The sequence below is a fragment of the Perca fluviatilis genome, chromosome 8 (assembly GCF_010015445.1).
Source record: "Perca fluviatilis chromosome 8, GENO_Pfluv_1.0, whole genome shotgun sequence".
NCBI lineage: Eukaryota > Metazoa > Chordata > Actinopteri > Perciformes > Percidae > Perca > Perca fluviatilis.
Genome location: NC_053119.1, coordinates 30,667,268 through 30,739,356, shown reverse-complemented (window position 1 = coordinate 30,739,356; position 72,089 = coordinate 30,667,268). Strand labels below are relative to the sequence as shown.

At 41.1% G+C, this 72,089-nt stretch overlaps 1 protein-coding gene across 1 annotated transcript; it reads right to left on the bottom strand.

The window, feature by feature from the left end:
* Window positions 1-22,201: 22,201 nt before the first annotated feature.
* On the bottom strand, window positions 22,202-55,495 carry LOC120564223 (alpha-parvin). Its single transcript, XM_039809059.1, has 13 exons — window positions 55,214-55,495; window positions 46,948-47,037; window positions 37,604-37,674; window positions 35,592-35,694; window positions 35,159-35,299; window positions 29,777-29,892; window positions 29,474-29,532; window positions 27,561-27,580; window positions 27,401-27,462; window positions 26,608-26,676; window positions 26,269-26,370; window positions 23,001-23,073; window positions 22,202-22,756 (listed from the first exon to the last, which is right to left on the bottom strand). Exons 1-13 carry the CDS (start codon window positions 55,362-55,364, stop codon window positions 22,680-22,682), a joined length of 1,134 nt encoding a protein of 377 aa, XP_039664993.1. The 5' UTR covers window positions 55,365-55,495; the 3' UTR covers window positions 22,202-22,679.
* Window positions 55,496-72,089: the final 16,594 nt, after the last annotated feature.

The window sequence follows — 72,089 nt, the reverse complement described above, 5'->3', positions numbered from 1 at the left end:
GGGAGGAGGGCAGAACGAGGGACAGAGAGAGAAAACAAGAAACACACACCAGAGGCACATGTAACACTGACTAGCTAGCTAATTGTTGTAAAAAAAATTAAAGAAATGTTGATTTTTCAGGTCTGTGATTTTCAAAAATGTAATAACACCCTTCTAAGCAGCTAACGTTGAGGTAATGATACCAGGAAATTAATGAGAGCCTTATGTGTCTGGAATTAGAGTGTATTCGGCTGTCGCATCCCATGTTATAATTATTAATGTCGCCTTTACCTAAATCCAAAAGCTAAAAATGGCTATTAAGTTTGTAACTTTATGAAATGTAGATATTATTGATAATTAGCTTACTTGTTAATTTTACAAGTTTAGAGTTAACCTCAGTTAGCAGACTAGATTATGTTAAATAAATAACTGTTAGTGGGGAAATCTTAACTTTAGCTGATGTTACAATGCAAGGAGAGTCCTCAGTAGCCTAGTATATGTTTGGAGTCTCATTGGAAGCCTTTGAAACAACTGCATTTGAATACTGCATTGTTACATCATTAGCGATATACAACTAGCTAGCTAGCTAACATAGAACTAACGTTAGCCAAAGTGCATTCATTGACTCTTATTTTGTTACTAACGTAACACGTTATTAGGAATGTGAGGTGTCTGTGGCATTATTTATTTACTCGTTAATCACAGTAACGTTACAAATCTACCAAAACTAAGCTTTTGGAACCAACTTACCCTTTCTTGTTGAGCCATTGCGGATCATCGCCGACATGAAGAAGAACAGAAAAGACCGCTTCGTCTTCTGATTGGCTTATCCCGATCTGTGCCCCCGCCCCCTCCCCCCTCCCCTCTGCTCTCTCACATCTTCACAGCTTCAAGTGCAAGTTTGTTTTGCACCAAATGTACCGCAACAATAGTAGCAAAAACCAAGGCGCACAGATTCGTCACTTTGTGATGCGATAGAGCACACTTGTGAGGTTGTAGAGACCGATTCGAGAAGCTGTGATCACCGAGTTGTGGTTGTACTGGAAAAATGACTCAAGTGAAAAAAAAAAAAATTGCTGTACAGATTTTTTTTCTACAACCTCTCGTGTTTTTTCCTTTATGTGACTTCAAATTCAGCTCGTGTGTGTGAATATTTTATACAAGCGAAATGTTAATATACAAGTACAGATTTTTGTTCTGCAAGTTCTCACATCATATTCTACAAGTGCTCACATCCCATCTACGAGTTCAATTTTAGTTGTACAAGTTCTCACATCATATTCTACAAGTGCTCACATCCCATCTACGAGTTCAATTTTAGTTGTACAAGTTCTCACATCATATTCTACAAGTGCTCACATCACATTTACAAGCTCTCACGTTTTGCACCATATTTACCTTCATAGATCCGCACTCTACTGACAGAGTGAAGGATGTCTTGGAGGTGAGAGTCAGTGAGTTTCTCATCTTACACTTGTTTAGATTCATCAGACTGAAAGCCTGCTCACAAACGTAGGTGCTTCCAAAAAGGGGTAGCATTATCTGAACATGTTTGCTGAGCTTGGCATACCCGTCTGCTGGAACACATCTCTAAAAGTCTAGTAAGGGAAGAGCTCTGAACTTGTTTTGGAGTTGTGGGCTGTAGAGCAGTCATCTAGCGTTCTACCAATTGGAAGGTCTGTGGTTCGATTCCTGGCCCTGCAGTCCAATGTCAAGTTGTTCTTGGGCAAGACACTAAACCCTGAATTGCCCCTGATGCTGTGCCGCTGATTAGCAGGTGGCACCTTGTATAGCAACCTTGGCCACCAGTGTATGAATTTGTGTGAGTGGTGAATCTTTCTGTACTATGTAAAAGCGCTTTGAGTAATCTAGAAAAGCGTTATATAAATACAGACTATTCACAGTGCAAATAGCTCAAAGGCTGTTGCATTGTCTCTGAAATCTTCAAAGCGCCTGTCACTCCAGCACAAAATTGTTGAGAATGTCCATGTACTTGGGTAAATTCTCCATTAATCCTACCTCTCTAAGACTGGGGAAATAGGCCAAATTTCCTGAAAATGAAGACAAGAGAAAAAAAGAATAGTAACTAATGTTAAAATATACACTAATTTAATATACATAATAATTAAAAGCTTGATTAACAAAAATACAAAAGGCCCCACGACTTGATGCATGCTAAACACAATTAATATTATCCTAAATAATTACTTCACATTATATTATTTTTTGTGATTATTTGAATGTTATAAGTAGGCATGTCACCAGCTGAGAGGTCTGCTGAGATGTCTTTCCATCACCTTACTGCGTATCCACCTCATCCAGTTGAACTGTCGGTGAGACGGAGCCTTGGAACGTATATTGTTGACAATTGAGACAACATCACATTCTTAAGCCCGAATGTGGGCGTATAATACTGGATAATACTGTATAGCTCACAATGGCTGTGTAACGTGGACCTATGTTTAAGTTACTGTATTACAGCAGCAAGGAGGCTGTTAAATGATTTGGTTATAAGTTGTACTATCAGCATGTCCTAGCTTTGCTATTCCCAGGACCCTTTTACAAAATATACAATGTATTTATTTTAAGATAGGCAATGCTTCTTTTATAGAACTGGCTTATTTTAATTCATAATTAAAAATGAATGTGTTTTTACTTTAAACTTATGAACTTAAAATTATATTAACTGTATCTATCAGATATATGTATATGTATCTATCTGAATCGTAACTCATTGAATCGCAGCAGTTTGTACTGACAGGACGTTAACACAGGGTAATGGACTCTCAAATGCACAACTCAATCACAGGTGTCAAAGTCCAACAGTATATTCTCAAACTGTCAGAAACACATTGGCAGGGATCAAAATCCAGAAGATGAAGCAGGGTCATAAAACTCACAAGCACACACACAGGAAAAGGGCTGGAAAGCTGACACAAATGGTACAAGACCAACTGGCACAGGACTGACAGAGGAGACAATTAGTGACAGGTGCTGCACCGTAGGGATAGGGCAGTAATCACACATGGCGGAAAGGCAGTAGGGGTGTGCATCTCTCCATTATAAGGCTTATAAGTCCCGACAGGGACGATTCATTTTAATATTGAAAGATTGTTTGATTCAATGTTGAATCAATTTACAAATGATCTGTCTGTTCCTGTGAAGCAAGCTCTAAGCACCCAAGGACAGTGAGTTCCCCTCCGGGAGAAGTTTCTCACCTACATGCGGTAGGAAATGTGAGGCATGGCGGATCGGCAGGAGAACCTCCACTCCACGGTGTGAGCAGGTAACTCACCCGGTTTCCTGGGTCCAAGCCTTGCAGTCCCAAGCTGCTTCTCTGCCTAAGCCATCTCTGGTGCAGCCTGCTCCTCCATCTACTACTGATTTAGGCTATATTAACGGTTCAAATGCAAATTGCAATTAATTTAATAATAGTTGAAAGCATAGCACTATATACAGTAGATTTGATTTTAATGCTTGTTTTGATTTTCCGTTGCTGCATGGATTCTCCATTGATTTGGCTTTGATAAGGAAACCAAATTTCTCCTCCACATTTTTGTATGAATCCTTACGTCTTTGCAATTCCTGTGACAAGCAGTCACATATGACATAATGCGTGTCAATAATGAAGGTGTTGCGTCCCGAACGTCACACATCTGGACCTTCTGCAGTCTCACCGAACGGTACTTTCTTTACTTGACTTCTTTGGCTATCTGCCTTGTGTCCATCAATTGCTGTGAGACTTTTGGCCTCGGTTTCATAGGCGTCAAAATCGTCCTTTGTCTTTCCTATAAACATTACAAGTGAATTGTCAGGTTAGGGATGGTGCAGATATCATTTTGCACCTGCTGCAATGTTTTGTTGGTTAAATTGATCTCGCGGATCAACGTAATGGCAGAGTTTGAGGTTAGCATCGAACGCGACAATGAGTGGCTCAATTTCGAAGGTCGCCCTTACACATTCGAGCCTGAATACACAGACGAGGAGCAACAACTAAAGCTGCTTACACACCAACCAGACAGCCGACAGTCGGCAGAAAAGGCAGTTGGACTGATCAGTCTCTCCGAGTTGGTTAAAAAAAATGCCTCGGAACACACCGAAGAGACGAGATGTAATACGTCTCCATAACAGCAGGCGGCACTAATCTGTATTGTTGCCCAAAAAATTTTACTGGCAGCTGATTGGACGAATGTGCCACGTTTTCTCCGGCTGTCATGGGGGCTTGTTCAGAACACAATCTCATATTGTATAGTTCACCAAAACATGTTTCTGAAAACATTTTAAGCGCGAAATAGGCCATGCAGTTGCTGAATCTGTCTTCATTTCAGCTCAAAAAAGGTCAGTTTAAAAGATTTTCATCAGATTTTGAGAGACTCTAGTCACGCTCATTCCGCTCCCCATTTCCGGGTTAGCACTCTACCAATCAGATGGGTAATTTGAGTCAGACTACCGCAGTGCCCGCCCCGCCGATTATATGTGTCAAATCGGCCAAAATGACGACGGCCCCTTGGATGGACGACGGCACGGAACACACTGAACAGACTGACCTCGCCAGACTGTCCAATGGCCGATTTGTTTGGCTCGAGGTCATGGTGCAAAGGACCCTAGGGTGAAATTACTCTGAACCATCCCTTTAAAAAAGGTCATCCCACACTATGGTCATAAAAGCAGTTTCAAGGTTGTCCATCACTTAATAATTGACAGGCCTCACATTGCGCAGCTCTGGGGGGTTCCGTCGTCAGCTTTTATTTCCTTTAGCGCATCTTTAATAGCTTTGCAGCCAAATCTCAGAGCCTCCGTTTTGTCAGCCTTTGGCAGACCCCTGTGTGGCAGAAAGGCTCTTCAGAGACAGAGACCTTGCCCACACTTTGTGAGGTGGCTTGTTAAAATCTCCCACCGCCATGTCGAAGCTGAGAAAAAGTTGTATAGACTTTGAATTAAGCCACAACATGACACTGCTTTCAGGCAACATTCAGCTACACATGACCACTTAACCAACTTAGTCAAGAGAATGTGCAGTGCATGACATTAAGTCAGCATGAGGATTTTTATTTCTTATTCTAGCTTGAAATTCAGAATATTTCCCTGCCATATGATGGCATTGTCATAGCCTTAACAATCCATCAAACGTACAGTACATTTGAGCGTTGTCTTCATGTGTTCTGCGCCATGAACATGTAGCGGTATGCATTTTAAAAGCCTCAACAGGCTCCCCACTCTTCTTCTGGACAGCAAATTATAAAAGTGAGCTGATCAATGGTGTCCACGATGATGGAGAAATATTTGCCATCTTTAACTTCTGTTACAATGGCACGCAGGACCTTTTCAGTCATCTAATGAATGAACTCATCGCAAACGGTGGAGGAAAGGTAATTGGGATTTCCCCTGTCCTTGTTTCCATATTTTGCTAAATGTTCTCATAAAAGTGGATCGAAGCGGCTAAATGACTCCAAACAGCCCAATAAGTTCCCGTTGTAGGGCGACTTCAGCAAGTCATCGTTGCCGAGGAAGGGCGATTCACAGGCAGAAAGAAATAGAGCCAGCCAGGCCCGGATTGGCTAATCGGGAGCACCGGGAAAATTCCCGGTGGGCCGGTCTGTTTTTTTGGCCGCGAGGGCCGTTGTTGTCATGGCACTGGGTTGAAATATGGATGCTGTCCCTAGGCTGCCTGCACTCACAGCAGCCCCACTTTTTTATTTATTATTTTATCGCAGTCCCACTCTTTTTTTATTTAATATTTTCTCGCAGAGTGCAGCCTGCAGGATAATGATGACGTGATTATCTTTTGAATCCCTGGCCCCGCCCCCGACACGGCACCTTGCAAGTTGCTCAAAATAAAAAAAAGTCTGATAAAAATGGATAACAGGAAGCACAAAGGCGGCGCTGAAAAGACCAGAATAAAAAAGAAGAAAGCTTTGGAAACTGACGCGGCCAAATGTTCTAAGCTGAGCACATTTTTCCTCAAAAAAACAAATGAAGATGACGAGGCCGGTAAGTAAGCTAACGTTAGGAGCAGTGCAAGATGCTAGCGACCTTGCAAAACAACGTTGTTGTCTGCAAATCACCGTTCATGTATCAAACTTTTTCTTGTAGCTCTTCAGCAGCAGCCACCTCTAGTCTGGTTTGCGGCTAACAGTGAAGAGCAAGGCACAGTAACGTTACCAAGCTACAGTCATGAGCCCAACACACCAGAATGGGCAGGTAGGATTGTCATTTAGAAGAACTAATAGTAATGAAGAGCCCGGCTCAATGAATAATGCCCTGAGATAATTAATGATACCTGATGATTCAGCAATACATTAATGAAACTGACTTGACTTGATTTGAAAGCTTTGTAAAAAGGGGATATTTGTGGTGAGAAATAAATGTAAATTGGCAGATAATGTAGCTTGTTTTAAGCAAAGAATCATTTAATTTTGAGGTGTTTTTTCATACTTGTTTAGTAAATGCATCTTGATGTAAGATTTTTTTTATATATATATATTTGGACTGGAAACGAGACAAAAATACTAAGTAAGAAAAGCCTATTTTTTTGCAGTGATCACATTAGTTACAATATAACAACTTTCTATGCCCAAGTGTTACTAGTGACCCATTATGTGTTCACTGTGAAGCAAAACTTAGGCTACTGTTTTTGCACTGAATTGGAAATGATATTTTTCAAAAATACAATGAATTACAAGGCTGTAGAGAACAGTGCGCCTATTGCAGACTTATGTTCTGAGGTTTTAATTACATTTTAATATAGTCAGTCGTGAACTAAAGTGGGCCGGTCTAAGGCATGAAACTCCAGGGCTGAAAATGAGTCCCAATCCGGCCCTGGAGCCAGCAGTAATATACAGTATATTAACCATTACCTTAACAGTATTTCTCCATTTAGCTTTTTCCGAAGGAAGTGTTCCTTAAGCTACGGTTATGTCTACATATTTCCTTTGTAAAGCAGAAAAAAAAACGTTTTGACAGGGCTGGTTTGATGCAAAGTACTCACACATTATATCATTGACTTTATTCCACTCTGCAGGGTTAGATGAAAAGCTTGCAAGCACTCTGTCTGGGTCCAAAAGTTGTGGCCAGCTGCTATGGTTAGGGCCAAAATCAACTGCGCCGGGTCTTCATTTCGTGAAACCCCAGCCTTCCTCTGTTGTGGAGTCCGCAGCTGAGTGTCTGGCTACGGCTGGTAATAGAGGCTGGCTTGTGGCTTTTCAAGGGCTTGAGAGAAACTTGTGTAAAGCCCCTCTCTGTCATTTTCTTTTTGATTTTTCTTTTTTTCGCTTTGCTGCCCAAAAGCTTCCCAGAAAAGTCGTAATTAACAATTTTTATTTTACACAAAAAAAAAATTTGCAACATGAACATATGTCTTCATCAACACAACCCACCCAGAAAAAAAATCATGAAAAGATGACACAGTAACCACAATAATTAAAACCATACAACAGAATAATAACTAAATAGACAAACTATAAACCAAATGAACATACACTACCGGTCAAAAGTTTTAGAACACCCCAATTTTTCCAGGTTTTTATTGAAATTCATGCAGTTCAATGTATATCTTATTGTACTCTGAAATGAAAGAATAGAACAAATGAACAATTGAAGTTAAAAAATAAATCATGGAATCAATTTATAAACCAAAATGTATTAAACATTTTTGACTCATCAAAGTAGCCCCCTTTGGCAGAAAAAAATCTAAATAAATAACAGCTGAACACACTCGTGGCATTCTTTCTACAATGGAAATCAAATATTCTTCAGAAAGTTCCTCCCAACTCTATTGCAGAAGTTCCCATAAATGTGTGGCACTGTAGGTTGCTTTGCTTTCACTTTTCTGTCCAGTTCATTCCAAACCAGCTCAATGGGGTTTAAGTCTGGTGACTGTGCTGGCCACGCCATGTTTTTAAGCTTACCATCTTGTTCTTTTTTCCTAAGGTAGTTCTGGCATAGCTTGGACTTATGTTTTGGGTCATTATCTTGCTGTAGATGATGATGAACCCCTGACCAACTAGGCGCATAACAGAGGGTACTGCATGGTGCTGCAAAATGCTGTTGTAGCCGTTTTGGTTCAGGGTGCCTTTCACTCTGTACAAATCACCGACCCTGGATCCAGCAAAACAGCCCCAGACCATCATGCTTCCTCCTCCATGTTTGACAGTTGATGTCACACACTGAGGAACCATCCTTTCGCCTACTCGACGGTATACAAAAATCCTGCGTGATGAACTGAAGATTCCAAATTTGATTCATCAGTCCATAACACCTTCTTCCAGTCTTCAGTAGTCCATTGACGATGTTTCTTGGCCCAGGCAAGCCTCTTTTTCTTATTCTGACGTCTTAGCAATGGCTTTCTTGCTGCAACTCAACCTATCAAACCTGCAGCTCGAAGTCTTCTCTTTACAGTTGAAACTGAGACTTGCTTATTACGACCGCTATTAAGCTGTGCTTGAAGCTGTTGTCCTGTGAGCCGCCTATCACGCAAGCTGTTGACTCTCAGAAACTTGTCTTCTGATTCTGTTGTGACTTTGGGTCTGCCAGACCTCTTCCTGTCAGAGTTTCCCCCAGTTTCTAAATGCCTTTTGATGGTGAAGAATACTGTACTCACTGACACCTTGACTTTCTTCGCAATTTCTCTGTAGGAAAGACTGACATTCTTAAGTGTTATGATGGTCTGTCTCTCTTCCATTGTTAATTGCCTTTTTCCCGCCATTTTTATAGCAACACTACTTTCTGCAGTACAATACTGTTCAAATAATGCTCACGAGGGTATGGTACCACAGTGTGTTCCAACAATACTTTTATACAAACAGAGGGGGTTGTAAGTAATCCAGACAAGTTGGAACACCTGTGGGAATTGGTAGCACCAACTTTCAAAGCTTGATCAACCTCCATTGCTGCAGAACAGCTTTACATTGTTAACCAATTTATTGTTCCCTGAAAAAGGCCTTTTTGTAAAATACTGAAATGTACATTATTTTTCAGTTTTGTGTAACCTTACTTTTTTTTAACCTCAGGCAGTTCACCACTTACCTTTGTACCATTTCAAGCTATTCATTGGACTTGAACTGCTAAAATTTTAACAAAAAACTAAAAAAGTTGGGGCGTTCTAAAACTTTTGACCGGTAGTGTATGTATAAATAAAAACACCATAAGCCCATCATACGTCTCTCCCCAGCACAAAGCTTCCTAGGAGCCCTCCAGAAAGCTCAACTACCTTCCCCATTTTCTAGTGTAGACATCCAATCTGGAAAAGCATTTTTATGACATCTTTTCAAACACCGCCACCCTAGCCATCTCAGAAGCTCACTCTTGAATTGACAGAAATTGTACTGCTGTTCACCTGCAAAACTCCAAGAAATGAAAAATCACATTGAGAATTATCACCCCTTCTACATGGCCACATCATCATATGCTGCTCCAGTGGTAAGGGTTCCTAAGAAGAACAATTCAAAGTCATGATTCTGTGTAGATTTCCGCAAGGTAAATGCTGCAACTCAAACTGATGCTTATACCATTCCAAATATTCAAGACATTTTGGAATCACTGGCTGGTTCATCTGTCTTCACTACCATCAACCTCAACAGTGGGTACTGGCAAGTACCAATGGATGAAAGCAGCAAGGACAAAACAGCTTTCATTTGTCCATTTGGCTTGTTTCAGTTTCAAGTGATGCCTTTTGGTTTGAAAAACACTCCTGCTACATTTCAAAGACTGATGGAGTTGGTTCTGGGAGATCTCGTGGCAAGATCTGCATGGTCTACTTGGATGACATAATCATATATTCATCTTCACAGCAGCACTACTATGATCTACAAGCTGTTTTGATCATCTGAGGGAGACAGGATTGACTATCAATATGAAAAAGTGTCAATTCTTCAGAACCTCTCTCAAGTTCCTTGGTCATGTGGTTTCGGTGGCTGGCATAAAAGTGGATGAGGAAAAGACTAAAGCCCTATTCGCACGGGACAAGTATTATCTAGGGACCTCGTGTGAATTATAAATTACCCACCCACGTCTGAGTTTCATCTGGCGCATTCGAACGGGATAAGCGAAGCCTGTGATTTTACTCGAATTTACTGACATTAAGCAACAGTAGAAACATGGGTGTGGGTAGCTCTGCTACGTGTGTTTGTGTGTGGTCAGATCTCGAGGACACACACGCACACAATCTCAACCGGGTAGTCAGTCATCGTCCGAACTGCGACCTCTCCTTTTTCTTTCTCTCACTTTTTTCTCCGGGTGGTGTCAAGCAGGGTCCGGTTAGATGGATAAAACAAAACATTTCACCAGGTTAAAATCTATTAGCTTGATTTATTTGTAACATTAACCTCTAATTATGAAGTGAGCCCCCTCGCTTGATTGTGCATTATTTTTGATAAGCTATTGCTTGGAGATGTCTTGTCGTTATCTCTAGATGTATGATACAAACAAAAAATATATTTACCGCATGCTGCTATACATGTCATCCATTGCCATCTAATAATTCTTTTTGTCTTCGCACTTGTGGTGGTTTTCATCTTTCTCTTTCTGCAAATTGTATATGATGTATAGTGACATGACCCAGCACCCAAAACACTGTCAAAACACTCCAACGCACCCTCCATTCTTTGCGAAAGATGGATAAAAAGGCGCAAAAGAAGGAAATAGGGTACCTTGAAAAAACAAAAAAGCCCAGCCAAATCCTGGACAAATCAGAGATGCCGATTCGCACGGGACTAATATTATCACAGGACCTCCGTTTTCGGCGAAATATGGTAGGTCATTTGCGGGGGAATTATTACTTTACAAATTACAGACATGACCGATTCGCACGGGATTAAGATCACAGACAACCTCCGCAATTATTACAAATGACTGGAGGTCACCAGGTAATACTTATCTCGTGCGAATAGGGCTTAAAGCTGTACAAGCATTTCCCACACCAAGGAATATCAAAGAGCTACAGAGATTCCTGGGAATGGCTGGCTGGTACCATCGCTTTGTGCCCATCTTTTCACAGATAGCAGACCCACTCAACGCTTTGAAAAAGAAAGGTTGCAAATACATGTGGACATTTACTTGCCAAGCAGCTTTTGAAACACTAAAACAGCATCTTGCCTCGCCACCAATTCTTGGCCACCCTGATTTCACCTTACCCTTCGTCGTCTACACAAGATGCTAGCAATGTTGGCCCAGCAAATGGGATTGGGAAGTGAGAAAGTCATTGCTTTTGCTGGCCGCACCTTAAATCCAGCGGAGAGGAACTATTCCACGACGGAACAGGAATGTTTAGCAGTGGCTTGGGCATTGGAGAAAAATGTGCTACTACTTGGAAGGAAGAACATTTACGGTAGTCACAGATCATTTGTTTCTGGTTTGGGTTTTCTAAACTCAAAAACCTAGGTCTGGTCTGATTCGGTGGGCACTACGGTTGCAGGGGTTCTTATTCACAGTTGAGTATCGTAAAGGGAAATACAATACGGTTCCTGACACCCTGTCTAGAGCTGCTGTTGATAATGCAGACTGACAGTTTCCCACTTGTGCCACAGTCCAACCAGCCAAAAGAGAAATGTCGGAGGATCTCCAGATCTCAGATGAAGTCATATGGAAGGCTCAGCAGGATGACGCAGAGATTCTGAAATTGTATGAGACCATACTTGACTCTGGGGAACAGTAGATTAATGCTGCCACCCGATTCACGATCTTGGAGGACAAAGTGTACAGGGTTTTACACCTTCCTCATAAAACTCTGTATAAAGTCTACATTCCCACACCTCTTCGCAAGCAGCTGCTCCATATCTTTCATGACCACCAATTTGCAGGTCACTTAGGGAGATACCAAACGTATAAAAGACAAAAAAAAAGCACTGGACTAAAAAAAAAAGTCCAGTGCTGTCAAACCTGTCAGGTTAAAAAAAACAGAGAATCTAGGACCCCCTGGTTAATTACAACAGATAGTGGTCAGTTAACCGTGGGAAATGTTAGATCTCATGGGACCCTTACCGAGGAGTTCAGCTGGCAACATCTACTTACTTGTCTTTGTAGATTACTACTCATGATGGATAGAGGTGTTTCCTCTACGTCGGGCCACGACAGTATCAGTTTCCCAAGTACTAAACAAAGAGATACTCACTCATTGGGGAGTGCCAGATTACATTCTTTCGGACCAGGGCTCCCAATTCATCTTGTCTGTATTTGGAGAAACCTGCAAAAAATGTTTTAATTTGATACAAAAGAAAAACTACACCTTCCCATTCTCAGACCAACCTCACAGAAAGAGTTAACAGAAACTTGAAGGCCATGATTGCATCATATGTGGAGGGTCAACACAAAACTTGGGATAAGTACTTACTAGAGTTCCGCTTTGCCTTCAACACAGCTGTTCATGAATCCATAGGAGTGACCCTGGCAGAACTCAATGTTAGTCGGACACTTAAAGGCCCAATGGATTCCGAGCTGAACCCAAGTTCTGTGCGCCAGATGAACCATCCTACCACAAAATGGCCCAAATATAGGATATGAAAAACCTACAGAAGGTGAAGAGCAATACATTAGAGAGCAAACTTTCGTGGAGAAGGACAGAGTCTGTTTGAAATCTCACCCTTATTCCAAAATGGAAAAGTTGTTTTCGGCCAAACTTGCACCACAGTGGAAAGGTCCTTATCGTGTGACCAGAAAAGTCGGTCCTCTGAACTTTGAGTTGGTTCTGGAAGACACTGGTAAGGAGCTTTGTGTTGTGAAGCCATGTTATCCTACTGCTGAACAGATGGATACACAGCAGCATAAACAGATCTTTGAAGAGGAAAGTGACGAGGACTTCCCTGGTGTCCCTACTCAGTAAACGGTTACGAAAAGAGTTCTGGCTTCTCTCAGGGGGGAACGAGTGTGACACCCTGGAAAATATCACCAGTTTGAACCAGACTGATGCATCAAGTTGTCCCCAGTTCGCGCCAGTTTTAAAGGGGTGATAGAATGATTATATAGGGTATTTCACACTGTTCCTTAAGGTCTCCTAATAGGGTATGTAACATTGGGTGGGCTGAAAATTGCCCGCTTGCTATTTTATGGGCCCTTAACTACCCTGTGAATATGGACCTATTTGTAACAATAGCTTTTCTTCCAAATATGGTATGCTCATGAATATTTAGATGAGCTGCGCGGTGATTGGTTGAGCAACCACCCACACATACATTGGAGGCGAGACAGTGCAATTATACATTTTTTGTCTGCTATTTCATTATTAAATTCACTGAGACTTTTTTATGCAAGAAATCAACTATATAAAGCTCAAATATGGGACATTTTAAGAAAATTGATGGCTAATTGCAAATTTGGTAAGACGTGTCGGACTTCATAAGCTCCAGACAGTCTGACGAGAAAGCAGGAGCCTGCTTGGCTCCATACCCAGGGTAAAGTCACCGTTTCTGGGTTACTGGATTACCGGGGCTCGGGGCCCCGCATAGCTGGCCGGCTGCTGGCATAACTATAGTATATTTACAGTTTGAATTTCGTCACGCCACTTATATTACAGCTACCAAAGGTCTTATAAAGCTAACAGTGTGTCCGATTTCAATTTAATGCATTTTTGTGAATATGAGGGGTTTCGTTAGCTGCTAGTGTCCCTTCAATCTTATGGGTAAAGCTTGCTGCAAGTTAGCTACACTTTCGGCATAACTAGAGCATATTTACAGTTTGAATTTCATTACACCACTTATATTACAGCTACCCCAAGGTCTTATAAAGCTAACAGTTGTGTCTGATTTCAATGTAATGCATTTTTGTGAATATGAGTTGTTTTGTTAGCTGCTAGTGTCCCTTCAAATCTTATGGGTAAAGCTTGCTGCTAGTTAGCTACACTTTCAGCATAACTACAGTATATTTAGGGCCCGAGCACGAAAGTGCTAGGCCCCAACGGTGCCTTGCACTGAAAGTGCGAAGGAACCTATTGTTTTTGTATTATTATTATTATTAAATTATTAATTATTAAATTATTAATTATTAAATTATTATTTTTCAGAGTCCTTTGTCACATTTTTGAGGGGGTTAGAATGCAGGAAAACTCACAGAAATTTGCACACATCACAACTGGTGAAAATTGCAAAGTTCTGTAGTGAATGGGCTCCGGCGTTGCCAGGGGGCTCCATAGCGCCCCCTAACGTGCGCCTTAAATTGGACAAAAGTAACAAGTTAATATACCAAATTTAGGGAAAAAAAATAGAATAGGTAAAACACAGGACTTTCACCCAGAAGAGCAGGGATCAAATCCCGTGTGTGACTTTGTGTCTTGCGATTGATATTTCCTTTTCAAGTTTGTTGTTTTCCTAACCCTAACCCCATTATTCTTTTCCTAAACCCAAACAGTTGTTCTTTTCCTAAACGTAACCCGCGTGTGACGTTGCTTTGCAATAACACGTATCCTGTTTTTCTTTTCCGAATCTCAACCATTTCTTCTTTTCCTGAACGCAACCTGACGTTGCCTCGCAATAACACGTAGCCTCGCGATAACGCGCCACTTGGCTTTAGGTGCCACATGCCAATGAAAAATCTAACTCCTACTGATTCCGATTCACATGAAACTTAGAATGTGTGGTGTATATGTGATATTGCGTCCCCAGGGCAAGGGGTGAGGGCCCGTTCATTGCTGCTTGCAGCTTTAATTACAGTTTGAATTTCGTCACGCCACTTATATTACAGCTACCCCAAGGTCTTATAAAGCTAACAGTTGTGTCTGATTTCAATTTAAAGCATTTTTGTGAATGTGAGGGGTTTTGTTAGCTGCTAGTGTCCCTTCAGTCTTATGGGTAAAGCTCACTGCTATTTAGCTACACTTTCGGCATAACTAGAGTATATTTACAGTTTTAATTTCGTCACGCCACTTATATTACAGCTACCCAAAGGTCTTATAAAGCTAACAGTTGTGTTTGATTTCAATTTAATGCATTTTTGTGAATTTCAGAGGTCTAGGAGTAGGCTCTCATTGATAGAGCTCCATCCAGCCGCGGGCTCTATCAGTGAGACTCGCGGACAAGAGGTGTTTATTTCCCCGATCATTTGTTTAAATAACTCAACACACAAATCCATTATAAGATTAACTGGAACCTCAACAATCGCACACCATTGCCTTTTAGCAGGAAGAGGGGAGCTGCAGGCCCTGGAGCTCTGTCAGGGCAGCGGTGTTTGGTAGTCCAGTAACCCAGAAATGGTGACTTTGCGCAGGTATCGAGCACCGCGGGCTGCCGGCCGTGACGGGGCTCCATCTAGCTCACAGCGGGCAGAGGTCTATGAAGGAGAACAGGCCGGGTGGCAATAACCCAGGCAGCACCAGCCACTGAATTCCGACACAATGGCTATAGACACAAAATTTGCAATTAGCCATAAATTTTCGTAAAACGGCCCATATTTGACCTTTACATAGTTGATTTCTCGCATAAAAAAGTCTCAGAAGTGAATTCAGTGATAAAATAGCAGATGAACAGTGTATACAATTTCTGAGATCTGCACGACCTATTCAGAAGACTACCTGATTTCAGATCAGTGGTGTAGCCTATGTAAATTTTGGGGCGTGACAAAGAGAGACTAGAGCCAAATAAGGAGGAGCCACCGAGTTGACATCAACTCGGTGGTTCGTTGAGATTTGCCCGTTTTTAGAGGCAGTTTCAAATTGTGAGATTTGCAGAGGAAAGAGGTGTCAATGGGATTTTGAGGTTCTATGTATGTCCTATTTACCCTCCAAACGTAATAACGTAATAATTGTAATCAAGTTTTCTTTAAACTAACCTAAACATTGTGGTTACAACAAACTGGTTTTGTAATTTCATTGTTTTGATGATTTTTGTGTTAAATATATAAACATTTGATTTTACCCTTGAATTGTGTTTTTTGCTGGGTTTAAACTTTATGGTCATTCAATGTGTATAGGGTGTATATTTTAACATGTGTATGCTTATGTGGTTTGATGTCATATCCTAACAAAATACAACTGACATAAAACATTACCTAACTATGACTATCTTAGATGTCAGGAGAGAGACCAGGCTGGCACCCCTTGACTAAAAAAACTTTCTTAAAGCGGATAAAGTCAAACTTTCACAATACTGTATTGCCAAAACATCAAGTTTTACTACAAACTAAGGATTAAAACTTTACAAGGGAAGGATGGATAAATAAATAAATCAAACAAACATTCAACAAAAGTTGAAAGATTTTCACCATGCTTTGCACAATAAAACATTAGGGGCCCTATCTTGCACTCAGCGCAATTGCCTTTGTACACCGACGCATGTATCATTCCTATTTTGCACCCGACGCACAGCGGACTTTTCCCTCCACAGACGCACGTCGGTAAATTAGGGAATGTATTTGCGCTCCCGGGGGCGGTTCAGCGAAAAGAGGAGGCGTGTTCAGGCGCAAACGTTACGTAGTCCTATTTGTGCAGTTTGAAAAACAAAAATTCCGCCACTGACCAGGAAAAACCTGGTCTAAAGTCAGTGGCGCTAGTCTAAAGTCAGTAGCGCGTTATTCAGATGCTATTTTAGGGGCGCATGCTTGGCCATAATGTAGTGTGTGCACAACGCGCATACACTTCTCTCATCTACAGCAGTTCCCATTTTTGAAAACCATACATAATTACAAAGAAAAATATTACTGAAAATGCGCTTCAGGTGTTTGGATAGGTCAGGAGGCACTTTACAGTACAGTCCTCAAAAAGTCGCAGCATTCTTTGTGGCTTGTTGTGTTTTACACAACATTTCCATGAATCATGGATGTGTTGATGACATAAATGAGGAAATATTAGAGGACTTAAGGAGACGTGATGTTGAACTATGGTGGGATTGGACACTCCGGCGGAATCTGGTGAATCTGGAGTAATGCGCGATGCGTTCCTGGTGGAGCGGGTGGATGGAGATGGAGTGGGGGGAGGAGGAAGGGGCACAACAGGAGCAGGTGGTGCGTTTGGAGGCCCACGCTCCATGGCTGCAGCAATCCTCTCCAGACTTGAGGAGATGCGCCCGAGAGGCCGCAGCAACATCGTCACCCGGACAAGACGGGCATTTGTTACTTTGCCGCATCCCAGACAGCTCCCGCTGGCGTGCGCCAGGCAAATCCGCCGTCATAATAGCAATCCGCCACGGAACAATACGCCTGCTCTTAAAGGGAATGTGAGATGACGCTCTGATTGGTTATTTTCACGTTACGCCCAAACCACACCTAGCTACTTCAGACCAACCCATTTAAGATTTGCGTCGGGCGCAAGAGTCATTTATCCCGCCGGTATAATAGCAACAGCGCCCGAGATCTGCCCACAAAGCTACTTGCGTTTGGTGTTTCACACTTGCGTTTCAGATCGTTAAAATAGGGCCCTAGGTGTGATCAGTCTTAACACAATAACTTATTATTTAGTATGGTTTTTAGTGCACGGTGAATTTACTCTAACTCTTTTAATAGATAGGATAGTCCCCATGTGACCCACGCACAGAGCTACAATGTAACAACAATAATGCAATAACAATATTGTAACAAGGTAATACTAACTAGAACTAGATCAGCTGAATTGTTCCCTGGGTGAGAGAGTGGAGGGGAAATTACTATAACATGGTTTCAGATCTTGCAAGATCTGTTGCAATTGACATGAGAGCATCTGAGAGGGCAATCATCACTGGATACGGTTACTTGTTACGATCTGTTATACAATAGTTAGACCTATAGCTTTTTTCTGTCTTCACATACCAAAATGCAAAGGTTTTTAGAGCTCCTTCAAGGTGAAATTGAATGCTCCATACTGCAGCAAAAGCTTTACATGAGCCCTTTCTCACAAACTGATTGAAGATTAAATTATACCCTATACAATGCTCTTACCTTGAACTATGTTACAGTCCAAAAGAATTACCCACCTTACAATTTAGGGACCACACACACGAAAAATTAACTTTTCATCCATTCGATAACTGTCCGATCTATTTCGGTCTATGTTTGGGTCAGCTTTTTACATTTACACAGCTTTTCTAACAGTCTATCTCAAATTAGCAAAAAGAAAATAGTTGTGCAGGTCCACCTGGCTTTCTGTGCAGGCAAAATTAGAACGAATCTGACCCCAATATTAGTTTTGTTGGAAAAGCATTCCTCCTTAATTTCTTTGAAGGCAAAGAAATACAGCTGCATTCAGGGACTAAATGATTTATTGAATATAATGCATTAAACATATGTACACAATGATGAACCCTGTTTTTCACTGGTATTAAAATCCGATCTGACTGAGCCAATCACAAGTGGACAGCTCTAAGTATGGGCTTACACCAGTAGAATATCTCTAAATGTGTCTTGAGTGACCACTTGTGATCAGATCTCACTTCCCCGCTCTATATGCAAATAAACACGTACCTAATTTCCGTTTAAACAATTCACTCTAAGTGGTGAGACATACTTTGAGTGAGTACGTAGTTCCGCTCGCATTTGAGAAGGCGGTCCTTAAAGTGGCCCAGGACACGGTACACACACCTATAACAATGTGTCCTAAATCACCTCAGAATGTGGAGTGATTGGTTCCCAATGCGTCCTGGGTGCATTCCCACCTGTACTTAGAGCTGGTCACTTGTGATCGGATCCCTCAGATTGGATTTTTTCCCCAGATGAAAACAGCACTATAGAGAACATGTTGGCAGCTTAAACCGCAGACAATTACTGCATTTGTTGTTAAACTGAAATTGCCTTGAAAGTAGAACACAACATACATTTAATATATTCAGTCAATTTTCATTTATCTTGCAGAAAGCAAAGAAATCTAATGTATATAATATTAAAAAAATTTAAATTAAACCACAAAAAGCAGAGTGATTGTATAATGTTGATGTACCTTGATAAAATAGAAAGAAGAAAGTGAGCGGCTGCTGAGTAAAGCCTTTATATGTTTTACAGTGTGAATACAACAGAGCTTTAGTCAAATATTTCTAATGTCCCTCCACACATGCAAAGGAAATCTTAAGACAAGTTAAGACAACTGTGGAGCACATGTATCACGATATTAAGTATTGGCAGCTGACGGTGTTTAAATAAAGGCACTTATGAATGACAAACAATAGTAGAGAAGAAAATAAAACAGCTGGAAAAGTAAGAAAGAACAAGTGTATCAAAATAAACAATAAATACAGTTAAACATTTTCATTTTCTGAATTAAAAGTGGATCTAAAATCTCGCCTTCATGATATCAATGCAGGGTGACAAAATGAATTGCAGAATTACCTTTAATTACCGAGAACACTGTAACCAGCAGCCACGAAACAGGCTATAATGTAATCCTAGGGCAAAAGTGCACTATTAATTTCCGGTCTACTAAAAGTGTTTGTTTTTACCACAGATCGGCTCAGATGTTGGTACTATAAGCGTCTGACTGTATTTTAGAAAGATGGTGAAGTCTCGTTCTGAAAAATTGCAAGTTGACTTGCGGTGTGGAACCATGGATGTATAGTGTAAAACGCGAGTGGGGAGAGAGAAGATCCTGGGGAGTTTGTTGTTTTAGAATACAGACAGTGTAGCTTTCTGTCATCTCAAACAGGGTATATACAGAAATCCTGTCAATACCTTTTAATACCATTTTTAATATCTTCTCAATATTTTTTAAAACCAACACGCCATTGAGTTGCAGGTTTACATGGCAACACGTTTGGCCAATAGAACAATGCAGGTAGGGAAAGTCAACAGAATAGATTGAGACTCACCGACTTTGGTAAGATCTTGCATTTTAAAATTAATAGATGAAATAAAATGATAAATTAAAGCAGTTCAAAGAAACAAGCCTTCACTGATGCCATTATAACCACTTAAAACTAATTGAACCTTATCCTGTATATACAAACACCCAAATGAGTACACATGGAAAATATTCTATGAGACAAGTGAAATACAAGAAAACAGACATACAAACAGACAAGCAAACAAGCATTCACCGTTTGAACTTGTGATGCCATTATAACCATTTGAAACTAAGTGAACCTGTGATCTCATGGTAAGTGCTTCAATTTAATTGCTTTTTCTTCCCCACGACGGGTGCATACCGCTCAAAACCACAGTGTTTCCTTTAGGATTTTTTTTTAGCAGTGGGGGCAGGTCCCCCCCCCCCCATGAAACGGTCCTGACACTTCGCTGCAACACAAACCAATATATTTATTCACCTCTATTCACACACACACAATGAGGCATATTTTCAGTTGTGATAGAACTGTATTTATTTAGTTACTATATAGGCCAACTTTGATCTTGACATATAGGCTAAGCATTCTGTAGCAAATAACAATAAACTCACTATTAATTACATTATCTTAATGCAGTGCAACTACTTCAGCATGTAAATAATGCATCTAAAATACAAACGTGGGCAAGGGCGTTCAGCAATCGCTATTATATCGAATCAACAGCCACGGCAATTTAGCTAACAGGTGAAGAATACAAACAATGAAAATCACCAGTTAATTTAAATATGCAAGACCAGGCTTAAATGAACGTACGTTATACGACTTACAGTTCTCAAGGACGTACACACACGATCTCAACTGGCTAGTTATCCCCATGTGTCCGCGCTATTCTCCGACATGCACTCTAACGATGCAGCCCTATTTCTTATATTGTGGGGGGCAGAAATGTTGCCGTGGGGGACCGCCACGGTCAGATCAACATAGAGGAAACACTGTTAAACAAACATGAAAAATGTAGCTAGTAATGTTCACTCAGCGTTTTGTTTTGTTGTTAAACTGTGTGTAAAATGAGCGGTGACGTTAAATCACCGGTTTCATGTGGCACCGTCTGGATGGTTGCTGGATGGTTTTAAGGTAACGGTCGGTAGATAACATTAGCAGATAAGCCCATTGACAGCAACGTTATTGTTCATATTTTGGCACAATCAATGTTTCTGACCGTAGTAGTGGTCAGAGTGACTGAAAGTGTGATGTGAAATGCTAAAAATAATCTACACGCCGTTTTCAGGTAACATTACTTTTTGACGTTCAACCTGCTGCAGAAAACAATTCTAGAGAAAACACTGTCAACCATCACAGCATCTACATCGAGAGCTAGGAGTACATAGTATATTTGTTTCAGAACTTGTTCAAATAAATTATTTAGGTAAAACCAATGACACCTCCACACTGTTAAGAGAATGCACAAAACCACCTTGCACACTGAGACCGCTAACATGTCATTAATCAATCTGAATAACCTATCCACTTCTACTGTCCCTATACAATATTTTCTTACCATGCTGAGATGCCACCTGCCAACTGCTTGCCCTGGAGGAATGTTTGCACTATATTCTTCATCTGTGTGATGCACCACTCAGGATCTCTGATCATGTGTGTGGGATACAAACAACTTTTAAACAAAGAAGAGCTGCTGCTGGCTAACAGCAGTCTTTGGAATCGGCTTTGGCCGCGACTCTGGAAGATTGGAGTTAATCTTTTCTTTGAGAAAAGAAAGAACGGCACTGAAGTAATTCTTAAAAAGGAAGATGTGTTCGGAGTTTTGCCGACCGGATACGGCAAAAGTTTAATCTATCAACTAGCTCCACAATCTTCTTCGTTATTCTGCTTGGTTGTAGCGTGCAGAGGGAATTTAAATTTGTTTATCCCGCCCATCGGATTGAGCCCTGCCAATGGTGTGGATTGTCAGGATAAAATAGGCTATCACCCGATGTGGGATAGGATATACTATCACACGAACTTGACAAGATCAACTTAAATAGACATAATAAAACAATATAAAAAAAATTAATATCTTGTAAAATGACGATTAATACCTTTTAATGGCCTTCATTTTTACTAATTTGATTTACTACCTTTTAATACTTTTTAAAACCCCGCGGACACCCTGTCAAATATTTTCATTGTGCATTTCCGAACTGTACCAACGAAATGCTACACTACAGACAGGCTGAAGTTGTGGCTAGTTGTGCTCAGCTACAAATGGTTTCTAACACTCCGGTCCATACACTGGGCCTTGCAAACCATCGGGTCTGCAGTGACCAGTTTGACTGGGATATCTACAGCCAAAGAGAAGAAATCCTATACCAAAGCACATTTTTCTAAAGAAATTTGCATTTCCAAAAGCGAAGAGCTGCAGACAGTGTGGAGGTAAGCTAATCCTATAAGCTAAAGTTACTATGTTGACCTGGCATCAGTAACACATGAAAGCTTGGCAGGATAACAGCAACATCTCAATCTCTCCGTAATGTAGTCAGACACTTCACAATAACAATCTGAGCCTGTCAGTGGCAAAAACAAGCACTTTTAGTGAACGCATATTAACGGTAAGCATTTGCCCTAAAGGTTTACATTGCAGCCTGGTTCATGGTTGCCGGTTACAGTGTTCTCACGCAATACTGGCCCAATTTTGAAGATTTTTGTTTACATTAGTCACTTTGACACAAATGCATGGGAAAATAGGGTCCAGGCTGATTAATACCAAAATTCCCACTTTATCTGAACTTCAACATCTCATAGATGTCCATAGGACTGTATAGCAATGCAAAAAAAAAAAAAAAAAAGTAGTGGGACACAAGCCAAATGTCTCTGCAGGAATTTGAAGAAAAATAAAATACAGATTTGTGTGTGGTACATTAACCAACAGGGACAAAATGTGACATGCATTCAGAATAAAACAGATTTTTACAACAAAAAGAAGGAAAAGCGTATTGAACTATAACATGTGGTCCATGGTTTAAGCGTTCTTTTCTTGTCCCCAGCTTAGTCTACGTTCCTGTACCTGGTGAAGAGGTTGTAGAGGACGCGCAGTGTCGATTTAAGGTCACAGTTCACTATATCTGGAAAATAGAGAAAGAATAGAACACACACACACACACACACACACACACACACACACACACACACACACACACACACACACACACACACACACACACACACACACACACACACACACACACACACACACACACACACACACACACACACACACACACACACACACACACACACACACACACACAGTGAGAGAACAGATATTGTCTGTACGATAAAGTCCACTAAAGAAGAGCTGCGTCCTACCCTCTGGTCGGGGCTTTGGTCTCTCCAGACCTCCGTCCTGCATTAGTTCAAAGGAGAAGGACACGTTGTGGACCTGCAGAGAGTGACCAGGCGGTTAGGACACAAGAAAATGCTACAGGAAGCATGTTCAGTACTGTGTGTACCACACACAGACACACCTAACTAAATTTTAGACATACAGGCAAAGGTGGGCAAGTACAAATATACGACTCCACACAGCTCCTTGCTGATAAGGGAACATAGACACTGGTTGCTAAATACCACAAATACACTCTGGGTCGATTCAATTGTGCTACCACATCTTCCTATGCTGGCAAACACAAAACGGCTCTGTTCCTCTGTAAGACCATAAGCCTTCAGCAGCTGCACAAACACTCTGCTCCCTCATCTATCAATGGATACATATCAGCAGTGTCACTGATACTGCCATTGAAAGCCAGGTGTCTCTATCATTAAAAGTGTACAGAAAACACATGTACAGTGTAATTGCATGTAGAAAAATAATGAACACAACAGAGCATAGAGCATTTATAACGTTATGGTGGACATAATGAATGATGTCATAATGCAGAGCCGACGTTAATTCAAAAGATGCACTGTGAATCTTTTTTTAAATGGAATTATTTAGATTTTCAATTTTACTGCATTTAGACGAACAGAAATACAGTTTTGTGAAGTAAACCAGCAAAGACGTCTAAGCCAATCTGACTTGTGAGCAATACAACCAATCAGAGGGAAGAGATAGAAAGAACTGAAAAATGTTTTCTTTTCTCTGCCCATAGTATCTGTGTGCGTGTGTGTTTTAGTCCTGATGTGATGTACTAAAAGCTTTGGCCATCCAGGGCTCATTGTGTGAAAAGCGTGACCGTAGCCATCTAATACAGTCAAACAGAAAGGAAGAAAATGAGGATTAAGTAGGGATCTACTGAGCAGAAGCAGGAGTGCTTTCTTGATGCCTTGTGCTACTTTTCACAGCCCACCCCTGCTGTAACACACACACACACACACACACACACACACACACACACACACACACACACACACACACACACACACACACACACACACACACACACACACACACACACACACAAAAAAAAAACACACACACCCACACACACACACAAAGCCCTTCCAGTGTTTTCCTGTGCAAAAGGAGATTACAGATGCTGTGGGGCTGGTGCCTGTTCTTTCAGGCCAGGAGTGTCTCATAGCACCGATGCCTATTCTGCTTCGCAGCTTGGCAGGGGCCAAAACAAAAGGCAACTGTGGTGTCTCCGCAGATTGCCTGTTCAGAATACCGTAGTACTAGCGGCCAACGGAGAGGAGAAATGGTTGTGGGAAAAATGGATGGCATATATCCGTCTATTGAGAGGAGAGTCCTGGCTGAGTGCACAGGCTCCTCAGAAATCAAGTATTGAGACTTTTTCTTAAACTGTAGGTCAAGACGAAAGATGGGTCACAGCAGTTTCTTATAAGATTGGATACATTGAATGCATGCTCTTGTGCAAATGATTGGGTCTCTGTAAATTATAGAGTGTGGTCTAGACCTACTCAATCTGTAAAGCGTCCAGAGATAACTTTTCTTATGATTTGACACTATAAATAAAATTGAACTGAATCAATATGGTGGAGCTTACATTGACAAGTATACATGCCTACAAAATTCAGCAGAAAAATTGTTGCATTTTACATTACAAATGAACCAGGGCCACTCAAGCAAAGTCATAGTTGCTTTCTTTATTTACGGCACCAGGCTGCAGTGTTTTAGTGTTTACACTGCATAAATTAGCCTAGCAGATAGCAGAACTTTTCCTCTGCTCATAACCTAAAATATAATACAAATTTAAAATACAAGAATAGTTTATCAATGAACACAACATGCCAAATGACTTCAGTCTTGTTACACACACATTCAATATGGTGCTTCCATGTTGTATTTTCATCCACTATGACATCTAGGAATTTGATATAATTAACTTAACTGATTAACTTGAGTTATTTCAATATTGTCTATGAATATTTTAGCTTTTTCGTTTGCTTATTTTTTATTTTTGTTACAAAACATCAAAATTAGATTTATTTATATTGAGTGAGTTTGTTCATCTGAAACCATTTAGAAATTGAATTGATGGTAGCTCTTCATCCGTTTAGTCATCAGTGGGATAGGATTCCTACACTGTTCATCCAATGGACACAAACACCGCCAAAGACTTTCACCATTAACCTGAAAATTACCACTTTATTGTGATAGTCCTGGTTTCATTCTAAATCCAGCGAGTTGAATCATTTTATTCGGGCTATAAACACAGCTTCAGTTTGTCACTAGCATGATTCATTGTTGACATTTGTCAACAGCTAGCCAACAAACTAAAAAGTAGGGATGCACCAAAATGAAAATTCTTGGCCGAAACCGAAAACCAAGACCGAAAACCGAAACACCGAAAGAAATTATTCCAATTATTAGTACCATTGCCTTTATGGCTATGACTGTGTACTAACTTTACTAAAATCAAGGCATTGCAATTGTATAAATTAATATTAAAGTTCAATTAAAAAAATATATGTCACATATAGTATATAGTAGCCTAAGAACAGAATAGCTTACCTATTATTATTATTATTATTATTTGAGGCACTTTCTTGCAGGATTTCACTGAACATATCATACAACGAGGGTGCATGCCCCTCATCTGGTGCAGAGAGACAACTCTTTTCTTTTTTTTCTGCGCTCTGATCTCCTCCTGCGCTGGGCGCTGCTCCGTGCGCGCTCCGTCTCCACGCGGGTTCTCCGCATCCATCGCAGCCTGGATCATTTCTCGTGCGCCCTGCTTTATTTCCGCATCCAAGTAATGGTCTTTATAACGCGGATCAAGTACAGTCGCGATGAAGTGCAGAGGATCCGAATAGATCTCACTGAAACGTGTGCTGACAGACTCTAAGAGCGTACTTTTCATTGTTTTCACTCCGTGGTCCGTCTCAACCTCTTTGCTTAGGAGACGCTTTGCAGGTGGGACGGATCGGGTACTGACACACGTGCAGGTCGCGGTTTCTGTTTGCGTCATCACAACATTTCGGCCGTATTGTTTCGGTGATAAAAGTATTTCGGCCGAAAATTTGCGGTGGCCGAATATTCGGTGCATCCCTACTAAAAAGCCAATAGCCAATGACTGTTTGATATTTAAAATATAGGTTTTTGGTCATAGGTTACTGTGATAGCCCAGCTCACTGATGGATATAAAAAAAAAATAAAAAAATCAGACTTTACCTTTTGGTCAAAATTCTCTGGTGTGAGGAAAAAGTTGTAGAGCGGCACAAAGTATCCCTCCAGCAGCCCCATCAGCAATACCAGATAAACACCGTCTGCAAACTGAGACAGGATCACAGTCAGGTAAACAGTGTGCTGGTGAGTCATCTACATTTGAACAGTGGTGACTTCTGTTTAAACAAGTTCAACAGAAGACCAAAATCTCAATGATGGATTAAAAATGTTAAAATGAGAAAGCTTTTCAAAATACATTTTCACTTAAGCATCACTATATAGTATATTTTGTGTAGGACCTTTGAAAATGTTTTCCATGTGTATATGTAGGTATGTGTCACGTACCTGTGTGTCCAATTCAGACACCTCTAGGTTGAGCTTGTTGAGGTGTTTGTTCACAAATGTGATCAATGTCTGAGAAAACAGAGAGGGAAAATATCTGGCACAAAAGTTGGCAACATTTCAAACTAGACAGGGAATGTACAGATCTACACACACCCCTAAAAAGGTCTGATCCTAGAATCGCCCCTGATAAAGTCCTAGACTTGTTTTGGAGTAGAGATCAAAGAGCAGAGATATCTGAAGACAAAACGTATTTGGGCAAAATCACAGTTGCCCAAATAAGGGAACACATTTTACTAGATTATTTGCACTCAAAACAAAAGGTGCACTGATCTAAACCCACACCACAGCAATCTGTATATTCTTGTCCATGACCTGCCTCATTGATCAGGATCAATGAAGTTAGCTAAATTACTGTGCAGAGTAGTTTTAGTTTTTGTGGTTAGTTTTAGTGTTAAAAAAACAATATATATATATATATATATATATATATATATATATATATATATATATATATATATATATATATATATATATATATATATATGTGTACATGTACATCTCAGCAAAATCTTTATACATACACATATATGCATACACATTTTTTTCTTTTCCATCTATCTACTTCGTTTCCTCCCATCTACATCAGTAAAACCTGGACTGGAGCAAAAAGCACTGTTTGAGGGTTTTGATAACCAAATACCTGATTTTATGTATTTAGATGTTATTTGCCATTGTCCTTTACACATCCATGATGCATGCAGGCTGGTTAATTTGAGATGCAAAGCCCAAGTACCTTTTTGACAACATTCAGTTTATCTGGAGCATGGTCAAACAGGGTGTCGAAGGCGTCGCGCTCTGTGAAAAACAAACAAAATACATTTTCATCAAAAAGTGATATGTGAATATTCCAGGAAAAGAAATTGTTCAATACACTCTTCTTAATGAGGACATACCATGTCTGCCAGAGAAAGCCCTGAGAGAAAGAGGAAAGAAAATGGAAAAAAGGGATGACAAAACACATTAATTTCACACTTGAATATTTATAGAAAACAAGGGAAAATGAAAGACAAGTGCTTCCAGTTCAATTACAGAGGAATTTAGAAAATGGAGGATTATGTCACAAAAATTACAATATTGTAGCTAGGGTATCATAAATGTATTAACAATAAACAAAGGTTTACCTTGGGTATTCAAATAACCTGGGAATCATCACTGAGATGTTCACAATGACACATACTATAGCACAATGTAATTATCTCAACTGCAGAACAATACTGTTTGGTATTGATACAAAGAATAAAGATGTGCCTTTCTGTACATGCATGTTTTCTATGGGAACTGAGGGCCTTTCGTGTCTATTATTACAATGTTAGCACTTTGGAGGATGTTGTTGTGGGAAAGGGTCAGGTGGTTTTGGAGGGTAGGGAACACTGCAGTATGAGTGTCCCCGAGGAAGTGATATCGCAATGGACAGGCCAGCAAGAAATGGCACACACACACACACACACACACACACACACACACACACACACACACACACACACACACACACACACACACACACACACACACACACACACACACACACACACACACACACACACACACACACACACACACACACACACACACACACACACACATACACACACACACACAAAATGGGGCAGAGGGAAGGCAGGCCTGGGCAATGGTCCTGGTGGTGTGGTAATAACTGTCTTTCCACTGCGACCGTGTGTGTGTGTGTGTGTGTGTGTGTGTGTGTGTGTGTGTGTGTGTGTGTTAACAGTGTATCCATCTACCATGACAAAATGTGTTTTGGCCTGCTGTTATCTATCTCATTGCTGCTGTCAGGCTGTAGGACAGCCTCATAGGGAGACAATATGTGTGTGTGTGTGTGTGTGTGTGTGTGTGTGTGTGTGTGTGTGTGTGTGTGTCCACGCGTTTTAAATTGTGTAATTCGTCAGCTAAGGGTGCCATTACATTCCTTGTTGAAATACAATGGTTGTCTATCCAGATTCAGATTTAAATTCTAATTTAAAAAAAACAAAAACATGCAAGTTCATCTTGCTAGCTTATGTCCGCAAAATGATATATCTTTGTAGGCTGCATGTTTTTAATAGAGGGGATCCCTTAAATTGGACACAGCTTTTTTATCTGAGAGTAAGATGTTTTTATTCAATATTTAGTTGTTCTTGGTAAAAGCAGAAAATAAACTCTTTGATTGTCCTCTTGTCTCTTTTGACCATTACAGCCCAGCTTTCATTTACAAGAATACACAACTGATTTAGCATTGCACTCCAATAATAAGAAAAGCAAGTGTTTGGCTTCCCTCCGTGGCGCTAGTGGATGGAGCTCCCCGCGGAGCGGAGCAACGGAAATCTGCCGAGATCTGCCGGAAGACGGCACAGATCTGTGCACTGGTGCCACAGAGGGAAGCCAAATACAGAAAATCTATGCTCACTGCCCACACTGCCATGACACAGAACTGGATTTAAATCAGCAAAATATCTCTTTAGGACAAGTAAAGAGTTATCCAGAGTGCTTCAGTCCCAACTGTCAATATGTCACTTCATGTAGTTTATAGAAGTGTCCATACCCCATAGTTAGGCGAATGAAGTAAATCTACACCTTTACAATTGGGGGAGTAGCACAGTATGTTCTAATTAGAAAATACTTCTTTGGAGCAATCATTAAAGCATCCTTAAATCCAATGAATCTTTGTTAATGTAGAAACAATTTATTTCAATGAAATAGAGAGCTATTACCACCAGTGTTCTAGTTTGCACCAGCACTAATGTCTGTCAATGGCTACAGATGCGTTGTGAGGTGTAAAAATTAGTCAGGTAGCAGAGAGCATACTTACTCTGTGTTGCCAGTGATTTCCTCTTGAATTTGTCTGGACTGAAGAATGCCCTCTCTTTTCTGAAAGGAATAAATGGAGAACAATAAGTAAATGTGGGATTTCTTTTATTCTACTTAACATGAAAATATACCGACTGGTAAAACAAATGAGATGGGTAAAGCCTGAGATGAATTCACAGCAGTGGAGAGAAGCTTTATGAAACAAACACTCTCCATAAAAGGTGATGACATGCTATGCAAATAACTAAGTAGACACAAACTGTATATTCATACTTTAAGCCTTAAATATCAAGATTACACCTACCTGAACGACCACTATTTGAATAGAAACGTGGTCTGGCAATCTGATTGGTGCTCTGAAGTGTTGCGACAGCGCCACCAGCAGGTGCAGGATGGCAACTATACTCTTAGCATGAACCGCTAACATGAGGAAAAGAAGAACAGAATCACAGATAGGGTTGGGCATTGTTTGGATTTTAACGATTCAAATTCGAATTCCGATTCTTCCTTTCGATTCCGGGTTCTCATCGATTCTCGATTCCAATTCTTTGAGTGGTGGAGTTGAAACGGGTCACATGCCTATTTTCAGTTTGACAGGGCTTTTTCAATGTAAAATAAAGCCACACTAGAGCGCTGCTTACTGTGCTCCAAGGCTGCAATACAACAAGCGCCTGGCCGCTTCGGAAACCAAAACTTGCGCATAATAAATTGGGAGGCGATGATCGGATTTGAAACCAAATCCTCTAAACGATTCCAAAGAACAAACAATTCTACTGGAATCGTAATTTTTGAAACTCCAAGTAGGAATCGGTTCTCGATGCCCAACCCTAATCACAGACAAATAGTAGTTAGTGAACAAAAAATATAAATGATACATGCAGTTGACATTACTAATAACCATTCACTTATTTATGCTGTTTTATACCATTTAAAGCCAGTAACCACCTGTATACTAAGTTTTCTCATTCTGGTTCTATGTCTGTATGTACAGTACAGGCCAAAAGTTTGGACACACCTTCTCATTCAGTGCGTTTTCTTTATTTTCATGACTATTTACATTGTAGATTCTCACTGAAGGCATCAAAACTATGAATGAACACATATGGAATTATGTACTTAACAAAAAAAGTGTGAAATAACTGAAAACATGTCTTCTTTTAGATTCCTCAAAGTAGCCACCCTTTGCTTTTTTGATAGCGAACCCTTGGTGTTCTCTCAATGAGCTTCATGAGGTAGTCACTTGAAATGGTTTTCACTTCACAGGTGTGCCTTGTCAGGGTTAATTAGTGGAATTTTTTCCCTTATTAATGGGTTTGGGACCATCATTTGTGTTGTGCAGAAGTCAGGTTGATACACAGCCGACAGCCCTATTGGACAACTGTTAGAATTCATATTATGGCAAGAACCAATCAGCTAAGTAAAGAGAAACGAGTGGCCATCATTACTTTAACAAATGAAGGTCAGTCAGTCCAGACAATTGCGAAAACTTTGAATGTGTCCCCAAGTGCAGTCGCAAAAACCATCACTACAACAAAATTGGCTCACATGAGGACCGCCCCAGGAAAGGAAGACCAAGAGTCACCTCTGCTGCTGAGGATAAGTTCATCCAAGTCACCAGCCTCAGAAATCGCAAGTTAACAGCAGCTCAGATTAGAGACCAGATGAATGCCACACAGAGTACTAGCAGCAGACACATCTCTAGAACAACTGTTAAGAGGAGACTGCGCGAATCAGGCCTTCATGGTCAAATAGCTTCTAGGAAACCACTGCTAAGGAGAGGCAACATGCAGAAGAGATTTGTTTGGGCCAAGAAACACAAGGAATGGACATTAGACCAGTGGAAATCTGTGCTTTGGTCTGATGGGTCCAAATTTGAGATCTTTGGTTCCAACCGCCGTGTCTTTGTGCGACGCAGAAAAGGTGAACGGATGGATTCTACATGACTGGTTCCCACCGTGAAGCATGGAGGAGGAGGTGTGATGGTGTGGGGGTGCTTTGCTGGTGACACTGTTGGGGATTTATTCAAAATTGAAGGCATACTGAATCAGCATGGCTACCACAGCATCCTGCAGCAACATGCCATCCCATCCGGTTTGCGTTTAGTTGGACCATCATTTATTTTTCAACAGGACAATGACCCCAAACACACCTCCAGGCTGTGTAAGGGCTATTTGACCAAGAAGGAGAGTGATGGAGTGCTGCGCCAGATGACCTGGCCTCCACAGTCACCGGACCTGAAACCAATCAAGATGGTTTGGGGTGAATTGGACCGCAGAGTGAAGGCAAAAGGGCTAACAAGTGCTACGCATCTCTGGGAACTCCTTCAAGACTGTTGGAAAACCATTTCAGGTGCCTACCTCTTGAAGCTCATCAAGAGTGTGCAAAGCAGTAATCAGAGCAAAGGGTGGCTACTTTGAAGAAACTAGAATATAAGACATGTTTAATTATTTCACACTTTTTTGTTAAGTAAATAATTCCACATGTGTTCATTCATAGTTTTGATCATGATGCTGAAACGAAATATCGTTATCCCTACTTTGGATACACAATTAGGATCAATTAAGTGTCTAAAACAAGCCTTTGATTTTACCCCATGGCAATGTCAAATCAGAGAGTAAGCTAAAAGCTTTCACAAACCTATAAGATCCTCACTGAATATGGAGGATCAAAATAAGATATACCAGGAAAGAGTATTTTCGTAAGGCTTCTGAATAGGGAATAAAATAGTGGACAAACAAAAGTGAATTGATTAAAAGAGTTCCTCAAATGAAAGGATTGCAAAATCAATTACATTGCATGTTATCTACTGTGCTCTTTAGCATTTTCCAATCTTGTACAAATCGACTAGAGCTCCAAGTTCTACCAGAGGTGCATTTAAGAATGTCAATAATTTCATTTGATATGGCCTTCTTTCTACTGCACTACTCTTACAAAATCAATTCTGTTCCTTATCTTAAATCTTTTCTCGGTTTCTCTCACTCAACATTTCATCCAAGGGCCCCAAAAAAATTTTTTTTTAAATACTACCTCTCTCTAAGTATCTCATATACGTGTTACAGCTAATGACATAAGTAAAAGGCAGTTTGCTGGGAACATGATATTAATTATTACTCCCTGTGTCAGATAAAAGAATGAAAGCCCCTTAAAACCTGATTGTTATTTTGTGAAAATTATTATTGTCTCCACTAATAACAAAGTCAACTTTGCTTCAGGAAAGTACAGGTGGAGTTTCAAAATTATAATACAGGGTTTCACTATAGTCTGGCTCATGATCCCATTTTAACATCCACAAATTCTCATGACCCTAACTATTGAGCATACTCCCAGCTGATTTTAACTTCTCACAGCATCATAGCAGGTAATACATTAGCAGTACCAGTGTACCAGTAAGCAATGTAGCAATTTTTAATGTTATTATTTACACATGTTTGACAAATCAAAATATCAGTGAAAAAGGCTGATAAGAGTACTGTAAAACTGTGAGCATTGCACTCTTTTGTATTCTATTTATAAGAACAGGCAAGGAGTTCAAATGTATTATATCATACATGATATTTGACAAACTAACCTTTTTTAACTACAATTATATATTATCCAAATATCAGTTTTAGGGCCCTATCATATTCACGCAAGCGGTATAACCAGTGCAAAGCTGTAGGTTTTGGGTGCATGGACTGAGTGTGAATCTCCAAGCACACCTGCCATTTTGGTTCATGTATGTGCAGCAGTGCAAATGGATTTGGTAAAGTGGAATATAGATCAGAAGGTATGGTGATTAATAAATACACTCTCAGCCAGTCACATCACTATGAAACCAGTGATGTGATGCTCTAAAACAGCAGAGCCAATCACAGTGATGCACGACAACAATAGACAAACAGTTGAACAGTACAATGATGATAGAAATTATAATAAATTGTTTTTGATGAAGGAGTTTTATGACCAAATCAAACCAATGCTATTTCAGTCATAATTCTACTGTATCTTATGTCATAAATGGTCACATCATATTGTAAAATGTGACACAGATGTGTTTGCACTATGTATTTTTTAGAATAAAACATGCATCGCCACTTTTGCCAAAAAATATTACTTCACGATATATGAGCTGATATTCTATTTTTTTTTACATAAACATATAAAGTTAACAAACATTTTTGATATGATATCTCAAGATTTTATATGCCAATATTGATATACAGTATCTGCAAGAAACCAATATCATCCAATCTAATCTGCTTTAATCACTGCTTTGAATTGCAGTTGCTAATTCTGCTTTCTGATGTGACATATTGATTTAAATGCAAGCCTTGTTTAAAATGCTCCATTTTTTATAGGGTTGTATTCTATTCACATGTATTCCTCTGGATGTCAAAGTGCAGTGATACTTCTATTTGAGAGAAGGTTTAGGACAATTTCATTCTTAAAGCACATTTAAGGATACAATTTAATTAAAGAATATATGAAAATAACAACTGCCAATAAACCAAATTTGTGCACACCTTTTTAAGTCCTAACATAAGTCTTTATTCATTTCCTTTATGGTGTATATAATATGTGAAAGTGTCAGAGAATAGAGTATTACCAATGTAATCTAACCACTGCTGGTTTTGGCTGGATGATGTATGGAGGTGACAGATCTCTTTTATGCTATAGTGGCTCTATGCTTACTGCTCATAGCTCTTGCTATGCATGCTGCAGAACAATGATGACCAGTGTATCAGATCACTAGCACAGCATGGCTGCCAGCTCCAGCAAATAATGCAATTTATATCGCAAAATTGCGATATGCGAAATCAACTTTTTCAACTGCTCCTAGGCTGTCAATCCGATCTGCACAAAAAGTTGCATGTAGATTCTGTGGTACCTCATGATCAAAAGTCGTCAAAATAAATTTGATAATCCGAAAAAGGGGCTAGTTATAGAGGGACAACTTTCTGTATGTCACAGTCAAAACCGGAAGCGTACTCCGAATAACACGCAACTCGACTCAGAAGTTGCCAATTGGTCACAAGGTGGTGCTTATTTTTTTTTTTTACAGGAAGTGTTTCATGTCTTGGCAATAATTACTCCTATTTACAGGAAATTTGACTCAGTAGTTTCCCAGGTTCCACTGAGGCTTTGTACAAGATATGGATCCAATAGGCCACTAGGTGGTGCTTTTTTCATAAAACGGACCCTGGTATATTGCAAAGTTCTGCAGTGATTGGGCTCAGGCGTGGCCAGCAGGCTCCATAGGGCCCCCAAACATGCACAAGGTTGGTATAAAGCTCATTTGATGTTCACGAAAGTTGGTGGGAGCGTTGCTCTCATCTTGAGGAAAATATTACTTAAATTTTTTTTTCGCATGACAGGAAGCCAGCCATCTTGGATTTTGTGTGTTAATTTTCATTTTATAAACATGTTTGAGTACTTTAGGATGCACAAAAATTCAAAAATTTCCAGAGCGAAATTGGAGCAGGATGGATCGGGAGATAAGGCAATGCTCCAACTTCTAAATAGAATCTGCTCTGCGCTCCATCCAAAATCCTCCCCCTTGCACACCCCGCTCCCTCGTGCTCCTCTCGCATGCTCTGCGGCCAACTTGAATTAAAAAAAATTTCTTCCCTAATATATTAAAATCATAAATATAGATTACAGCATTATAGTGGTATACAAAGTAAAAAGCAAAATATTAGAAACTTACAATCAACATTCCAGCGAATGTTCCTGGTGGAGAGTTTGAGTGAGTCATTGATGCGCTCTAAAACTGTCTGCAGCTTCTGTTTCTGGGCAATCTCCGACTGAGTCACCTCTGCCACGTTCAGTTTCTCACCTTCCAGCTTTTCTGAAGCAAAATACACAGACAGAGACACAGACAAATTCATATTCATAAGCTTAATACGTATATATAAATGTTCAGTAATGAAACCTTTATTACCTGTTAACCTTGACTATTATTATAATTCAACATGGATTAATGTAAAGACAGTTAAGGCAAAGGCATCTTTTAATTGATGATAATTGCTGATGATTAGTCAACCCTTAGTAAAACAATGGTGACACAATAGCAGCACAAAATACCAAGTTTTGTTTTGTGCCTCAGTGGCATTTCTATCCACTATGGTTCAACTCCTCACCGAATAGTTTCTGCAGGACCTGTCCATCATACAGATCTTCAGCCAGATCCTTCACAATGATCCTTTCCCCAACCAGAACATCATTTATCCAGTCGATCAACACCTACATGGCAAAATAAAAGACTAATTACTCATATTAGAACTTGCTTAGTTATTTTTTTAAGTAATCTTGAATGTCATGCTGTAACAAGAATTTCTTATTAAGTAATTTATTCAATGTCTAGATTAAATACTAGAGTCGATTTCTGTTTTTTTCGAGCTTAAACTAGTGTGCTTTAAAGCAAATCAGCTGAACAAGCAATTGTCATTATGACAGCTCTTTTATTGATCAAGTAATGCAGTAGTGTCAACACAAGTTTAATTTCCCCGAGCATTTTGGAAACTCAAGCACAGCAGAGCTTTCAGAGTTTTTAAATACTTTTTAAAGACTATATTTGACAATTATTGTTTTCCCTCAGATCGTAGATCTCAACATTTCCGACAACAATTGAAGGCAGCTTAATTTCCTGGAGAAAGAGAGAAGGAAAAGAGACGGAGGGACTGTTCTTTGTTATTGTAGGAAACAATGAGTTGTTACACAAACTCCTGGGCTGTTCAATGCTTGGGTTTTAACTTTCTTGTGGCAGCGATAGAGGCAGTGATGTTTCCTGTTTGCTGTACGGGATTCTCGCATCGCCTCAAAACCGACTGACATGATTGGCGTTACATGATTGGCCACCGCAGCGCGACGTGCGTACGTGGTTGGGTTTCTCCAAAAGTTCAGTCGGTCTCAACTTTTCGCCGCAGGCCGCTGCGTTTTTTTCAACTTCCCCTGTGACACGCAGCCTGAACGCAGTAGTCCAATTCAAAATGAATAGAAAGACCTGCGTTTTTGCTGCACCGTCTAACGGCCGACACAGGCTGTGTGAATGCAGACTTAGTAATGGTGAGAATGGCATGTGAGTTGAGTGAGTGACGTAAGTGCCTGTGTGGAGAGCAGTGACCGTGAGAGTAGCGTATGAGTGTGGCTGTGAGGAAAACAAGAGAAAAAAGAGATGGCAAAGATAATGTAAAGTGAGTTAAAAATGAACAATAACAAGCTTCTCAAGACACAGTGGCTTCATATGTTGTGAATACTGCCAGTAAAGTGAAGGGTGTTACCCCCCGAAAAAGCATTAGCTTAAACCTCAAAACATACTGTATGTTGCAGCACAGTGTTTCCATTTCAGGTCAATGTGAGAGTCTTAACTGCATTTTGCTGTCATTTACAATCACGCTGCTTTCTCTCCTCTCATTTGATCTATTTCACAGACAGTTCAGAAAGCTCTACTGTCAATAAATAAAAAATAAAAAGGTTTGCCGACGGCAGAGCAGAGGCTCCACATCACAGTGGTCTAGCAGCTGAGCAGATAGAGAGCAGAGAGGGGTCCTTGGCAGTCCTCCAATATGTTGCTCTCTCTACCAATATAAGCTGCACTGTTTCAGGCTACAAAAACATTCAGCAGACTAAAATTCAACTGTGCTGTTTTTTCGGGAATAAGCTTTAAGCAAAGGGAAACTCCGCTAGTTGCTAGGCTGTATGCAGTGTAAAGTGCAATGGTAAAACACTGCAGCGCTATGCTGTCCACCTCAGCTGAGAACTGAGAAATCTCCTTCCCTTCACTACCGTGTATTATATTAAACACTACCTGTAGATATCGCAAGTACTCAAGCCTAGAAATAATAGGTAATAATCGGACTGTACATCCACTTGTGCAAAGCCGAAATGACGAGCATGTTTTTTTTCTCTCCATAATCTCTTGAATATAGGATAGAAGACAGCCAATGATGATAACTAAACAATGATTAATATGTTTATTGCATTTCATATCACTCATGTAACTTTCACAAGCAAAAAATGTTCATACAATAAATAAAAAATGGGTACGTCACTTCAGTATTGCGGTGATGCAGTTATCGTCACAGTCCTGAGATAAGGTCTGTTATGATTTTACACTATAAATAAAAATGAATGGAAACAATTTTAACCATACCTTCATGAGCTCCTGCAGTTTGCGGTCATTCTTGGAGTTGGGGTCCACCATGGTGCGTACTTCATTCTCCTCTAAAAGATGAGCAGAAACAGAATAAATGTTAAGAGCTGAGAAGGAACACTGTATTCTAAAGTGAGGAAGAATAGCAACAGAACAACAAGAGCAACATATATCACCATTTGTATGGGATGTTCAGCCTGTACTTGACTTGTTTCTGTTTGTTAACCTTTTTATAGTTGTAATGATCCCAGTCTAATACTAATATCCTGGCACATGTGGATCACAAAACAGGGCTCTAGAGACCAAATTTTGTAAGGGTGTGACTAAGATTTTTCCTAGGTTGCACCGGTGCACCTAATGTCCTCGCATCCACTGTCTCTCCACGAACAAAGCGATGTCATTTATATCGATATGTTTAATGTTGCGTTACCGCGCAGCCCCGCCCCCATTCACTCACACACGGGTCGGCTCACCTGCAACATCGGAAAGCGGCTCATGGAGAGACACAGCACCGCCGGTCCACATGCTGACATTTGTCTACAGTTTCCGCTGGTAATTCTCTGTTATTGCGACCGCCACGGCGAAAAACACAGAAGAAGTTATTGAATGGAACTAACTTCAGTTGGTTGAGTAAGTAATAGCGTGCAAGACAGAGCCTGCTGGACCTGGGCGAGAGATCTGACCCATGGCCACATTATCATAGTTCATAAAAATGCTGCGCAGCCAGGGACGATACAGACATTTCTGCCAGTCGTCCCCGACGGCCCGGGTAGCTGCGCCAGTCGCCCCCGATGACCCGGGAAGCTGCGCCAATGAGGGACCTGAAGCATTACGTTGGGGGGGCAAACGTTGGTGAATATCGAGAGGTTTGATGCACAAGGTCTGCCGTTGCAAATGTAGTGGTTAACAGTTAATCTCCATGCATATACAGACTACCTTTAACAATTCTCTACTATAAACAAACTTCTTAACCCCCCTGACCACAGGGGACAGCAGAGAGAAATGAGAGAGTGACTGAGAGGGTGGAGGGAGGTAGGCATGTGTGGTGGTTGAAAGAGCAGGGGAGGTGGTTAGGTTGTTGTAAATGGTGTCATAGGCGCAGATTGATGTTTTCCTCTGAGGGTGCTCAACGGCACACATCGTTTAAAAAAAAAAAAGAAGTAGTCAAAAGTTGTTTGCATTTCAGAACCTTAGGAAATGGACAGCGGCCGACACGAACACACGTGCCTATTAACTTGATAATAAAGCCGTAAAGTAGGCTTTCAACTCAGGACAGTGCCACTTCTCACAAATACAGATAGGATTGGAGATGAGAAGTTTAACGGACACGTAATTGCGATCAGCTTCGTGGGAAATTAAGAATCAATGCCACCGACATAACCAATCACACTATGACAGACTCTCCACTTAGCACCAACTGCAATGTTTAATTGCACGGTATCAGCGTATATGAATGGTGTTGATTTTGGATTGAAAAAGTGGGAGTAAAGAGTTACATTTGTCCACTGTGAAGGTTGTAGAAACTTTGTCAGGTGGGTTAAGAAGTTTCTTTATTGTAAAACACCAGGGGAGCACGCAAAAGCGAAAACCAAACCGTAACGGTAGGAGGTAAACATTAGTAAATATTGAACATTGTAACTCATAATGGACAAACTATTAACATTTCTTATACACAGTGTATCAATCTTGGATGTAACAGTATGGATTAATTTCACAAAGACCCGAAAAACTCTGGACTTCTAGGCTGGATGCAAAACCTTCTGTAAGGGCTAGGAAGACAAAGAAAACACCAGCAGAAAGGGGCAACTGTTAGCTTTTAGCTCAAAAAGACCCTACGCTTCGACTATTTATAATTATGAAGTTATAAAGTTATTGTTAAGAAGTGCCGTTTGGCGTTGCATACAACATGCTCGACCTCAGAAGGGATTAAAAGGCCCAAACTGGTATATGATGACTATAGCGCCCCCTAAAGGCCGATCTTCGCCAAATTTTGTACAGAGCCTCAGAGCGCCATGCCGAACGAGCATCACAAGTTTTGTGTTGATTGCTTTTACTGTGGCAGAGATATTGCAATTGCAAATTTCCCATTTAAATGCTTTGAGTAATTGGCCGAAACAAATAAACGTTGCTTATAGCGCCCCCTAGAGGCCGATTTTCGACAAATTTGGTACAGAGTATCGTTGTCAGATGTTGAACAAGGACCTCAAGTTATTTGCTGATAACATTTAATTTGGCCAAGATATGATATGATGTGTGTGGTAGCTAGCTAGGAAAATTTGTTTTGTCGTCAAATGCGCATAATTTAAAGGGGTGATAGAATGCAAAACCGATTTTACCCTGTCATAGTTGAATAACGACAGTTCGGTGGGTAAATAGGACATACATAGAAGCTCAAAGTCCCACTGACACCCCTTTACTATGAAAATCTCATATTTTGAAACTGCCGCTGAAAACGGGCGAATCCCAACAAAGCTGAGTTGCTTACGCAAGCGTCTCAAAATCCGGAACTTTAAGAGAACAGTCACGCCCCAATATTTACATAGGCTACACAACTGACCTGAGATCAGGTAGTCTTCTCAATCTAGCTAGGTCACGCAGATCTCTGCTATTCCATTACAAAATTCACTTCTGAAACTTTTTTCGCGAGAAATCAACCATATAAAGCTCAAATATGGGCCGCTTCACAAAAAGGATGGCTAATTTGCAAATTTTCTCCGACTGTGTGTCGGAGTTTAGTGCCGGTGTTGGTGCTGCCTGGGTTGCTACATCACCACCCTGACCGCAGTGTCAGCGAGCTTGTTCCCCCCCCGCACCATCTTTTACCGCAGCCCGCAGGTTCCAGTTAATCTTATAATGGGTATGTGTGTTGAGTTAGTTAAACAAACAATCGGGGAAATAAAAAGCCTCTTGTCCGCGAGGTCTCATTGATAGAGCCGCGGTGAGATGGAGTCCATCAATGACAGCTAGCTAGCCTCCTCCTAACTCTGACATTCACAAAAATACATTCAATTGATATCCACGGACAAGTGTTAGCTAAGCTTTGTAAGACCTGGAGGAACCTGTAATATTCATGCCATGACGAAATTCAAACTGTAAATATACTTTAGTTTGCGAAGTGAGCAAGCTGCGATATTTCCCCATTGTAATGAATGGGACATATTGCAAGCAGCTGCTGGTTCCTACAAAGACGCTCTATGTTCATAAAAATGCCTTAAAATCAAATCGGACACACGCGGTTAGCTTTATAAGACATTGGGGAATGATGTTATATAAGTGGGCGGACGGAAATTCAAACTGTAAATATAATTTAGTTATGGCGACAGTGTAGCTAGCTAGCTGCGGTATTTCCCCATTGTAATGAATGGGACATATAGCAAGCAGCTGCTGGTCCTACAAAGACGCCTCGCGTTCATAAAAATGCCTTAAAATCAAATCGGACACAACGGTTAGCTTTATAAGACATTGGGGAATGATGTTGTATAAGTGGCGTATATTATATATATATATTATATATTATAGTTATGCCGGCAGCTGGCCGCGGAGCCCCGTAGTGCAGTATCCACAAAGGGTGACTTTGCCCTGGGTATGGAGCCCAGCAGGCTGCCGCTTTCTCGTCAGACTGTGTGGAGCTCCTAAAGTCCGACACGTCTTACCAAATTTGCAATTAGCCATCAAATTTTGTAAAACGGCCCATATTTGAGCTTTATATAGTTGATTTCTCGCTTAAAAAAGTCTCAGAAGTGAATTTGGTAATGAAACATTGCAGTGTCTGGAATATGAGATTCTGTCGCTTCTCTAATGTATGTGTATTGGGGTCCTAATCAGCCAATCGAAGCGCAGCTCATCTAAATATTCATGACCATACCATATTTGGAAGAAAAGCTCTTGTTACAAATAGGGCCAAAACACAGGGATGCATAAGGGCCAATAAAATATCAACCAGGCCATTTTCAGCCCAACCAATGTTACATACCCCATTAGGAGACCATAAGGAACAGTGTGAAATACCCTATATAATCATTCTATCACCCCTTTAACGTAGCAAAATTCCTTCAATAACTTTTTGTCAGGTCCATCTGGAGATGCTGTCTACCAGGTTTCGTGCAGATAGGTCGCACGGCCTAGGACGAGTTCGAAAAAGTTGGTTTTGCACATTGCGCGATATTGCAAAAAAACTTTTGCGCGGAAATGGGGTTGGCCTATATCAGGTAATTCAGCTTGATTAAAGGAACACGTGGATGTAAAGACAAAAAACCATTAGAGCGCCACCTAGTGGTCCAAATGTGTAATTTTTGGTAGGTGTGGTCCATGGCTCATTATCCATCTACCCTGTAAATTTAAAGTTGTTCACATTAGTGTAATTGGTATACCTAGACTTGGGTCACATTGGGTCCCATAGGCCACGCCCACTTTGACCCCTCGGTACTCCATTCTGTACATTCGGTACAGACCCAACTTTTTCAGGTGGGTTAAGATGTTTGTTTATTGTAGAACACCAGGGGAGCACGCGAAAGCGAAAACCAAAATGTAACGCTAGGAGATAAATATCAGTAAATATTGAGAAGTGTGAGCTGCAAGGTCTGTGATACATTCCCATTGCAAATATCCCATTAACATTGATTAACAGGGCAAAGCACTTATATGTTGATTATAGTGCCCCCTAATGGCCGATCTTCACCAAATTTGGCACAGAGCCTCAGAACGGCATGCCGAACAAGAATAATCTGACGGCTCCAGCATTAGTTTAGCCTAGCACAGATCCTGCAGGTGAATGGTTCCAGTAATCCTACTGCTCCCAATTGTGACAAAAGTGACGTTGTGATTTGTAGAGTCACAGCGTGTACAAAAAACAACTTAACATGAGACACAGCCGTCTTCTAACCGTAAACAAACCGGGAACTATATTCTCAGACAGGCTTGCTGTGAGCATATCACTCCGCCCAAGTACTATATTCTTCCGCCTGAGAATATAGTTCCCAGTTTGTTTACGGTTAGAAGATGGCTGTGTCTTACTTATTTGGAGCAGTAGGATTACTGGAACCAGTCACCTGCCTGTTCTGTGATGGGCTGATGCCGCTGGAGCCGTCAGACAGCCTTACAGCATGCACGGAGATGAGAAGGGTATGTATTGACTTGTCTTACTCTGGGGGTTACGGTGAATAAGCTAAATTCCCAATAAGTCGGCGTGTTCCTTTAAGGGTTTCGCGAATAGCCACACAAAAATGGCTCTCTAGCGCCCCCTAGAAAGTAAAAAACAAATTGAGCCCCTGCAGTGCGTTTAACATAGACTCACGAAACTTGGTACACATATGTAACATGTCAAGATGTACAAAAAACTTCATTAGAGCCATACCCTAAACCAAACAGGAAGTCCACCATTTTGAATTGAAAGTTCGAAATTAGTGCGATTTTGGCCGTTTCCACATGTCGTACTTTAACAAACTCCTCCTAGAGATTTCATCCGATCAACTTCAAACTCGTTCTGTGCCGGGGCAGCCATTTTGTGCGTTTCGCCGCCGAAACAGGAAGTGGGTGTAACTCGAGTGTACGTTGTCCAACATGGCTCAAAACTTTTCAGGATTCATAAGACTCCAACCCTGAGGACAAATAAAGGCCGATATTTACTTAAAGTCATAGCGCCCCCTAGTGGCAACAGGAAGTAGGCCTAAAAGTCAAGGTGCAATACTTTAACGAACTCCTCCTAGAGATTTCATCCGATGGACTTCAAACTTGGTCTGTATCGTCTCAACACCTTAATGAAGTTATTGAAAGAAAAACTTTTTGTCAGACTGTGTGGGCGTGGCGGCCATTTTGAGTGTTTAGCGATGAACAAAGAAGTTGTTGTAACTTGAGTGTACGTTGTCGAATCTCACCGAAATTTCTCACGATTGACAAAGGTCCAGGCCTGAGGACACCTACAGGCCAAAATTGAATTTTGGTCATAGCGCCCCCTGCTGGCAACATGAAATGCGCCTTATATGACAAACATCATCCAATTTACATGAAACTCAGAATGTGTGGTGATACTGAGCCGCCCCCTATAATGTGACCACGCCCACTTACGCAGGCCACGCCCCCTTTCATAACATTTGAACCATTTAAGGATGACCTTTGTGTGAGGTATCAATGAACTCAGCAGAGTTCCTTTTCAATTGATGTTGGTTTGGCCCGCCCCCTATGCTTTAGCCACGCCCCCTTTCATAACATTTGAACCATTTAAGGATGACCTTTGTGTGAGGTATCAATGAACTCAGCAGAGAGTTCCTTTTTAATTGGTGTTGGTTTGGCCCGCCCCCTATGCTTTAGCCACGCCCCCTTTTATAACTAATGACCCGTTTGATGTAGACCCTTGTGTGAGATATCATTGAACTCAGCAGAGACTTCCTTATTCATTGGTAATGGTTTGGCCCGCCCCCTATGCTTTAGCCACGCCCCCTTTCACAGCTGATGAACCGTATGACGTAGAGTCTTGTGTGAGGTACGGTTGAACTCGGCAGGGAGTTCCCTTTTCATTGGTGACGATTTGCAGCGTCTGAGTGCCGAGCGAATGGCGCAGAGGCGCGAGGGCCCGTCCATCGCTGCTCGCAGCTTTAATGTTGTATTTCTTTTCGGTGTTGTAATTTGTAGATGTCCCTAAGCACTCGTCTTACTGCCGGTAGCAGTAGCAGCAGAGAGCAGAAGCCAACAGGCAAGTGTTATTAGGGCCCGAGCGCCGACAGCGGCGAAGGCCCTATTGAAACTGAAGGAATTACTATTAGGGCCCGAGCGCAGACAGCGGCGAAGGCCCTACTGAAACTGAAGGAATTATTAGGGCCCGAGCGCCGACAGCGGCGAAGGCCCTATTGAAATTGAAGGAATTATTATTTCGTCAAATGAATTGCCTTTTTGAAGGGCTTAACATATTCAAAAACTCACCAAATTTGGCGGTCGCATCAAGTCTGGTGAGAATTTACGTATTGTAAGGGTTTTGCGAATAGCTGCCCAAAACTGGCTCGCTAGCGCCCCCTACAAAGTTAAAAAAATTGAGCCCCTGCAGTGAGTTTAACGTAGACTCACGAAACTTGGTACACATATGTATCATGTCAAGATGTACAAGAAACGTCATTAGAGCCATACCCTAAACCCAACAGGAAGTCCGCCATTTTGAATTGAAAGTTCGAAATTAGTGCGATTTTGGCCATTTCCACATGTCATACTTTAACGAACTCCTCCTAGAGATTTCATCCGATCAACTTCAAACTCGGTCTGTGCCATCTTAAGACGTTAAAGATGAAAAGTTGTTAAAAGAAAAACTTTTCGTCATAGGGCGTGGACAATAGGACAATTAAAGGCCGATATTTACTTAAAGTCACTTAAAGTTGACCCGCCCCCTAAGCTTAAGCCACGCCCCCTTTCATAACATTTGAACCATTTAAGGTTGACCTTTGTGTGAGGTATCAATGAACTCAGCAGAGAGTTCCTTTTAATTGGTGTTGGTTTGGCCCGCCCCCTATGCTTTAGCCACGCCCCCTTTTATAACTAATGACCCATTTGATGTAGACCCTTGTGTGAGATATCATTGAACTCAGCAGAGACTGCCTTATTCATTGGTGATGGTTTGGCCCACCCCCTATGTTCAAGCCACGCCCCCTTTTATAACTAATGACCCGATTGATGTAAACACTTGTGTGAGGTATCATTGAACTCAGCAGAGACTTCCTTCTTCATTGGTCATGGTTTGACCCGCCCCCTATGTTCAAGCCACGCCCCCTTTCATACATGCTGACCCATCTAAGGTAGAATCTTGTGTGAGGTATCATTGAACTCAGCAGAGACTTCCCTTTTAATTAGTGATGGTTTGACCCGCCCCCTATGCTTTAGCCACGCCCCTTTTCACAGCTAATGAACCATATGACGCAGAGTCTTGTGTGAGGTATCGTTGAACTCAGCGGGGAGTTCCCTTGTCATTGGTGACGATTTGCGGCGTCTGAGTGCCGTGCCGGTCGCAAGGAGCGGCTTCCGCCGGTAACCCCGACGCGCGCAGAGGGCCCATCCATCGCTGCTCGCAGCTTTAATTTAAATAATCTCCTGGTTTAAACTTTCCAATCCATCATTTTATGAGCGCATAACCTATTTGTACTACTGTAGAAGTTTGGTATCATTTCGGGCATTATTAGTGGGGTCATTTACGAGATACAGAGTTGGATCCATTAGCACCTGCACTAAGCTATTCAGTTGATAACGCTAACTCGTCCAGTGTTAGACCCAGCTGAAAAAAGCTTCTGGAGGGCTGTTTGGCTCGAGGTCATGGTGCAAAGGACCCTAGGGTGAAATTACTCCGAACCATCACTTTAAGCACTGTAGTTGGCGCTGTGGCAAAATCGGAAAAAGCACATAGTGAGTACATACTGTACATGATTGTATGCATGTAAAAGATCCTAGGTATGCTAGTTATTTCAGTACCAGTCAAAAATGTGTTTTTGCAAATTGACTTAACCCTCATGTTGTCTTCCCGTCAACATTTTAAATAGTAACATTTTTCTTCTTTACATATTTTCTGATATAAAACAAAAATTGAAAACGGTCAATTTCACCCAAGTCAACACAATGGTTAAGTTAGTAGGCACTCTGGGCTTAGGTGATTAAGATATTTATTTAAATGTCTTTTGAATTGCTAATAGTGTGTTCCATTTAAGTCTGAACTCGGAAGCCGGAGCAGGAAATGAGTCCATGAAAAGCGCTATATAAATTCAATTTATTATTATTATTATTATTATTATTATTATTATTATTATTATTATCACATCCGAGTTGACCGTGTTTCATTTAAGAAGTCGGATTTCACTATGGAGCTGGCTCTAGCCAGGTTATCCATTGTTAGCATTAGCAGTTGATAACAATGCATTATGCCGTTTTTTTGTGCATACAAACAGCATAGCAACATGTCCACAGATAGACGTTAGACAGTGCTGTGTGTACGATTGATTTAATGAGACACAAATAAGACAGAAGTGCTAATAAACTGTATGTTACTACAGCTTTCACTGCTGTTGATGCACGCAGCAGCCATATTGGATTTTGAGCTTGGTGTACTGTGAGGTTGTCTGACTTCCCAACTCGGAAATCAGAGTTTAGGGAGGGTTTCCGACTTTGACCTTGGAAATTCCGACCTCCGTGTACAAATGGAATGCACTATAAATGTTTGTCCCGGTCTTTAAAGAGGCTATTTTTAATTAACTCAACTTTTTCTACTATAGTCTATAGAAGAAATAAAATGAGAATAAATGTATCCACATGGCCTTTAAGCAATTGTATATAAATATGTGTAACAGGGACTATGAGTGTAGAACAGTGTAGCTGTTTACCTAGCATGGTGTCCTCAGGGTCCAGCTCATAGTGGGAAGGGCTGAGAGGAAGGTTGATGGCATTTATCCCCTCTTCCTGAAGCTCAGACACTATGAAAAAAGACGTACAAACATCATCATCAGATCAATTTAGAAAGCATATGATAATAGTAACGTTACTTGAGCCACGGGTTATGTTGCAATTGTTGTAAACACAGTGGCACTCTTCCTTTTGATAAAAACATCCAGACATATTCCTTTCATTATACTTAAAGTACTGAATTTTAATTTCAATTGGAAAAACTAATAATTCCATGAAGAACTGACATGGTTTAGGCTACTGTTGTTTTAAATATAGTGCTGGTTGAGCTTCACTTTATGTTGATGCCCTTAGCCTATAATGTGGCCATATATAAAAAATAACAAAGCTGCATTTTTTTGTTTGTACTAATTATGAAACCTATTCTTTTAATAATGATTTAACAATGAAGAAGTGTTTATGTTCCTTATGTTCTTACCAGGCTTTTTTCCAATTAAACAAATTAAAAGCATGTTAAAATTGTTTCTGTGCCGTAAACCTTGACCCCATAACTGTGATATGTACCGAACCGTGAATTTTGTGAATCGTTCCACCTCTCTAATCTATTAAGACTAATCTATTTTGATGATGTTTTTATTTATGTTGAAGATCACTTTGAATGATACTAACTACTGATAATGTAGAAAACTACTGGCTATTAAACACACTCCGATAGGACCTGAATTGCTATTTTTATTCTCAATTATTATCATTTAGGCACTGGTGATTTTCCTTTGGTGCTGGCTAAAACCTGTTCAGGGGAACCAAAAATTCCTCTATGCAGGAAAAACCCTGATAATATAGAAAAAAGAGGGGCAATTATCTCTATAGAAAATTATACTGAAGCCATAATGGAATGTTGGTATTAATGACAAGTGAATATGTGAATGATGCTGTGGTGATGTGGATGGATGGCGCAATTAAATGAGTTAATGTTTTAATGACTGTATGAAACATGTAATAATAATAATAATAATAATATTTATTTTATATTGCGCTTTAAAAAAGGTACTCAAAAGCACTTTACATGGTAAAAACAAAGAAAAACAATAGCAAGATCAGTATAAAAATATCAATAACAACGAGAGATAAAAAAGGTGCAGCAAAACAGCATAGAAACAAATGGAAACAGCTAAGTTGGTTACAGGTTAAAAGTAGCTTTCCACAGATGGGTTTTGAGTGCGGTTTTAAATTTAGCAAGTGATGTGGAAAGTCTGTGGTGTTGGGGGAGAGAGTTCCAGAGGTAGGGGGCTGCAACGGAAAAAGCCCTGTCCACCCAAGTTCGATGCTTGGGGCGGGTAAGAGGGTAAAAGAGGTTAGCATCTGTGGATCTAAGGTTGCGGGTGGGAGTATGACGGTACAGGTCAGTGAGGTAGGAGGGGGCACGGTTACTGAGAGCTTGTGATGTGATCTCTGGTGCTGGAGTGAGTGAATAGACAGGCGGCTGAGTTTTGGATATACCATAATTCCTCAAATAAAAACCGGTAGTCAATTAAAAGCCGGGCCTCTGATAGTGGTCGGGGGACTGTATTGCGGTTGTTAGGTTAGGTGAAGCCGGGTAACTGAAAGAAATCCAGCATGTTGATCTTGCTTCGTAGTAGCCTACAGGCTGCCGGTCTCACAGAATTCTGTGAAATGAACACAGCCCCTCAACTCAAAAACTGTGGCAGTTTCACAGATTCGCCGAAAATTCTGTGACGGGCCCACGGATGCGATGCATGTAGGTCAATGACAGGCATGATCCGTGGTCTACGCACAGATTCCCTGATCACAGCACGTTTATTTCTGTACAGAGAAGCTGCATACAGCTTTGCTATTATTTGTATTTTTAGCCAAATAACCGCTGTTTTAATCAACATTTATTCACCAGATCACAGATTTCTTTTAATGTTATTATTGTCTATTTCGGCCAGTGAAGCTGGATTGCTTTGTTGTTTTGATATTTTTTAAACTATAATACTACATCTAGCAACATATATGTAGATAGTATCATAGTATGCATTTCTTTATTTTAATAATATTATTTTGGTCTTATTACTGGTGAAATATTACAGTATGCTGTAAGACAGAACAGATATGATCAGAGTTGGGCACATGCAAAGCACAATGCAATGTAGGGCTTTGACTTTTGCCCAAAAATCATATTCGAAGTTCGTTTGTTTATTAATATTCGAATATATTCGAATATTTATTAATAATATTTTGACCATTAAATGCCTTCAGTTTTAAAAAATAAATAAAAGTCAGACCCTGGACACAAACAGTATGCTTTCGACAGGAAGTTCGGAGCTTTCACCGTAGCCTACGTAAGTGGTCTGATGTTTACTCATGTGCTGGTGTGTGCGTTGAGCCAGTGTGTGTGGGCGGTGTTGCCAACTTAGCGCCTTTTTTTCACAAAATCGACTAGTGACAAATCTGGCGACTTTCTGTAGAAAAGACAGCGACTTTCTGTAAAATAAAAAAAGAGTTGCCAGTATTGTCCAGCGAGCACGCAATGTATTTCTCTCCTGTGGCCGCCGAAACAGTCCTTTCTCTTCTGTTGTGTGACTGAGGAGCAGCCCCGCCCTCCCCGCTGTGCTCTCTCCTCATGTGCAGCAGCACTGAGCAGGCAGGTAGAAAGGGGAGAAGGGACAGGGTGCGGGGCCGGTGTAGGTAGGAGAGACAGCGGAACGCGACGGGAGAAAGACGCCGCTGAGCTGGCCTGGCCCTGGGCAAGCCAGCCTTCTTTGAGAATTAGGGGGGAATGCAACGCTACCGAGCCACGGCCGAGACGTCGCTCACCGCGGCGATGTAGTTACATTTTGAAATGCGTGATAAAGCCTCGGAATCTGAACTGAAAACAACGTTTACAAGCAAACGCATTTACAAAAAATAATGCCCATAACAGGTTCGAATATTAAGGGCTGGCTAATATTCGTTCAAATATCATTATTTTTTAAAATATTCGAATGATATTCGAATAACGAAGTTCGGAGTCAAAGCCCTAATGCAATGCCGGCATTCATTTCAGAGAATCAGACAACGATCAGCGGGTCTTTAACGCCAGCATCGCTTCAATATACATATATATAATCAGTGGTTTTGTCACCAGCAACAACACGTTGCTCAGCTTTGTTCCAGTAAGTTATGCACCGTAATGACGTTTAAAAAAATTCGCGTGTATATATATCTATTGTCCTGGTAGGCTTAAATTGACTTAACAGCGCCACCTGCTGTTGTGGAGTGCAAATTACAGGACATTTGTTAGAAAATTTACCTGCATTTGTGTGTGGATCTGAGGGCATTTGTGTGTGGATCAGCAAGGCGGAAAATTAGTGCCAAAAGTCACGTGACAGTTTTTCGTACTTGTAGAATTTGTTTTGTACTTGAAGGATTTTTTTTTTGTACTTGAAAGATTTTAGTTTGTACTTGCAGGATATTTTTTGTCATTAAAGAAATACATTTCTTTGTATGTGTAAAACATACTGTATTTGTTTGATAGGTACGTTTCTTATTTGCAGAACAAAATGCATTAGTTTGTGAATGATGTTTTGTATTTGCAAACCACACTGAGTTTGTTTGTGAATCGTTGGGCGTGAGTAAAACACGTTTTGTGTGTGTGTGTGTGTGTGTGTGTGTGTGTGTGTGTGTGTGTGTGTGTGTGTGTGTGTGTGTGTGTGTGTGTGGTTTTGGCATGATTCTAACTCCATACAATAGATGGCAGTAGCTACATTGGATGTAACACGGGTCTCATTTAGTGCTAGCAGAGAATGATGGGCTTTGGTGCTAGTGACGGACTTTTCAACAACAAAACGAAATGAGTTTTAAAGTATGCAGAGGAAAACTCAGGTGAAAAAGCTGCAAGACATTTTGACATTGACCCCCGGAGAATCCGATACTGGAAGAAACAGAAGAATGAGCTGACAAGATTAGCCGACAAGAGCAGAGCACGGCTAGCTGGAGGTGGGAGGAAAAAAGTTGGAGCCAGAAACAAATAGCTACTGTCTGTAACGTTAATCAGATACTGGTGTGCTGCAAACCAGCAATATGTTTTATAAAACTACTGTATGCTCTTATTGTAAGCAATACCGTAGTGTATTTCAAATAAATACCCAGTACATTTACAGGGCTCAAACTGACTGGTGGTGTTTGATTAATTGGGACCCAAATTGCTTTGTCACCCTTCTGGCTGATGTTGTATATGGTGATATTTTTGCAAATGGTTCTTAAAAAATGAATGATATATATCCATTGGAACACTATGGCTTTTAATTTTTTGTTTATTGTTGTTGTTTATTTATTAAAAAATTATACTTATCAAACAGATGGAATTAGAAATAAAGGCCTGCCTCTAACAAAAGCCTGCTTCAAATAAAAGCCTGGTACCTTCTGCAGTTCAGGTAAATAAAGGCCCTGGTTTTTATTTGAGGAATTACGGTATTGTAGTTTTTTGAGGAATTCGGTGGGTGTGGCGTACAGAATGCTGTTGCAGTAGTCCAGTCGTGAGGTGATGAATGCATGGATGAGTTTGGATTGAGAATGTTTTAAGACAGAACAAAGAGAAAACTCAAAGATATTTGAAGAAAAAAAGATCAGGACCATGGCTCCACACACCTGGGAGTTGATAAAAAGTGTTGGTTACGGTCTTTCCGTGCAGTTAGGATCTCATCTGCTTTGGTTTGTGTACTTTTCTCTCTATCTTTTATTTATTTTTTATATCTATACGATATAAAAAATTAATGTACTAGTGCACCCCCACTAAATTTCAACCTTGACATTAACCGTTAAAACCTCTGCTGCTGAAATAAATCCTACAGGAAACACTGCAAGGTATTGCTGCAGTCAACTTACTTACCAGCTGTGATTCCATACTGGTATGTCAAGCAAGTCTGCTATGATTTTGTTTTGCATCAGTTTGAGTGTTAAAAATACATTTGCTCACCTCTATTAACATATTTTTATATGTTCAGTGCAGATTTGATTTGTTGTTAGTATTATAGGCAGATGGAAAAGGAATCACAGGCGTCCTCAGTGTCCTCGCTGAACATCACTCCTCCCCTTCTGGGCCAGTGTCATAAAATTAGAGTATGTATCAACGTGCTTAACAATAAAAAAAGCCACATTAGCAGAGTGCTCCACAGCCCATAACTGTCTGTCTCCGTCCCCCAGTTTCAAGCACCCTCCTGGCTAGCAGTACCAGCTCTCTCTACTACAGCTCATCGTCCACAGGCTGAGCTCACTAGTCTCTAATATAACACCTGATCCTGATATTAATTCTGCATTTGCTCTATTTTCACAGTGGAATAAAATTAAATAGTACCTCTCCTGATTTGTGCTGTGTTTTCTGTCTGCATTATATCCACACAGTTTGTGTCCGTCTGCAGGGCCGGCGATTGCCTAGGGCGTCAAAAGTGTTGGGGGCGCCGTGTCGCCCTTAGGTCTACTTCCCATTAATAATAGAATTATGAATGACAAGCGAAATAAAACGTGTTTATTAAACATGATCATCCTAGGGCGCCCCCTCAGTCACACGTTTACTTGTCAACCTTTCCTGATCCATGATCCTGATGCCAATATTTGTAATGTAGCGAGGAGTTTAACAACTGCTTGAATGGGATGTGAACGCTGAGTGGGAGATTCAATTTCATCTTTGATTTCTTCCAGTAACTCTAATATTGCATGGCTGCTTGATCTGTAACGCTAAATGATGTTGTGTTCACTGACAAAGTGCGATCCTTGTGTCAAAAAATATTTCCAGCCTCGCCTATGTCTTTGTCTTGCTCAAATTACTGTTGCCATATTACCAGTGGCATAAAGGTCTACGAGGAAACTCGATTGCGGCTTGTTTAGACCTGCTTTTAAGAGGCGGAGAATTTCCCCCGCAGAATAGAGGCGCGCTCTTACTGACAGTCTTTGTAAATACCACGGAATATATAATTAGGTGCACTTTGCGCTTATCCTCCCACCCTTCTGGGTGGAACTCCCACTTTCCCCACGACCCTCCCACAAACTCATATTGAAAGCGCAACTTGTCTCTTCTCGCTCATGTGGCAGACAATCTGCGATTTTATCCAAGTGCGCCCTGTTTGTAAATAGGCCACATCGGTTACGTCCGTCTTTGCGACCAATTAGCGCCTGGAAACGGGCGCAAACGGCTTGATAAATCTAGCCCTCTGTGTCTGGCAGCAGGTCTGAGATCTACCGTATCAGCAGAGCAATCACGTAATGCACAGCAGACTATGGTGCAGGTGAATTATTTTCTGAAATATAGTGACTTTATTCTTGTAGTAGCCTATTGCATTATCACTTTATTTTTCTCACAATATCACAACTCCTCCAAACCTCAGAGAACACAGATGAGATATACTGTATTTTGAATGTGCACAAAGTTTTGAACATGAGCAGAAATCTTGCTCAAACACATCTGAAATATTACATTCCAGGGGTTTATTAATTCATTAAAATGAATTCATATATCATTCAGGTGAATCATTTTAATATGCACGTTTAAGGTGGTTACTTCCTCAACAAAAGAAGCAAAAGTGGGAAGAGTAAATGATGCCTAGGCTACATGTGTGCTGACTCAGATATAATTAGAAACATCGATCCAAAGGAGAATAAATAGATGAAAGCAATACAGAATGCCTGAGAGCCTTACTGCAAAATATTCCATTATGTTTTTATATTTGGATTGTAATCTATGTTTCCCTTTAGATAAAGATATTTCCAGCATTAATTGATTCAGAAAAAGGTAAAAAAAAAAAAAAAAAAAGTATTTAAATTAAGGAAATTAAGTATTTAATGCTCAAAATATTCAGGGGGTGGACCCCCAGACCCCCCCATCATAAGTCACCATGCACACAAATCTGGAAACAAAAAACTGGCCTTTGGGTTGCCAGACCAGTTATGATTAGACCAAATGTTGGTGCCATCTAACTTACATGGAAGCTAGAAACTAAAATGAACATACATTGCTACTCTATTGCTGACACAGCACTGTGGAGATCGGGTAATGCAAGACTGGGGGGGAGGGGGGCGCAAAACTCAATCTCGCCTAGGGCAACCAAAGGGCTAGAACCGGCCCTGTCCGTCTGTATGTAATGCATAGCCCTCACTACTGCTCTCAAACCTTCGCCTCTCTTTTCATACAATCTCTTCCCCATTCTATAGCCCTTTTTCTTTACTCCGTTTCATTTTTTCTTTTTTCATTCTGCCTTTAGTCCTGTTCAAGCTGGCAGCCCCTCTCTTCCCAGCACATGCAGCAACTGTCATAAACGTCACAAGGACTTAAATTTAATCAATAATCTTCGCAAGAGCGACCAGCCAATGTTTTCCATGAAATCATGGAACACCTTGCAGACACCCTACACACCCAACCAGCATGAATATAATGTGACTGCATGCATGTCCTGTAGGCAGAGGCAACATAAAATGGGGCTCAGCTGTTTAACAGTATCCTGAATGAGACAAAGTAATCATCCAATTGAAAGAGACCTTTCTCATTTGGTGATAAAAACCTGGCATTTAACAATGAATCCCATGCTCTCTGAAGCCTACTTTATTTCTAAATCAACCCTGCATGGCTATAAACTGAACTAAGCACGTAAGAGACTTTGAGAATATTCTTATTTATAGCACCTTCTTTTTGTAATTAAAGTCCAACATAGCTAGGTTTATAACTAAGATGAAGGAAAGTGAGGTAAATTGAAGTGCCCATGAGCAAGACAGTGTATCCCTATGAGCTCCTGAGCTGGATAGTAGCCTACTATCAAGAAGACCTAAGTATTAAATCGGAGAGGATGTTTGAGGAGCCTGGGTAGTCTGTGACGGGCCTATGTTTACTCCTGCCTCATTCCTCACTTATTACAGTAGTAGCGGATCCAATACCTTACATGGGAACAGACACAGCCCAAGACCAGGAGAAAACACACACACACACACACACACACACACACACACACACACACACACACACACACACACACACACACGTTGTAGTTAATGGTGTTTCTTTGTGATAAATATGTTCGAAACAATGTGTATAAATTCGCTCTCTGAAATGTGGGTGCGTAACGTTAACGTTAAAAGTGTTACATGTGTGGGGATTATTCCTACACTGCAAGACTGGTTATCTTTAATGCTGTCGGTTATGATGTAAAAATATTGTTATAACTCAAACAGTTCTTTCAGTTTCTAACTGCTTATTTTCTTTTTAACATTAGCTGTTACCTTCTTTAGCCTTTTTCCTTCTTGCCAAAGTTCCACCAAGTTTTCCCAGGAAAGAGTCGTCTTTCTTTCTGGAAGATGGGGATTTCGGCGTCGGAGATTTAGGCGACGGAGATTTCGGAGAGGACGGGGACTTCTGAGGCGAAGAAGCCATCGTCGTAACGTTAATTCAATCCCCTACAGTTAACACAAGTTGTCGTGGAAATTAAAGTTGGTTGGAAAGTCAAGTAAAAAAAAAAAAAGAAATCACCGTCCACTCCCTAAAGCGGAAACGGATTCCAGACTTTTTCTCCCGAGGTTGGCTGAAGTGAGTGGCCCCTCCTCTGTAGAGGAGGGCTGGTAGAGTAGGCAGGACTAGGCAGCTGCTGGCCGCGGGAAGTGGGAGCGGGAGTGATCGGGTTCAAGAGGCACAGTTGCTGGCCGAGGGGAACCAGGAGGAGGAGAACAGAGGGGTCCCAAAAAGTGGAAGTAAATATACACCACAAGAGGCCATGCTTCGCAACGGGTGTGGATAGCTAAATGTTACATAGGTAAAACCAGAGCCGTATATGTAGAGAGTTTGGCCAACTCAAATCATGGGCGCCATATTGGATACCATCGTCAGTCTAACCCTATGGGGGCAAATATGCTATCCTGAAATAAATTGCTTATTTTGACCATAAACAGGCATATACATGTTATTATCAACATTTGTCAATATGTAAAAGGCCCTTACAGAAATATTCCAGTGTATATTTACCTTACATACTCCATTGTAGTGAGTGACCAAGACTAAGTCTCTGAACAGCATTTACCTTTCTTTTTCTCTTCAGTCTCCCGAGTACTGACGTAACCTTTCGTAATTCATTCATCGCCGAGGACAGGTTAAACTTACTCAATGGCGTAAATTGTCGTGGTTAGCTCGCCGAAACTCTACTGCCGAAGTTGCTGGGTGGCTCGGCAACGTTAGCTAATGTCCGCTAGCATACGTACAGGCTAACTATAGCAAAGAGTATAGAAGTACCAAGAGGCGAAACTCAATAGAACGTGTTCCATTGCAACAAACGCACCCATGACCGAGCTGCAGCTCCGCCATCTTGGACACAACACAGCTGTCATAGAATTGAACGATACCGGTTCCAATTCAAAAGTGGTTAAGGGAACTAAATAGTAGTTTCTAGTTTTTAATATCTCTATAGCCTAAACTAAAACGGCGTGTTGAATAATGCACAACTAAATAATGCTTATGGATCCGTTTATAATTAAACAATTCGTCATAGAGCATGAAGCTGTCAAATAGGCTATTTATTTACCCCAATAACTTTGGGGATAACTCCCGTTTTCCTCAGCCAGCAGATGATTAGCAAATGAACGAGGGCTTGACTTTTGGTCTACGGGGTTAATTGCTGACGTAGACCAACCCGGTCTCACGGCAGTTCGTGTAAATGTCCACGTTTTTCTTAATCTATTGATACGTGTTCACGGAGACGTTTTTCTCGTTTTTTACGTGTAACTGTCACGTTATTTTTTACGTGTAACTGTCACGTTATTTTTTACGTGTAAATGTCACATTATTTTGTCGGGGAAAGGACGCCGGGAGGCGGCCGAAAAGGTCGCTCCATAAGCCGGGAGGCGCCCGCAAGGCGGCCTGCTGGGGACCCGCCGGGAGGCGGCCGAAAAGGACGCTCCATAAGCCGGGAGGCGACCGCGAGACAGCCCGCAAGGCGGCCCGCTGGGGACGCCCCACAATAACGGGATGGCGGAGGTTGTGTTTAGGAAAAAACGTACGGGGAAAGGGCGCCTTAAACGCCGGAGAAAGGGCGCCTTAAACGCCGGAGAAAGGGCGCCTTAAACGCCGGGGAAAGGGCGCCTTAAACGCCGGGGAAAGGGCGCCTTAAACGCCGGGAGACGCGCCACAGTAACACGCGGGACAAAACGCCACATGCATGGACGCCATCCCCGGGAAACAAAGCGCCGCAAACGGGACGCGATCCCCGCTCGCGTAAAAGTCCTGTGTTGTTTGACCCATCCACCACCCCGACCAACCTCCCTACGCGGATTTTCGGCTTTTTATATTACTCCCTACAATTTCGTTCTGTGGCCACGAAATATGCTTCCCATTGAAATACATTACTTCATATTTTCGTGTTGTCCACCACGTAAAAAACGACAAAAACGTCTCCGTGAACACGTATCAATAGATTCAAATAATGTCACATTTACACGAACTTCCATGAGACCGGGCTGCGTAGACACACTGTGTAGCCTACAACACTGTATCAATAAACTTACTTAGGCAACAATAAACAATAAAGGCTACAATAAACTCTGCTTCGGTAGCATCGAGACTGCATGGATATCTCTTAAAGGAGCCACAGCAGAATTTTACAACACCAGTAACAACAGCCTGTGTTCCTCATGAAATGATTGACAAATTCCTTGAAAAAGCCAAAGCACAATGAACAATGAGTAGATGAAAGGGAGAACACATTTGTTGGGGACCAAGAAGCTGGTTAAACAGTGATTTGGCTCAGATTGAGTTGACTGCAGAGACACAGAGGAGGCAGGACAAAGGATCTTGGCCTACATGTGAATTCCAAAGCCAGTTTCACGAAACTCCTAAAAAGCCGCCACTTCGCAAAATGGAGAAAGTGCATCCAACACAAGGACGGCAAGGCAGACTGGTGGTGAGACAAAGAACTGCTTCACACCTGTGACCAGGTTGCAGTTTTCCCATTGGTCGTCGGGTCCTTGAATGCACCACCCCGCCACTAGGAGGCGGAGGGAGGATAAAAGCTGTCGGCACTGTGTGTTTCTTCGCTTTTCCACCGTGACTCAGGTCGCTACAGGAAGCACTCTAGTCCGGACTAGCTAGCTAGCAAACTAGCATCACCTCGCTGGTACAAACTTTATATCGGCCTGATATACAAAGGGGATCCGAGGGAATACTGGCCGAAGTATTCCTTCATCTGCAGCGGGCTTAATCAGCCTGGATTCAAGAAAAGGACTACGCTCTGTTTCTTGTTTGGTCGACCTGGATTTACGTTCGTCCCCTCTGCTTCAGACGAAACGGATCGTTAAGCTCTGGCGAGAGACTTAACTGACAAACAACGCATGTACAGTAAGAGGCTTACACAGTTCTGGGCAGATATTAGAACTAGTGCGTTTTGGTTTGTTACTAATGAGCAAAGGGCTCGCTACTGCTTTTGCCATTAATTTGATCTGATTGTAATCATGTATGGGTTAGGGGTTCAGGAGTTTTAGTTACTGTCCGCGAGATAATCGCGATGAATCCGCTGTTAAGCCACTGAGCTGGCCGTTATCAATATCTTAAGATCAGAAGTGAAGCCTCTTTTCTTTACTCTCCTTCTCTTTCTTCCTTTACTAACACACACACACGACACAGGCTAGCCGCGCAATTACCAAGCTAACGCTGTAGCTTCACACATGGGATCTCCCTACGTTCGTACAGAGCTAAAACAGGAACTAGCTACCAGATCGGCTAAGCGTTCTCGTTGCCTAGCAACCCCCCTGGCTTTTCCGCGCACGCAGCACCACTACCGCCCTCTTGAGGCTAAATAGTTTTGTGCAGCTCACAGGAGTAGCCATTTTTGGAGTTGTTTTGGTGTTTAGAACTACATCCGACACCGCCCCCTCCTTTGTCACTCACTCGCTCTCACACACACTCACACACACACAGACACAGACGTGTCCATGACACATGCTGCTTTGTTTTTGCTTTGTTTTTGGTTGTGATATTATAAAAAGGTATATGAGTTTATTATTGAAGGATTATTGTTTAGCTACTGATAATTGTGAAGTTAATACATCTTATTATACTTAATTAGCAGTTGCTTGTGATTATTTGTGTACTTGTTGTAATAATTGCTGGTCGATCAGGTCCGTTGCTTGGATTCACCCCTTCCTTTATTTCCTTTTTAAAGGATTACCACAGAAATGAGACTGTTCCACAGTTTGATTATTGGCCCCTGACTAGCAGGGTGGTGCCCCGTTTTGATTGTTTGTCGATTTGATAAAGTTATTAATAACCATATTCATAACTTTATTGATATTGATAAAACATCTTTGATAATTTGCCAATGATCAAATCTGTACCCTACGAGAATCCTACACATTAGTCAAGAGAGAATATTTAATAGTAATAGAAGATCATCACAAAATTAAAAGTAATAAAATTGGTGATGGTAAGTAGATCACCACATCATTTCTGCCTGCATTAGGCCTACACAAAACAAATCAAACATTGTGCAAGTAAAGTTCACACATTTTTACTACAAATAGAATGACAATGGTAAGTATATTAGCTGTTCTATATGTTTAAGTCTTTAGTTTTATTATAATTTCATTCATCTCAACTGATAAGAACTTTGTACAACACATGTTACATTTGCTATAGAAAGAGAGAGTTAATGTACAGATTTACAGATGACTTAGATTTAAAAAAATTCTGTTGCGCTTCTGTTTGGGCTGTGAGAGTTGTCGATTTTGGGTCCGTAATATATGATGGATTCTGGCTATATTGAATAATTTCACCATGTATACAAGAGTGTTTTTGCACTTTTCCTTGTCACACACAACTTCCCTGCACTCACTGTTGTACACCTCCATGCCGCTATTTAATAGCTTCCTTCCCAGACCAACTATGTGGATGACTGAGTTGATTTTTCTCCTAAAGTTTGACTCCAGGGCTATGAGGAAATCTACCAGTTCAGTGCTGGGCACTTTTAGGCCTTTCTCCCCCAAAGTGAGGTCAGTGTATTGTTTTTCTTTCAGGAAAGTGTACCTTGAATCAGGGATAGTGGAAACAGCTGTAGTGAAAAGTGAACATTCATTACAGTCACCAAATTTTCCCACCACCTTACTGCCAATGTAACCAGCCATGTACACCAGCACATTTTCTTTGTGGTGAAAGTCAGGCACTGATGACATTGGTGTGTTGCTCAGTACGTCCAGGACATCTTCAGGGGGGTCGTCAAGCTCCAGGACAGCATTGCTGCTCTAAGAGCAAAAACGATAACAATATTAGCCAATCTACTGATATAAGTGTGCATATTCCACAGGTTGTATTCCCCTACATTTCTAGTTTGTTAACCAAAGCAAATTTATTTCTCCATAAACCAGTTCTGATTCTGAGTTGCCAAGACCTCATGTTCTTGGAGATAGCTTGTCCTGGCTGAGCCCTTTCCCTGGATTTTGAGATCCTGAGCATTACTAGAGGTAGACGGCTGGTCCTGGCTGAGCATTTTCCCTTGCCTCTCTGATTCATAGATCAAGGGAACCTCTCTCTCCATGACCTCAGTGCAATCCATCATCTCTTATTTATGGATAATAAAATATAAATTAGTAGTTAATTAGCAATGTTAATATACAAAGTAAAAAGACCATTACTTACCATGGTCTCCAGAGCATGGTTTTGTTTGGTGGGAACAACACTGTCTGTGTGTTAAATGGGGGCCTCTCTCAGCCACCCCACTATCTGCCGCCACTCTACTGTAGTCATGTTCTTTCAGAATGGCCACATATTCACATTCAAACTGGACAGAATCAGGATTGTCACGATTACTGCCACGAGCTGAAACAAACATACACACCACCATGCTAAATACAATAATTACAATTACAACTTTTTATTACAATTACAACAATTTTAAATTCCTACGTGTTTTAAAAAAAGGTGTGCCCCAATTCAAACTAATACCAAAACTTTTTTTCTGTTAATTAAATTTGGTACTAAGGCATTATGTATTTTTATTTTTTTACTGAATACTGAATACACTTCAATCTTAATGAGTGTTGTGGTTGTTAATAAAAAAATATTTTTAAAGAACATCTGTGATTACAAGTAAATAACGTGTAAGGCAAGTTGAATACAATACACTCATATATAGTTGCAACCATATTATACTATACTCATATATAACTGCAGCCATATTTGACTCAAGCCTTTTAATTAATCCTAAACCAAAACTAAACTATAACTCGTTTGAATGCCTAGTTCTTAATCTTCAACATCTAACACGGAAAACCTTACAGCCAATTATATTTGTTGTTGTTTACCGAGCTCCAGGTCCGTATTCAGAATTTTTATCTGAATTCTCTGAGTTTTTATCATGTGTAGTCCTTAAATCAGACAAAGTACTTATTGTAGGTGATTTTAATATCCATGTGGACATTGACAGCAATAGCCTTAGTACTGCTTTCAACTCACTACTAGATTAAGTTGGTTTTAGTCAGAGTGTGCATAAGGCCACTCACTTTTAACCACACCCTCGACCTTGTGCTGGCATATGGCATCAAAATTGAAGATTTTTTAATAACTTTCGAATTCTTACTACCCAACTATACGAAATTAAATAAAAGTGTCTACACTAGATGCCTATCTGACAGTGCTATAGCAAAATTTAAGGAAGATATTCCAACAGCATTTAACTCAATGTCGTGCCTTAATATAACAGAGGACCTTTATGTTAACTTTAGTCCCCCACTAACTGATAACTTTGTAGACGGTGCCACGACCTGCCAACTTTAGACTCTGTTGCTCCTTTAAAAAAGAAGATGATGAAGCAAAGGAAACTAGCACCTTGATATAACTCTCAAACTCGCAAATTAAAACAAATCTCATTGTATTTTATTTTTAAATTAACTTTTTTTATTGATTCCATTCAACATTGTCCCATTATAACATCTGACACATATGTTTTCCACGTATACAAAGCATACAAATATTTCACACCAGGGATCAAACACATAAAATTCACAATTAAACACAAAACTCAGTAGACTCGAAATGAGTGCATTTTTCACTTCAGTCCACATTTTCATTCCCCTCTTGTAAAGACCTTTCTCTCCTGGTGAAGGATAATGCCGAACATAATCTTATGAACAGTCAACATTTGTAGCAAAAACCAAGGGGATCCAAAACATACATTGTTTTCACCAAATAAAGTCTGTTCTCAATGGTGTTATGAAATCAACCCAGTTACTCCAGAAATTCTTAAATTTATCTGATTCTAGTCTAACTAAGAAAGTCAACTTTTCCATCCTGTAGATGTTATACATTAGTTTAACCCAATCCTCCATTTTAGGTATCTCTGTTTTCAGCCACTTCCTGGTGATGGCTTTTTTACCTGCCACTAACCTTACTCTGAATAAATATTTGTCCCCCGAATATATTATTTTCTGGTTCCCTTTTCCCAAGTACAAATCAAAAAATGTAAACGGAAGTTCCATTTTCATAACTTTTTCCATGCATTTCTTTAATTCGAGCCAATAAGGTATAATAGAGGAGCATTCCCAAAAGATATGAAAATGATTGGCTTTACTTTCTCCACATAATCTCCAACATCTCGTATCCTGAGATTTCTGTTGTGCTGGTGTAATAAAATATCTTACTATGTTCTTCCAACCATATTCTCTCCATGAGAGTGAGCATGTTGTCTTCCATTGTTGTTCATTGATCTCTTCCCATTCCTCCTTCGACAACATCCTTCCCTCCGCCTTCTCCCACTTTTCTCTTATATATAATTAAAACAAATCTCACGAAAACTTTAAAGTAAGTGGTGTTCCACCAAACTGGAAGAATCTCGTGTAGATTGGCAAGACAGTCTGAAAACCTATAGGAAGGCCCTCAGAACTGCCAGATCAGACTATTACTCATCATTACTAGAAGAAAATAAGAACAACCCAAGATTTCTTCTCAGCACTGTAGCCCGGCTGACAGAGAGTCACAGCTCTATTGAGCCATCTATTCCTACAGCTCTGAGTAGTGATGACTTCATGAGCTTCTTTAATGATAAAATTATAACAATTAGAGATAAAATTCATAACCTTTTGCCCTCAACTTCTAACGGCTTACCTCTAAACGCAGGAGTGCTAGATAAGACCTGACATATACTTAGACTGCTTTTATCCTATAAACCTTTAACAATTAATGTTAAAGGTCTCTTCAGCTAAGCCATCTACCTGTCTCTTATGGCGCTTTTCCATCACATGGTACCTGCTCGACTTGCCTCAACTCTACTCGCCTTTTTTGGTTTTCCATTACGAAAAAAAGTCCCTGGTACCTGCTAACAGGTACAATTTTTAGTACCTCCTCAGTCGAGGTTCCAAGCAAGCTGAGGCGATACCAAAAGGTGACGTGAAAACCTGCAGACTACAGATTGGTTGGACAGAATCATCTCTGATCATTGCGTCATCATTGCTAGCGACCAACCCAGCATTTGTAAATAGTTTAGCCAGCTGTGGTTGTTTGCTGCCTCCAGCTTCTTTTGAAACAAAGTTTTTCTTGGTCCTGCGAAGGCTCCACGCAGAGCTTTCTCCATAGCATACAGGTGGCCTGATGTTTATACTTCTCCACTGGTGTGTGCGACGAGCCGGCGTGTGTGTGTGTGTGTGTGTGTGTGTGTGTGTGTGTGTGTGTGTGTGTGTGTGTGTGTGTGTGTGTGTGTGTGTGTGTGTGGGTGATAGAGCGAGGGATCAGTGAGATAGTGATGGTGATTATCTTCAGAGTGAGTAGTGACTCTAGAGTCATATAGTGAGATAAACAAAGAGTCTCCCCTGTTCTTTCTGACCACGGTGGGAGATCTGGAGCAGGAGAAGTTAACCCTCTCCTTGATCTCATGTTGTTTATGGAGAAGGAGAACCAGGAAATGAGTCAGGGGAAATGCAACGCTACCACGCCACGCCCACGCCAGTCGCTATGACGTCCAGCCACTATGAGGCGGTACTAAAATCTGCAATGGAAAGCGGACGCACAGTGCGTCGAGTTGAGTCGAGGCGAGTAGAGTCGAGGCAAGTGGAGCAGGTATCATGTAATGGAAAAACGCCTTTAGACCCCATCCCAACGAGGCTACTTAAAGAAGCGTTACCCATGGTTAACACTTCATTACTAGATATAATCAATATGTCTTTATTAACAGGTTATGTATCGCAATCATTTAAAGTAGCTGTGATGAAACCTCTTCTGAAAAAACCCACCCTCGATCCTGAGGTCTTAGCCAACTACAGACCTATATCTAATCGACCCTTTCTCTCCAAGATTCTTGAGAAGGTAGTCGCTAATCAGTTATGTGACTTTCTACATAGGAATAGTCTATTTGAGGACTTTCAGTCAGGATTTAGAATGCATCATAGCACAGAGACGGCACTCTTGAAAATTACTAACGACCTTCTAACTGCTGCTGACAAAGGACTTCTCTCCATACTTGTCTTATTAGATCTTAGTGCTGCATTCGACACTATTGACCATACCATCCTGTTACAGAGATTGGAACATTTAGTTGGCATTAAAGGAATTGCACTAAGCTGGTTTAAGTCTTATTTCTCTGATTGATCTCAATTTGTTAATATTAATGATAAATCCTCCAAGTACGCTAAAGTTAGCCATGGCGTTCCACAAGGCTCAGTGCTTGGACCAATTCTATTCTCCTTATATATGCTTCCTCTAGGTAATATTATTAGGAAACAATCAATCAACTTTCACTGTTGTGCAGATGACACGCAAGTGTTCAGCAAAGACCAGGCTTTGTCCTCGCCCCCCCACCGCCCCTATGACTGCTCCATAGCCCTCCTCCCGGATGCGCCCCTCCTGTCCAGTCGCCTGTTTAACCTGTCGCGTCCGGAGAGGGAGGCTATGGAGCAATACATAAAGGATTCCCTAGCCGCCGGCATCATTCGCCCCTCCTCGTCCCCATTAGGCGCGGGCTTTTTCTTTGTGTCCAATAAAGACAAAACCCTCCGCCCATGTATCGATTACCAGGGGCTTGACTCCATTACCGTTAAGAATAAGTATCCGCTTCCCTTGATGGATTCCGTGCATGAGTCCCTCTCCCGGTCCACGGTGTTTACCAAGTTGGATCTCAGAAACGCATACCACCTAGTACGGATCCGGGAGGGGGAAGAATGGAAGACCGCGTTTAACACTCCGCTGGGCCATTATGAATAACTGGTTATGCCCTTCGGCTTCACTAACGCCCCCGCTGTCTTCCAAGCCTTAATTAATGTTCTCCGCGACTTCCTGCACCGTTTTGTTTTTGTCTACCTTGATGATATTCTGATCTTCTCCCGCGACCTAGTCCAACACACTGAACACGTCCGTTTAGTGCTGCAGCGGCTCCTGGAGAACAGGCTATTCGTCAAGGCTGAGAAATGTGAGTTCCACATCCCCTCTGTACAGTTCCTGGGTTTCATTATTGAGAGTGGGCGGCTTAGAGTGGACCCGGCGAAAAATTTAAGCTGTGGCCGATTGGCCCACCCCGACCTCTGTTAAGCAGCTACAGCGCTTTTTGGGGTTTGCCAACTTTTACCACCGGTTCATTCGTAATTATAGCTCCCTAGCCGCTCCTCTCACCCATCTCACATCCCCTTCTGTCCCCTTCGTTTGGTCTCCAGAGGCCGCTGCAGCCTTCTCTCTTCTCAAGTCCTGGTTCACCTCTGCCCCCATTCTCACTAACCCTGACCCTTCCCTTCAGTTTGTGTTGGAGGTAGACGCCTCTGACGTGGGCGATGAGGCCACCACTGACCAAAAACGTCCCTCCGAGTGTCCGCTCCTAGGTCCTCCAGTGGGCGCACGCCTCCAGGTTCAGCTGCCACCCGGGTGTGGCCAGAACCCTGTTCCTGCTTCGCCAACGGTTCTGGTGGCCCACTGCCAAGAAGGACTGCCGGGACTTTGTGGCAGCTTGTGAGGTGTGCGCCCGCGCCAAGCCTTCCCACCGGCCGCCCGCCGGTCTGCTCCACCCCCTTCCAGTCCCTGGCCGGCCCTGGTCCCACATCGCCCTGGACTTTGTTACCGGTCTGCCCAACTCCCAAGGCAACACCATCATACTCACTGTTGTAGACCGGTTCTCCAAATCGGTCCACTTCATTCCCCTGCCCAAGCTGCCCTGTTTGCCTGCCTCTCTCTCTCTGTGCCTACTCTGCTCTCCCCCTCCCACTGCTGCTGCCAGCTGATTGAGCGCACCTGGTTACCATCCCATCATCACCGCCTCCTGCTGCACACACCTGTCTCCCATCTACAATCAAGACCAGTATTTCTACCCCGGCTCAACAGACCATCTCCGCTTGATCGTTGCTCTATTCACGCTGGTGAAACACTAAAGCCTCTCTGAGATTCTCGTTGTTTCTTTCTCTGTCTGTTATCTGAACGCTCACTTACCTGTTGTGTCTCTCTCTTCCCCAGTCACCATCTCTATCCTCTACAGTCATCTCCAGTCAGCTGGCTCCACCACACGGACTCCCTCCCTCGGCACCCTGCTCCAGCCTCTCCTCGCTCCCTCTGCTCTCCAGCCCCAGCCTCTCTCCCTCGGCTCCTCGGCTACGGCTTCCCCGCGCTCCCCTGAGTCCCCAGCCCCAGTGCCTCTCCCGCAGGTCCCCGGTCACAGCTCCCCTGAATATCTCCACCCTCCAGTCCCTCTAGCCTTCCCTCAGCTGCTTCCCCATTCCCGGTGTCTGCCTCCCCACTTCCCCTTTCTTTCCCCCTTATCATTAATAAACCTTTTGTTGTGAGCTCTGCGTTTGAGTCCGTTCTGTTCCAGATGTAACACTTTACATAGTCATCCAGGACTGGTGCTCAACATCAAGCATACACATATTGTCCATCCCAACAAACCCTACCATTGTGTTGCACTGCAAGCTGCATGTGGTTATCAAGGTGAAGTCTCATCTTGTACAATATATTAGTGGAGTAATAACAACATGGACATTTATAGGATCCACCCTCATCGTATTTTCCTGGGTCTGGGAGGCCCTCAAAATTCGTAGGGTGCTGGGGAAATAAAGTGAGTTTACGGTTTGTTGCATTTTGGTGATCAGTAGTGAATGATTAACCTCACTAACTCTCTTGACTGCAAGTTGTTGAGTGAAAACTTTTATGTAAAGTACTTCACAATGTCAAAATGTGACCGGAGACAATGCACATTCCGTTTTAGCAGACTGTCTATGTGGATGCCGAGGTACTTGTAAGAGGACACCTGTTCAATTGCACTGTCTTCTACTATAGGGTCGTGAGAGCCCACTTCTTTTTGATCAAAGATCATCTCAGTTTTTTTTGTGTTAAGTGAGATGATTGCTCTCACACTATTCCTGGAAGGACAGTTCCCTGCTTTTAGTAAGCTCAGAATGATTGTATCATCAGACTATTTTATGATGTAATTATTTTGCTGTCTACTCCTGCTGTTCCCTTTACGCTGTATACACGTCATCACGTCATGTGCTGTGCACCTAGGTAGCAGCCAAGATGTCCTTGAAGCTAAGCTATGTCCTAGCTATGAAGTTGGCACCACAAAAGATTGTTGTGATGTGCATTAACTTAACATCTACTTGACAACTTAAATCATGAAGGCTTTCAGAGGAGCGCTTTCTTTAAGCTTAAGAAAGTGTACAGTGTAGTGCTAGGCTAATTGTATAACACATTTAACATTTTTTATTCTTTCATGTTTGTTACTTGCTGACATAATTGCCTCTTCTAGTCTGTATGTCCTTCTCTTCTGCACCCGGGTTGAGTGACGCTGAGATCGTGGTACATAGGCATACAAACCGATCCCCTGGTGGCACATGCTGTTCACTATAGCGCCATTTGCCAGTGGCTGATGGCATGCCACTGTGGTACAGCCATAGACTGTATTATTTTTTTTCAGCCTTATAGACTGTAAATATTAGTGGACATAGCAACTGTGATGTCACCCATTGGTTTGTGGACTGCTGCTCTCCTCGGCTGTCTGGAACGTTAGCCACTTATGGTAAAACATGCTAACGTTAATTTAGTTTTAAAATTAGTTCTGCAGATCAAAGTTTACATTCCTAACTTTAACTTAGTATCAGCAAAATGCAAAACGAGGATTGCCGTTAATTAATGTTATCTAACTAATGTTACAACTGTATAACGAAGTTTCATGTAGGTTAGACTTGAGTAATCATAATGGAACGATAACGTTATTATCATATAATATTTGTTTCTATGGTTATTATAGTCTTGCTAACTGCTGGCGTATTTTGCCTTGACATGCTGTTCAAAGCCAGCAGATCAGCAGATGGAAATTAGCTCATTTAACTCATTTAATCAGATAGAATGCATGTGTAGTGTTAAGTTAACGCAACACCACAGAACAACAGGCGGCCTAGGCCATAACTGAATACTTCACTTGCACATACAAGTTCAAAGTCAGCAGATCAGCAGATGGAAATTAGCTAATTTAACTCATTTAATCAGATAGAATTAGGGCTGTTAAACGATTAATTTTTTTTTATCGCGATTAATCGCTAAATTTCTATTCTTTAAGTACATATTAACAATGGAAAGAAATTCTTACCAGTCATTGATTGGGAATCAAATGAATGCAAAGAAAGTGACTTTATGAACTTGATTTTAAGATTTGTATTGGTTTATTATTTATTTATTTACTGTAAACAAAAGAAAAATGTGTGAATCTAGTCACACATTTGAATCTAGAGTCAATATTAGGGTTGGGTATTGTTTGGTTTGGATACCGGTGCTAAATCGGTACTTTTAAAATGGTACCGGTGCCTTAACGGTGCCTAAACAACAGTTGGCGACATTAAAGAATGGCTTGTTTATTGCTAAGGCCATATGGTAAAAATTAACTGATTTAATAATAATGTAATAACTATAACAATAACTTATTTCACTAGTAAATAGCTGTTGAACAACAAAAACAACCACCAGATGGGAAAAAGGCATTTAACAATAACTTTGAATGCACCACGAGGCTGTAGGTTACCAGTTTCATTGAACGCACCGTCTGTGTTTTTCCAACAATGGCAGCTGCAGATTGTTGCATCCCGGTGTCAGAATCCTCTACAGTGAAATACAGACAAACTTTACACCGTTTAGCTTTAGCTGTCAGCATTGAAACAATGTTTAATCCAGCTACTAGCTAGCGGTAGGCTAATATTAGCTGCTGTCGAGTGTAGTGTTAACTAGCGTCACGTGCAGCGATGTTTCTGTTGCCTGTAACGTCTATTTCAGAGCATCAGAGAGAAGCACAGGCATATCAGTGGCACCGAAATGAGGCACCAAAATCCGCGTTGCTATTCCTGCAGCAGCAGGAATAGGCAATTACGTGTTGCGAGGAAGTATGGCAAAGTGCGGCAAAGGGTCAAAATAGTAGCACCACGTGAAGCCGAGTGAAGTGAAAATAAATAAATGAATGGCGGCATGCAATTAAAAAAAATTAACGCGTTAAGCTTGGCCCTTAATCGCATCGCGATTAACGCGTTAATGCTGACAGCCCTAGATAGAACGCATGCGTTGTGTTAAGTTAATGCAGCACCACAGAACAACAGGCGGCCTAGGCCAGAATTGAATACTTCACTTCTACATACATATGTACTGGTACTAAACGCTTGCACATACATACAATATATACTTGTAACCATTTGCACATACATGCATGCTTCACTTGCACATACACCCTAAAAAATGCTGGGTTATTTCATCTACCCAACCGCTGGGTTATGAAATGTTTTACCCATTATGGGTTATTTATATGGAACTTGGGTTATTTTGTGCAACTCATGCGTTGAGTCAAAATCCATCAACCCAACATACATCGGTTGACCCAGCACTTGGGTTGTTTGTGCTTCGAACGTCATCAGATCATCACCAGAGTCCACACACCGAGCGCTTGTCACAGCAGAGAACCAGTCTGGTCATCCAACGAGGCAAATAAATAATAAAAGGTTTGTGTACACTAGCTACATGTCTAATTCACATTGTCTGTGTTGCGTTAGCTATTAAAGTACTATCTTTTATATTGTGAGGCTAGTTGGTTAGTTTGGCTAACAACGTAGCTAGCTAACGTTAGCCATTTAGCTGTTATCATGGAAGCATGGATAGCCTACAGCTTATCCGTTTGGTCTGAATTATATTAATGAATTAATGAAACAAGTTCATAATGCCCATGGGCATATGGTCATGTTTATTGAGTTCACCAGGCTAATTTGCCAGCTAGTTTCAAGCTAGCCAGGTGATTCGCCAGTTAACTATCTAGCTAGCTAGCTAGATAGTTTACTAGCCAACAGGCTGTCCGTTAGTTGCTTTGCTAGCTATATTATTTTAACTGGCTCTAAATGAACACGCTTGTTTTTCCTGAAGCTTTTAATGTGAAATGTGAAGGCATAACACAGTGTTTGACTGATTAAAGTATGTAAAAACAGTGAGATACCCTGATATGTCTGACTAAATGCATGTATGTGCATTTATTTAAGTAATGTGGTGACCCACAATAGATACAAACAAATGCTTATTTTAAATGGCGGCCTGGCAAACGACAAGGGCCACTTGAGTTAACGGTTAAGAAATATATAATAAAACGTTTGGGAACCACTGCTGTAGACTGTTGTACTGACAGTCGTGCCCTGAAGGCTATGCTGTGAGCAGCCACAAATATTCAAATATGAATTGCATTCATATAAAAACAATTTACATGCATGCAATTTGTCATATGAATTGTATAGGTAGAGAGGGAGGATTGTGATGCTAAATAAAATGGCTGTTATCTTCACATTGGATTACATTCTTCTGTTAGTCTGCATTGCTTTTACATGGTGATATCCGAATAGTTAATACAATAGCAATTGTATCTTTGCTTAAGCTCTTTTTGTGTTAGTTTCAGATCAATGGATAGCTTTGTCATTAACACTTTGACAGACCTTGTCGAAAGATTTAAAAGGTAAGAAATATTTGTTTTCCCATCCACAGCATATCAAGTGTGCATTGCTACTAAAGCCCTTTTCAGACATGAATTCTTATGAAATATAATTTCCTCTTTTTTTCAGTAGCTTCCATGTAATGTGTCAAAGTGACTCCAATAGATGAATAGAGCCAGCCACTGGATTCCTGGAGGAAAGGCTGCGGAACGTCAGGAAGCGGCTGAGATCAACCAGCAGGTCGCAGAGCACCACCACAAATGCCAGATGATGGCGCTCTTGCAAGGGCTCTCATACCAGGTAATTATTAAACTGAAAAATTATTTGATGAAGCAAAACATCCATATTTCAGTGAATGACAACTTTCTTGATCTTTTTTACAGAATGTACCATATCAAACGAACGTGAGTCACAGCTTAAAGAATGGTTGAGAAACAATTCTCAGCCCCTCAGCCAGATAGAGACCTACATGCGGAACACGGCAGTCTACAGGGCCAAGTGGATTAGGGACAACAATTGGACCATCGATCAGATCCTCGAAGAGTTCCCTCACCTAATGACCTAAGGCATGGTAGGTATAGGGAAATATGATCTTACATATGAGGATGCATTGTTTATAATGTTTTATTAGTGTGCCACATTGAATTGGTTTTAAAAATGTGTTTTCCATTTTATAGATTGCACAGGCTTGTCCTGCATGGGGATGCTGCATCAAAGTTGTTTGAAACTTGGTCATATGAAATGCCAGGAGGGGAGTCTAAAATGGTAAAGTTTATTCAAAGTAGAATACTTGCTTGCAAGTAGAGCTAATGGCTCTTAATAGCAGCTTTTTAATAGGAATTTGAATTTGTCACTATATTTGTCACTATAGACCTGTTGACTGTTGGCCTGTTGAATGTTCAGCCAGTTCATTCGTAATTGTTGTTTTGCTCTGAATGTTTTCCTACCTGAGTGATATGAACTGCACCAGTTCCACTATATTGTTGATATAATACATTTTTTTCAAAGATTCCATTATGTTTTGTTTTTGTATTGTTTAAGTGTTTATTGCATATATGCATAAATCTAGCATGTATTCTGTTCTAGGTTTGTAGTTTAACAGTTTTATTGCAATTTATTTTCTTAAATTGTACTGTAATGTGTTAGAATTAATCTGGGATATGGGTTAATTTTGCCAAGCATTCACCTATACACTATATAACAAATATGTTGTAGA

What these genes read in the sequence shown, in the direction of transcription:
- LOC120564223 (XM_039809059.1), bottom strand. Translation starts at nt 55,364, where the DNA reads ATGGCTTCTTCGCCTCAGAAGTCCCCGTCCTCTCCGAAATCTCCGTCG. An exon ending in AAGGAAAAAGGCTAAAGAAG is followed by an intron (nt 47,038 to 55,213) that starts GTAACAGCTAAT and finishes CTTTTTTCATAG; the next exon opens with TGTCTGAGCTTCAGGAAGAG. An exon ending in TGTCTGAATTGGACACACAG is followed by an intron (nt 26,371 to 26,607) that starts GTACGTGACACA and finishes ATCCTGTCTCAG; the next exon opens with TTTGCAGACGGTGTTTATCT.